A 55,056-nucleotide genomic window follows, 5' to 3' on the forward strand; every position below is an offset into this window, starting at 1 on the left:
GTGTATATGAAACTTTCAGCCAGGATCCACCTGTACCATCACTGACCTTGAGGGAGAATGGGCCTGATGAGCAAGGGTAGACAGGAACTGAGTATCAGGGCAGCCTCCCCAGGGAGAAAGATGGTCACGATGGCTCACCTTTAGCCACGGCAAAAGGGGCCATGGCGCTGCCTTGACCAGACAAGCACCACCTTCTTGAGCCCCTCCTTACACCTGTCTGCGGGTGGGAGCAAAAGAGAAGGCTTAAGTGTAGTGAAGATCTAATCCAAATAAAAAGACATATCATTTTTCTGGACAAGAAGACTCAACATAGGGATAGGGCCATCCTTCCTGAATTAATTTCTACCTGTATTGACTTCTACTTAACATCTCAGATAAGGTGGTGAGGTAGTGGATGTTGGTGGTGTTAATGGACCTTGACAAAAATGAGACTGAAATTCAAGTTCACCTGGAAGAACTTCTTGAAAAATAAGAGTATAGACTTCTGCTATCATGGATTACAGTGTATATTTTAAAAACCACAATAATACTTTTGCAATTTTAGGAGTAATAGGCAGAGATTCGAGATACAAAGAGGAGGAGAAAACCACATGAAGATGCAGGCAGATGGGAGTGAGGCCAGGGAACCCCTGGAGCTGCCAGCAGCTGGAAGAGGCAGGTTCAGCCCCTATACCTACCACTTTAAGAAAATAATGGATTATGGAGTTCCCATTGTGGTGCAGTGGAAAGGAATCTGACTAGGAACCATGAGGTTGTGGGTTCGATCCCTGGCCACACTCAGTGGGTTAAGGATCCGGCATTGCATGAGCTGTGGTGTAGGTCACAGACGCGGCTCAGATCCTGAGTTGCTGTGGTTGTGGTGTAGGCCAGCGGCAACAGCTCTGATTAGACCCCTAGCCTGGGAACCTCCATATGACGTGGGTGCGGCCCTAAAAAGACAAAAAAAAAAAAAAAAGAGGAAGAAAATGATGGATTAAGAAAATATATGCAAATGATAATATGGCCAATAAAGGGTTAATATCCGAACTATATAACCAGTTCATACAACTTAACATCAAAAAACCAAATAATTCAATTAAAAAATGGGCAGAAGACCTGAATAGACATTTTTCCAAAAGAGGGCATGCAGATGGCCAACAGGCATTTGAAAATATGCTCAACATCACTAATCATCAGGGAAATGCAAATCAAAACCACAGTGAGATATCACCTCACACCTGCCAAAATGGCTATCATCAAAAAGACCACACATAATTGGGAGGGAGTGGGAGGGACTGGGAGCTTGGGGTTAGTAGATACAAACTATTGCATTTGGAGTAGATAAGCAATGAGATCCTGCTGTATAGCGCAGGGAACTATATCTAATCACTTGCGATGGAACATAATGGAGGGTAATGTGAGAAAAAGAATGTATATAAATGTATAAGTGGGTCACTTTGCTGTGCAGCAGAAATGGACAGAACATTGTAAATCAATTATAATAAAAAAATTTCAAAGACCACAAATAATAAACTTGGGCAAAGATGTGGAGAAAAGGGAACCATCGTGGTGGTAATATAAATTGATACAGCCACTATGGAGAACAGTACGGAGGTTCCTCAAAATATTAAAAAGAGATTCACTTGGCTGTAAACCTGAAGCTAATAGAACATTGTAAATCAACTCGAAGCATATGGAGGTTCCCAGGCTAGAGGTCAAATTGGAGCTGCAGCTGCCAGCCTATGCCACAGCCGCAGCAATGCCAGATCCAAGCTACAACCTACACCATAGCTCATGGCAACACCAGATCCTTAACCCACTGAGAGAGGCCATGGATCAAACCCATGTCCTCATGGATATTAGTCAGGTTCGTTACTGATGAACCACGACAGGAACTCCCCCCGAAATTTTTTTAATTTAAAAAAAAAAAGTTGATTAAAAAAAAGAAAATGATAAATTGTGTGTAGGAATACTTGAGAAGTGTTTTTTTAATTGGCATTATTGAAATAATGTACACAAGCTCAGTTGCCATCTGACACTTACCAAAGCTCACTTAGACTTGAAGTTCCCGTCGTGGTGCAGGAAATGAATCCGACTAGGGACGATGAGGTTGTGGGTTCGATCCCTGGCCTCGTTCAGTGGGTTAAGGATCTAGTGTTGCCATGAGCTGTGGTGTAGTTCGAAGACTTGGCTCGGATCCGGTGTTGCTGTGGCTGTGGTGTAGGCCGGCAGCTGTAGCTCCAGTTTGACCCCTAGCCTGGGAACCTTCATGTGTCAGGGGTCCTGCCCTTAAAAAAAAAGAAAAAGTCACTTAGACTAAAAGGGTGAGTTCAATGACCATGCAAAGCCAATTCCTTCACTACCCTCCCAGGCCAAGTAGAGTCCACCTTCCACCAACAAAGCGAGATATAAGATCTAGGACCTCAGAGAAGGGACCTCAGGAGTCTCCAAAGTCCAGCTGAAGAAAAAGACCTTCGGCTTTTCTCCTTTACTCTCTGTCATTAGATGCTAGAAAGGAGTCCCTTTCCATGGAAGCCTTCTGTACAACTGCACAATAGCCCCAAGATGCGTGTCTGATGGACAGTCTAAGAGATATTGGTAGCCTTTGTCCTTGTAATTCCTCTAGGAGCACAGAGGCAATTTGGGCCACAGCTTCCTGGCACTGAAGCCTGGGAGTGAAGGCTGCCCCTGGAAAGAAAGGGGACAGGACTGGGCTGTGGGGGAGGGACCCGCATGGAGAAGGGGTCCTCTGGTCTTAAGACAAAGGGCCCTGGGCTCTGTACTAGGAAAGGCGACTCTCAGCCCCCAGGAGCAGGCTTGAGGCTTCACTAACTCCTCAGCGGGACCCAGGCCCCCCTCAGTGGATTGGAGTGCAGTCCCCCGGAATACATCGCTCCCCTCCCCCACCTCCAGGGAGGCCGAATCCAGAATCATGAGAAAGACCAGGAGGGATGGGGTGAGCCTCAACCTGCGCTTTGGAGGGAGGCTTCCCTGGGCGGAGCAGTTTTCTCTGGCCCCTGCCTTGGGACTGCTTACACGTTGGAGCCCTGGCCCTCGCTGCTGGGCAGGAAGCCACCAAACTTCGAAGTGGGCAGCAAGTGCCATGTGAAGAAGTTGGACTGAACCTCAAAAAGAACTGAAGCCTGAAGCCATCAGCAGCTTCTCTGGACTCCTGAGAGCCCAGCAAGCATAGAGAAGGGATGAAAGTGTCTAGCTGCCCCAGAGGGAAGCTAAAACATCCAGGAGGGGATTCTACAGGCAGAAACGTGATGGAGTGTGCTGGAAAACTGCATTAACATTTGAAGTTACTGAAGCTTGTTCTCAGCTGCACTTGGAGAGGCACCAACTGCACCCAGAGAGAGAAAAATGGCCCAATATGGTCAAAGCCAAGGCGATATCCTAGGTATTATTCTGAAACAAAATAAACAGCATGCTTCATATTTTCTAGAGGGCTTTTGTTTTGGAACATTTCAGTGCGGAACCCTTGGCCAACATTATCTTATCGCTTGACCATGTTTCCTTTCCAAAAATCCCCTTAGTATTTCAAAACCTACCTCTTGCTTACAGAAAGACCCAAGAGTGCCTTGATAAGAATGCAATTCCATTCCTAAATGTAAAAGCCCCCCAAAGAAAGCACTACAGTAGAGTTCCTGGGCATCGCGCCACTCTCCCCACTGGGCCCATGAAGGTGCCATTCTGGAATCTCAACCTCTAGCCAGGTTGCTCAGGTGGGAGCTGGGAAGGGAACTGTGGGGCAGGTGTCTACTCTCACTCCAGACAGACACACGTGCTGCTCTGCCATTAGCAAGGCCTTTTGTGGGCTTGCTCAGCCACTGGTCAGCATGGCAGTGGGCCCTTCACCCGAGCAAGTGACAGTGAGTGACCATTGGCCCCTCCCCCTGCCCTTGCTCTGTATAAAAGTAGACTAAGGCAAGTGGTTTTTGTTTTGTTTTGTTTTGTCTTTTTGCCATTTCTAGGGCCGCTCCTGAGGCATATGGAGGTTCCAAGGCTAGGGGTCTAATTGGAGGTGTAGCCACCGGCCTACACCACAGCCACAGCCACAGCAACTGGGATCCAAGCCGTGTCTGCAACCTACACCACAGCTCATGGCAACGCCAGAGATCCTTAACCCACTGAGCGAGGCCAGGGATCGAACCCACAACCTCATGGTTCCTAGTCGGATTCGTTAACCACTGAGCCACGACGGGAACACCTAGATGGGTTTTTTTTTGTTTGTTTTTTTGTTTGTTTTGTTTTGTTTGAGACACTAGTCTGCCCTCTCCTTGGTCTGCTGGCTAGCTTTAAAGTTGATTAAAGTCACTCTTCCTTGCCCCAACAACTCATCTCCAAATTTACTGACCTGTCATGCAGTGAGCAGAGCAACCTTGGATTTGGTATCAAATGTGTGTGCATTTTCTCCTTGCCTTTTCAGGCTCTGTGAATTCTTCAAACAAGGTTAACTAAAGCGCAACGTGTTCCCTGGAAGTGGTGCTTTCTTTGTGCTGACTCAGGGACTTCAGGAGGTGGGAGGCCCACCTCTTCTTTTCTTTTTTTCTGAGCCAGGAGTCAAACCCCACACCACAGCAGTGACCCAAGCCGCTGCAGTGATAACGCCAGAGCCTTAACCCGCTGTGCCACAAGGGAACTCCCCAACTTCTTCTTTTCTTGAAACCAGGGCTTGTAGGAAGAATGCTGGCCTGGAAATCAAGTGTGAGGCACTGCTCAAGGGCTTCTCTGAGCCTGTTTCCTAATCATTCCTGACGTTCCTAAAAATGAGGAAATGGCATCCACCATGGAATGTGCCAGTAATAGAATTCCACCACGTCACAAGAGAATTGAAGTAATTCTCCAGTTTTGTTTTTTTTGTAATGGGTATATTACATCTCCTCTCTCTGAACCAAAAACTAGAATATGAGGAGCCCTGTCTTTCAAGACAAGCCAAAGTGACAGTCAGTCCAGGGCCCTGTGACCCAGAGCCACTGAGGCAATGCTGTGTCCACTTCCAGCTGCCAGACAGTCCAACCCTTCAAGCTCCTCTTAGCACTCTAAGCCGATGTCTGCACGCAGCTGATGTCTGCGTCTAGTCACTGAAAAGTGCAACGAGATTTTCCACACAAAAGTGAGCAAAAGTACTGTCATGGAGGTGATACGACTAAGTTCTCTTCCCTTCCTGTTTATGAGTTCTAGTTTCATCTGGCAGTGATAAAAGGAGCATTCTGATCCTCTTAAACTCTAGCTTGGAAAAATACACCAATGTGAATACAACCCCCCCCCCCATTCTGTATCAAAGCCCTGTGGAATCAATTTCACTGCACCCGAGCCCCACTGAAATCAATGGGGTAAGCTCCTGAATTCATTTCCATGGGCCTTGGCATTGTAAAAATAATTGGATTGCACTGCACTTCAACACTCCTTTCAGGAAACAGAGAAAATGTGCCTCTGCTGGTAGGTGGGGGTGAAAACTCGTCTAAGTGCTGGTAGGTTTCACCCTGCGATGATCGGTATTGTCTTGTCAAGAGGAGCTATTATCAAGTCCCAAATGAGCCTGGCAGTAGTACCCTCAATGAGGTGTTTAAAACTGCCTTCCCTAGTGAGAATGAAAACACTTCTTTTGTTCCCATCTTCAAAATTAACTGCATAGTATTACCACTATCAATGAGGTGTTTAACATCAAAATTGCCTTCCCTGGTGAGAAGAAAAACACTTACTTTGTTTCCTTCCTTAAAATTAATTGAGGTTTTTAAAAACTCATCCTTATTCAACCAACAGTTGCATAGAAGGAGAGAGGAGAAGAAGATGGGATTTTTTAAGTGTTGCCTTTAGTAGCCCATCAAAGGCTTTCAGCACGTTCGTTCTTTCTGTTCAGGCCACTTGCTGAACACTTTCTACCCCTCAGCTTTATTTCCTCCCCCCCATTATATTTTATAACTTCTCATTGGTGTGACCCTGGGTAGGGTGTTAATAGGTACTTTGCGAGATGAAAGAATAAAAGAATGACTCCATCGACCCAGATATTCCTTATGAGCCTGCAAATTTTCCGCAAGATGACTCTACTTACTCAACAAAGTTAAAGAAATCACTTCTAAAAACTGTAAATTAGTTTCTAGCATTACTATCTGAGAAGGCCTTGGTAGATGCAGCTAAAGATGCTTCCTCTCCCCATTTTCTTCAGATTTCTAGAGGTGCTGCTAACTTTTATAACTATTTTTCTAGTTTGAGATGCAGGGTGTGCTGTGCTCCCAGCCTTTTGCATAATGCAGCAGAATGCAGAAGGCAAAAGGGGCAAAGTATGGAGTTCCCACTGTGGCTCAGCGGTAATGAACCTGGCTAGTATCCATAAGGACCTGGATTCGACCCCTGGCCCTGATCAGTGGATTAAGGATCTGGTGTTGCTGTGGCTGTGGCACAGGCCGGCAGCTGTGGCTCCAATTCAATCCCTAGCCTGGGAATCTCCATCTGCTGCAAGTGTGGCTGTTAAAAAGCCGGGGTGGGGGGGGGGTCAACGTCTTGACCTTTATAGGTCAAAAACCCAGGTAGGGTATAATAACTATAGGTTTCAAGAATAGATAAAGAACCAGGCTACTGTTACCCAGATAAGAAATTTCTTCAAAGGAAAGAAATTGAAGGGGAGGAAGCAAGATAATCAGGCTGCTGGCAGCATCCCTGAGGAGGGTCCCCACGCCGGCCCAGGCTACACTTTCCCTCATGGCAGAACTGCAGGGGAAAGGGAGGATGGGGAAGGAGAGAGGGGAGGCTGTTGAGAACCCCAGCAGGCCTGGGGATCCCTGAGCAAGGTGACACATACGTCATCCCCAGGAGAACCCAGGGAAGCTGCAAGATACCCAGAGCACCCTTCCTCCCAGCACAGCATGGGGGAGGAACTAGAAGTGACGGCAAGACTTGTCAGGGCCACTGAGCCCCCGAGATAGCCTTATAGAGACTCAGTATCCCTCCCGTGGTGGTTTGTGCCTGTGGGTCGGAAGAATAATTTCTGGCCTCATAGAGGGGAGAAGAGAAAGAAAATTTATGAGATAAGAGATGCTGCTAGTGCAGCAGGACAACTTCCTGACCATCAGGGAGTGTTGACACCCCCCCCCGACAAATCCCCTCCCCACCGTGCATGTGGTCCTGTCTGTTTTTATAGCCCAGGAAGTCGGGAGAGGTCTTACAATACAGCCGTTGACCTGCCGATTGGTCAGAGAAAGATGGGGTTTTCCAATACACTTGCTGGTTGGTTGGGGGCATATATTGCCCATATCAGGGCTGGGTGAGGAGTGGGCCGCACAACTTTCCCAGCAGGGGTCAGGAAGGAGTAGGCTAAGTTGCTCAAAGTGGGGGAGGAGGCATTACAATGAGATGGGTCGGATGAAGATAAGGGTCAGGTAATTCTGGTCTTGGCCAGAGGCTTTGAGTTCTATCTCCTTGAAGAGGCCTTGAAGTCCCACACCCAGCCTTGTCCAACATGCAATGGAATGTCCACCTGTCCCCAGGAGGCATGAGTCTGGCAAGGAGAGTCCTCTGACCTAGAGGCCCTGCTGTAGGGATGAGGAGGCTGAAGAAGTGGTAGGAAAGATGGATATTTCAAAGGATGCCTGGGAGCTCCTCATCCTGACCACCACCCCCCACCCCAGCCCTTGTGCCTCAAAGCCATGTGATCTCCCTGGAAAGGATTCCCAATATCCTAAATAGACTGAAATTAAGTTTCCACTACTTGGTGGAATGGGCCCTTAAAATGGAAATAAATTCAATCATAGAAAAAATAGTTACATTTCTTTTTACACCTTGTATTTGTGGACTGATATTAGTCCCTACTGAACTTAGTTCTTTGCAAAGATGTTACTGACATAAACAACAACAACAACAACAACAAAAACAGCCATTGCAACTGCATCATTACCAATTAAAACTTAAAACCTATTTCTAAAATTCATTTATTGCATGTAAGCTATGTACCAGGTACTGACCTATTCTCTTTATAAGTGTGATCTCATTTATTCCTTGCAATTCATAGGTGCTGTTATCCCTGTTTCACAATTAAGAAAACAAAGATTTGGAGTTCTGTCGTGGCTCAGTGATTAACAAACCCAACTAGCATCCACAAGGATGCAGGTTCAATCCCTGGCTTTGCTCAGTGGGTTAAGGATCTGGCATTGCCATGAGCTGTGGTGTAGGTCGCAGACGCGGCTCTCAGATCCCGAGTTGCTGTGGCTATGGTGTAGGCCGGTGGCTACAGCTTCTATTTGACCCCTAGCCTGGGAGCCTCCATATGCTGCAGGTGCAGCCGTAAAAGACAAAAAGAAAGAAAAAGAAAACAAAGATTTGCTGAAGTTAAACAATTGGCCCAAGGCCACAATGGTAACATATATAATGGAGCCAGTATTGAAACCCAGGAATATGATTCCCAGATGGTTGTTCTTAACCACTAAGTTAAGTGAAGTAGAACATACCTTTCTACTTCTCCTGCCCACAGTTTCGAGGCAATCACACATTCATGTATTAGAGCCCTGGATACAAGGAGGCACACATATCAGTGCTTCCTGTTCCAGGTTTGCAAATTGCCCAATAATTCAGTGGATTATTGCTGCTGTTTCTTAGTTCCTGGACTTAACATGTGTTAGCTCAGTCCCTATTTCTTTTGCAGCCACTATACTGTGTGAGTTAATAAAAGTTACACTCCACCAAGGAGCAGTATGTAACAGGACAGCATCCTAAACCAGAAAACAATAGACTATTTTCTTTGGTTTCTCATTCTTGCTTGTGCATTAACTATTTCTTTGACATTGAGCAGTCACTTAGCCACTCTGACCCTCAGTTTCCTCATCTATAAAATACGCATGATCTTAAGGTCTCCTTCCAGTGCTAACTTTCCATGATTCTGAAGAGCCAGGATAAAGTTTATTATTTTATGGGAACTTGAACTGTTCTTCTTCAAAGATGAACTTTTGTCTGACCTCTAGCCGCATCTCACTCCTAGGTTTAAACTACAGATAAGGCATGAATGAAGCACGTCACAAAAAGGTGAGGAAGTACAGAAATTAATATCCCCATCTTATTGGTATTAGGAAGAACATGAAGACTAAGAAGATGGAATTGTTTTGGGGAGGGATATAATATATAATATTATGTAAGGGAATGTAATAATTGCTATTGAAAGATTTTATCATTTAGGTTAAGATGTGGAGGAAAGGAAGTTTTCTGATAAGAAGGCTTCCCACAGAAGAATTTCCTTGTGTCATTTGAAACTCCTTACTGTCATTCTTTCTTTAAAATCTTTTCTGGTATTTGGTGATCCTTCTGGGCATATGGCTGTTATCTTCACATTTTTGAGTGTAAATTCTTTCATTTATTGAGTTTGTTTCCCCTCCATGATATTGACCCTACTCAGATGTTTTCTTATTCTTAGGGTAAATGCTCAACTCAGACCTGTACAATCAGAGTATTTCATCTCCCTGGATGGAGTGTTTATTTGAGGGATAAACATATGTCCCAACAGAATCCATGGATTCCCAACAGAACCTCAGGACAATGGCAGAAACTATCAGCAAAGACAAGCTCTCTTCCCAAAGCAGTTGCTGAGCTATGGGAGTTGTACATGCTATGGGTGCTGGGAAGCATCTTGCCCCTGTGTAAGAAGAGCTTGTCTGAGATGGAGGCTAACGCAGAGAAAGCCAAGTCTAGAGATGAGAAGAAACAGGCTTCCTGATTATATTGAGTACCCAGATCCCAAAATTCTACTCCCTGGATTTTCAGTCATACAGCCAATAAAATCCCTTTTATGATTAAGCAGAAGCCATTTCACATCATTATTTGTCATTCCTTGCAACTGAAATTTAATCAAACTAGAATCTGTGAACCTGTAGAGAAAGCCCACTGTTTCCTACTTGTTCACATCAGTGGTTGACCAAGGGGCTTTTCTAAAACTGCGGTAATTGCTATGCTGCAAGAAAAGAAGCTAGAGTGTTATCATGTCAATCTGAGTTTCATTTTACATGCTTCTTTTAGGAACTATCCCCAATGAAAGATGTAACTTCACAATCCTATTTAATTCACACAGCAGCAAACACATTTATTGACATTTATTAATGTTAGGGCTTAATGTAAAATCAAAATGGCACAAACCTTGCCGGTAAGTAGAAATGCTTTAGAATTTGCCACCCACTCCCAGTTCACCACTAGGGATGTGACTTTCTCTTAAAGCTAGATATTTTGGAGTGTCCAAATATTGGCCATATGGTCTCCCCGCCAGAATTGTCTTCCCACATGATGTGGGAATCAAAAGCTGTCTAAAGTTGATAGGCTAAGAAATTAAAAATTAAGTATAATATTTATGACAGGTGGCCAACAGAACACTAAAAATAATAAAAATTGGGAGGAGGAAAGGAGTGTAAGTGATATGGATTTACCATCTTTTTTTTTCTTTTGATGGCTGCACCCCCGGGGGCATATGGAGGTTCCCAGGGCAGGGGTCAAAGCAGAGATGTAGCCACTGGCCTACACCACAGCCACAGTAATGCGGGATCCCAGCCACATCTGCAACCTACACCACAGCTCACAACAACGCCGGATCCTTAACCCACTGAGCAAGACCAGGGATGGAAACTGTGTCCTCATGGATACTAGTCAGATTCATTTCCGATGAGCCATGACGGGAACGCCTACCATCTTTTACATTCAAGAGGCAAATAAAATGTTTAAAGTTGAAAAATCAAGAAATACAAGTGTAAGCATATAACTTGGAGTTTTGAAAATAGTCACCTGAAGAAACGGAGACAGAAATTGACATTAATGAGGACATCTATAGAGTGAGACCAGACTGAGAAGGGAGGGTGATTTTCACGTTCTTTTTCTGTCTTTAAATTCTCTTTAAACATTTCATTTTTGCATGCATGTGTAATTTATAATTTATTTAAAAATGCCAGAACTTAAACTATGTTTATCTAGGCAGCTTGCTCCTCCATTCTCTAAAATGTGCATTTCAAGCATTCTCTTCTCCATCACACAGACTGCGTCTCAACTTCCCATCTCCAAACCTATAAACCTTTTATTTTTCTTTTAAAATGGAGGACATGTCTCTCTGTCTACCTGAGGTTAATCTCTCCCCCTGAGTGTTGGATCCCAGCCCCTCTGACTTCCTTAGAAATTGTCCATTAGCCCCCCTTTCTGCAGTATCTTCAAACCCTCCATCTTCCAGCTCCTCCCAGTCAGCAGATGCACATGCTCCAGTTACTCCCTTCTTAAATGTAAAAGCTGCTTGGACCCCATGACCCTCTCCAGCTTCCTCTCTCTTTCTCCCCCCTCCCTCGTGCATGCGTGCCTTTCCAGTCAAAGGTCTCTGTTCCCTGCTCCTGAAGTTACTACAAGACTGAGTCTGCCTCCAAGTCACTGCACCAAAACTGCCTTTGCTAAGCTAGCCAATGGTTCCAGTCTCTAAATCTGACCGTTAATACCTGTATTCCCCTTACTTGTATTCTCCACAGGGTTGACCTAAAACAGTAGAACAGTTATTTTCCCCACAGAATGGGTTTACCGGGCAATAGCAAAGAACTGCAATTCAGAACACACAAATTGATGGCAAAGGACAGAAAATCCAGAGGCTGAAGGAGAGGAGGGAACTTTTATAGCGGCGGGGCTGTTCTAAACAGTGAGTCCATTGGAAGAAACTGGAAGTTTGAAGTGTAGTGGCTTCTGTTTGGCTGACTGTGACTGTTGCTGGGCCAAGAGAAATTCTTCCTAGTAGCTTTCTTGTTGGAGATGCAAAGGTACCTCACTTCTTATTGGGTCTACAATTGACCTTGAGTGATAAGGCTTAAGAGCTCTTCCTTCTGGTTTCCCCGCTCTATTTTTTTTTTTTTTTTTTTTTGTCTTTTTGCCTTTTCTAGGGCCGCTCCCGCAGCATATGGAGGTTCCCAGGCTAGGGGTCTAATTGGAGCTGTAGCCACCAGCCTACACCAGAGCCACAGCAACTTGGGATCTGAGCCGTGTCTGCAACCTACACCACAGTTCATGGCAATGCCAGATCATTAACCCACTGAGCAAGGCCAGGGATCGAACCTGCAACCTCATGGTTCCTAGTCAGATTTGTTAACCACTGCGCCATGACGGGAACTCCCCCACTCCATTTTAAATGATGTTTTTCTTTATTAATTTTCACAACTTCTGACACAGGGGACTATTAAAACACTCTCATCTTTGACTTTCAGGACACACATCACCACTGTGATTTTGACTGATCTGTGACCTCATACATTGTTTTGTGTAAAACTTTTCCCTTTACTGTGGAATGTGCACAAATCAAGCCATTACCATGACATTGACTACAGCATTTGCTCTACACAAACCTCTATATTCCACATGCAGACCTTCCTCACAAATGTTTCCTTGATCCCTTGCTGGCTTCTATGATCCTTTTCAGGAGCCAGGGGCCATCCCCTTCAGTATATCCCATGGGGAAGCCATCTTCCAGAAATTTCATTAGATTTCTTCAGACACAATGTAGCAGTTTTGTCTTGTTTTGTTTCTTTTTAGGACCACACCTGCCCACCTGCAGCATATGGAACCAGGCTAGGGGTTGAATCAAAGCTGCAGCTGCTGGCCTACACCACAGCAACGCCAGATCCAGGCACATCTGCACCCTACACTGAGGCTTGTGGCAATGCTGGATCATTAACCCACTGAGAGAGGCCAGGGGTCAAACCCACATCCTGACAAGTATAGATATGACTAGGCGCACACACACACATCTTCTTTACCCATTCATGAACATTTAGTTTGCTTTCATGTCTTGGCTATTGTAAATACTGCTGCAATGAACATTGGGGTCAATGTACCTTTTCAAATTATGGTTTTCTCCTGATACATGCCCAGGAGTGGGATTGCAGGATCATATGGTAGCCCTAGTTGGTTTTTATGGGGGGCGGGGGGCATGCTCTCAGCATGCAGAAGTTCCTGGCCCAGGGTCTGAACCCACACCATAGCCTCAACCCAAGCCATAGCAGTGACAGCACCAAATCCTTAACCTGCTATGCCACAAGGGAACTACTTCATTTTTGTTTTTTAAGGAATCTCCATACTGTTATCCATAGTGACTGCACCAGCTTACATTCCCACCAACAGCGTGGCAGGGTTCCTTTTTCTCCATACCCTCGCCAGCATTACTATTTGTAGATTTTTGGATAATGGCCATTCTGACCAGTGTGAGCTGATACCTGATTGTAGTTTTGATTTGCACTTCTCTCATTTCTCCTCTAAAGGCAACCCAAGCTGGCTCAGGGCACTAATGGGCTGTCTACTTCTAATGGTCCAGAGAGAGTCAACACTTCCCTACTCCTAATCGAAGCCACACCGCCCCACATTGATTTTCGAAAGTTCCCTTCTTTTTCTCTGAATCCTTACTCCCTCCAGTTCATTAAGTCTTTGTATGGTGAGAGGGCTTAAAAAAATTTTTTAGTCCAATATATAGTACTCTTCTTAACTTTGTGGTCCATGGTCTATGCCTTGAATCTTCATGTGCAAATTCAAACTTTTAAGGAAAAACAAAAACAAACAAAAAAACCAAAACATGTATCTTTTTGTCAAGTACCTGGCTTTTGCAAACGAGAAATAACTCCAGCTTTCTGACCATATTGCTTTTATTATAACTTTAACAATGGATTTTGAAATCCAGGCTCTATTTGCTCTCCCTGCAAGGCAATGAAGCCCCTGGGTGGAAGGCTACAAGACGAAAAGAAAAAAGTGAGAAAATTCTTGGTTTAAAATGTGCAAATATCATCCAGGTATGTAAGCACAGATTCTTTTACTTGCTCTTTCCCCCATGCCAAAGAATACATGAAAGGAAAACACCATGAAATTTCTCTAGTCTTTTAAATTGCCAGATTCCCACATATTTTCACCCCTCTAAAGCTTTAGGGAAATAGGAAAGAAGAGCAAAACTAGAAGCAAAATCCCAAGCTTCAACAGTTCTCTGTGCCTATGCCTTTTATGTCATTTCATTTGGCATGGCAGGAAAAGTGGGCACTATTGATTTCATTTACTAGCTGAATTTTGCTTATTCCAGTATGCATATAAATTACATGGCTTTTTCTTTCTTTTTGCTTGTTTGATTATTGTTTTTTGTTTGTTTGGTTGGTTTTTGTTTTTGTCTTTTTAGGGCGGCACCCAGGGCATATGTAAATTCCCAAGCTAGAGGTCTAATCAGAGCTACGGCTGCCAGCCACAGCCACGCCAGATCTGAGCCGTGTCTGCGACCTACACCAGTTCATGACAACTCCGAAAACTTAACCCACTCAGGGAGACCAGGGAGGGAACCCGCAACCTCATGGTTCCCAGTCGGATTCGTTAACCACTGAGCCATGACGGTAACTCCTATTCTAATTATTTTAAATTCAAAATCAACAAATATTTAGTGAAAGCAAATTTTATTATTTCGTAATTTATCATTATGTTATCACTTATCTTTTTATTAAATTTTATTAACCATAAAATACCCAAATGCCTAATATTATTGGAAATAATATTGGAAACAACAGGCAAGCCGGCAGTAATGATTTAAGTGTGGACACTCAAATATTTAAAAAATGCAAAAAAAAAAAAAAAAGAAAAAAGAAAGCTTTAAGAGGGGAAGATTTGAGGCGAAGAGACAAACGCACTTTCCCAAGTCGCCTCCTGACCATCGACCAGCGGGGCTACTGTTTGTTAATCTAAGGAGACACGACAGAGACTGCAGGTCCTTGGCGCAGCGTTTAAGTTACTGACTAAAACCCACCAGAGGGGAAGACGTACTGCCCGTGCTGAACTGCGTAAACCAAACCCAAGTCTGTAGGGCCAGGACTAGTTTTCAAAGACTGGGCTCCACAAGGCAACCCCGAACAGGATTAAATATTACCTTATTACCTTTATTATTAGTACAATTTAAGTTAATATGCGCCCGCACATTCCTGAATGCCCCGCGACCCGGACTGCCTCGGAAGGCCTCGCTTGTCTACACTTGTCTACAGAGCTGGAAGCCGTTTTCTGCATAATGGAAATTTGGAGCGAGTTTTGTTTACTCTGGCCCGCTCAAAATCGGCGTCTTACTGCCGAGACGCCCAGACCTCGCGTCCGGGCGGCGGCTAAAGTCCGGGAGGACGCGCCCCGCACGCGATAACTCGGCCCTCCCGGCGCGGGAGGGAGGCGGCCAGAGGGCGCGGCGTCACAAAGCCGACCGGAAACGAGGAGTCTTGGAGTCCAGACCGAGGGGGTCCCGGGCGACTCCACTGGCCGCGCGCCCTAGCGGGGCGGGAGGCGCACGCCCACCTCCCCTCGCCCCGCCTCCACTCCCCTCCCCTCCCCTGCGGCCGGGGCTGCAGCGCCGCGGCTGCTCGCGCGCCGCAAAGCGTCCTGGGAGAGCCGGATCACGCCGGAAGGACGCTTGGGCGCTCGGCGGCGGCGAGGTTATAAAAGGGAAGGAGCCGGCGGCGGGCGGAAGTGGGCGGTTCAGCTGCTCTCGGCTCTGTTGTTTGGTGTTTGGGCCTTCCGAGGGGCGTTCTCTGGATAGCCGCCGGTGCAGGCCTCAGTGACAGGGCCGCTCGCCCGCGCTCCCCGCCACCTTCTCGGTGCAGCATCCGCTCCTGGCCTCCGCGACCCTCAGGCCCAACATGGCGCAGGAGGTGTCGGAGTACCTGAGCCAGAACCCGCGGGTAGCCGCCTGGGTGGAGGCGCTGCGTTGCGACGGCGAGACCGACAAACACTGGCGCCACCGCCGGGAGTTCCTGCTCCGCAACGCCGGGGACCTGGCCCCCGCCGGCGGCGCTGCCTCCGCTCGTCCGGAGGAGGCCGCCGATGCGGAGAGCGGGACCCGAAATCGGCAGCTGCAGCAGCTTATCTCCTTTTCCATGGCTTGGGCCAACCACGTCTTCCTCGGGTGCCGGTGAGTGAGCAGGCTTCCCTGAGCAGCTCTCTTGGATTTGGCTTCTGCCCCGGCCTGGGGCCCGGAGCCCTAGGCGTGGAGGGGAAGCGGTGAAGCGCGGGAAGCTGCGGTGCCGTCTGCCCTCTAAGGGCGAGAAGGGCATCCCTCCCAGAAGCCGACATGATGAACCGTCTGGAGGTGCCCCCGTTGACTGGGGAGCTGCTGGTGGAGTTGCTGGCCTTGAGCTGACAAAGCTTTGAGGGGAGAGGGACGCTAAATTTAAACTAGGTTGGTAAGGATTGACCCCGCCTCCCAGACCCTGGCGCGTTTGTTTATGGGGTTCCAGGAAACAAAGTTCCTGGTGGTTGGGGCAGTTTCTTGATTACAACCAGGAAATGGCAGTTCCTGTGGCCTGTTTTTGTACCCCAGAGGTGGCAGCTTAGCAGAAACACTTTTTAAAGTGTCTCTCTCTCTCTCTCTTTTTTTTTTAACAGGTACCCTCAAAAAGTTATGGATAAAATTCTTAGTATGGCTGAAGGCATCAAAGTGACAGATGCTCCAATCCATACCACAAGAGACGAACTGGTTGCCAAGGTGAAGAAAAGAGGGATATCGAGTAGCAATGGTTAGCAGATCATAGATGTGAACATACATAGGAGTTTAGAACTTAAGTTTGATGTAATTAGGAATTACTGTTACTACTAATTTTTTAACGTTAGAATAACATTACATAATAAATAGAATAACAATTACATAATGCTATTAATCAAGTTGGAATGTTAAATTGTATGTGTGTTTTAGGCTCTGAATTTGATAGTTTCCTTTGTGTGAGATTGTAAAGTGTCGAGTGTTGTCTGTGCTGTTGATTTTTTAATATTAGAAATTGTTGATGTTATTCCCCACTGTTAAAAGAAATTAATGAATTTATTGTACACTTTTTAAACAATCTGCTAGTCCTGAAATATTTTCTCCTTGCACCTTTATTTTACTTGTGTGTGTGTGTGTGTTTTTAGGGCCGCACCCGTGACACATGGAGGTTCCCAGGCTAGGGGTTGAATGGGAACTACAACTGCCGACCACAGCCACAGCAACGCAGAATCTGACCTTTATCTGCGACCTACACCACAGCTCACAGCAACACTGGATCCTTAACCCACTGAGCAAGGCCAGGGATTGAACCTGAGTCTTCATGGATACTAGTCGGGTTGTTAACCACTGAGCCCTGATGGGAACTCCTTGTGCCTTTATTCTAATATGAGTACTTGTCTTGTAAATTTTTACCTGGTATGTGTGAGGTAAGGCTTAGTCACGTATCTTTTTCTTTTCAGAAGGGGTAGAAGAGCCAATGAAAAAACGAGCCATAGAAGGAAAAAGCAATTCTGCAGTTGAGCAAGATCATGCAAAAATTCTTGCCAAAACAGAACGTGCATCAGCTCAGCAGGAGAATAGCTCGACATGTTCAGGGTCAGCTGCCATATCAGAGAGTAGTGGGAACTCGACTCGGAGCTCTGGTACCCCAAGTCAGAATAGCTCTACGAGTGATGGAGATCGATCTGTTTCCAGCCAAAGCAGCAGCAGCATTTCCTCTCAGGTAACAGTGGTAGGGTCTGGAAAAGCTTCTGAATCAGAAGCTCCAGATAAACATGGTTCAGCGTCATTGGTTTCTTCGTTGTTGAAGTCCAGTGTGAATAGTCATGTGACCCAGTCCACCGATTCCAGACAACAAAGTGGATCACCGAAAAAGAGTGGTTTGGAAGGCTCTTCAGTTTCAGCTTCTCAAAGCATCTCAGAGATAGAGGTGCCCTTGTTGGGCGCCTCAGGAAGCTCAGAAGTCGAGTTGCCACTGTTGTCTTCCAAACCTAGTTCAGAGACAGCTTCCAGTGGGCTTACTTCCAAAACTAGTTCAGAGGCAAGTGTTGCATCAGTGGTTTCTAAAAACAGTTCCTCATCAGGCACATCTTTATTAACCCCCAAGAGCAGCACCTCCACAAACACATCGATGCTGACTTCCAAAAGCACTTCACAGGTAGCTGCATCATTGTTAGCTTCCAAGAGCAGTTCCCAGACTGGTGGTTCTCTGATTTCCAAAAGCACTTCCATAGCAGGTGTGTCCCAGCTGGCTTCTAAGAGTAGTTCTCAGTCTAGCATGTCACAGTTGCCTTCTAAAAGTACTTCACAGTCAAGTGAGAGTTCTGTCAAATTCTCTTGTTGCAAGTTAACCAATGAAGATGTGAAGCAGAAGCAACCTTTTTTCAATAGATTGTATAAAACCGTGGCATGGAAGTTGGTAGCTGTTGGTGGCTTTAGTCCCAATGTGAATCATGGAGAGCTCCTCAACGCAGCTATTGAGGCTCTGAAAGCAACACTGGATGTGTTTTTTGTCCCACTGAAAGAACTGGCAGATCTGCCTCAAAATAAGAGCTCTCAAGAAAGCATTGTTTGTGAATTGAGGTGTAAATCTGTGTATTTGGGCACTGGCTGTGGAAAAAGCAAAGAAAATGCAAAAGCAGTTGCATCAAGAGAAGCCTTGAAATTATTTCTTAAGAAAAAGGTGGTGGTAAAAATTTGTAAAAGGAAATACAGAGGCAGTGAAATAGAAGATCTAGTACTCCTGGATGAAGAGTCAAGGCCAGTAAATTTACCTCCAGCATTAAAACACCCTCAAGAATTACTCTAATATGTCCAAAATATCACTGCATAAAACATCTGGTATTTGAAGAGAAAAACTGGCTTACTTTTGTATAATATGAAACATAAGCTTTCGCAAATTTTGTATTGCTTTTTTCCAGTTTTGCAGAAAATTTACATTGTAGTTCTCTTCACACAGTGGAAGTTGTAAATAATTTATGAATGACAGTACACATTAAAAGGTGGATGTATTAACAGCATACCAATATGCTGTTTTATTTGAAGAAAGTACTGTCTTCTATTTTTAATGACACATTAGGTACGATGTGTAGTTCTGTAGAGTCTTAAAACTTTTGTACTACTTTCAATTTGGTGAAAATGTATTAAGTTGTCTACCATGCCTTTTTTTTTTCTAGTTGAATAAACCTTCACATCAAAGGAAAGGGGACCATAGTATTTGAATGTCTGAAAGTCTGTGAAGCTTAAGATTTTAAGAATGTTGCCATAATGCTGAAAGTGTCTGTTAAAGAATAAAAGAAAAAATAGTTGCCTCAGACTATTTTTATGAGAAGTTGTAAGCATTTTTTAGATATAAAGCAGTGTAAAGTACTTAAGGTTATTTTATTCTGACGTTGTTTAAAATTCACCATGATTTTGACCACTGCAGATTCTTTAAGTGGGTTAATTTATGTTTTGAGGTAAAATACAATTTACACTTTTTCTTAAAGACATAAATGTGGGTTTCTATATTAAGCATATTTTGTGACTACTACTCTTAACAGATTGATTTGTTTAGATATTAAATGCTTTATGCTATTTTACCTTTTCAAGAAGTTGTGTTTTTTTTTCCACCCCTGAAGTCAGAACCAATTCCTGCAAATTGGCTTCCCACTAAAAGTTAGGTTACAACTAGATAATTTTTCCTAGCTGATACACAACTTTTAATGGGTAGAGAAGTCAACAGTTTGCAAATCTGGAACCATATGATTTTTGTTGTTGATTACAAATCTTATGGAAGAATTCTGGGCAGAATAGAGAAGCCATGCTCAGCTCTTTTGGTGACCTGTTCAAATGAATTGTGGTGTTGGTCATGGAATGAAATCCCTCTTCTGTGTCTTAGGTGATTCGGGACTGTTACTCTCCTGTGGTATAGTTGTTTTCCTTCAACTCCAGCCCAAGATGCTTCTAGCTTTATAGAGTGTCTTTGAGCAGTAATGGTGATGATGTACAGGGAAAAATCAGGAAATGACTTTTTACATGTCAGTTGTATAGGAGTAGGAAAGTTGAACATAAGTAGCACAATTTGAATGTGTAGAAGTTATTTCTATTTTTTATTCTAGAATAATGATATTTTATATGCTTAAAATAGATTTTTTTTTTCACTAGATGACTTGAAAAAATGATTCATTTTTGAGCATGTTAAACTGGATGCCAAGTTTCAAGTCCCTATTTTGTAAATGGGTTGCCTTTGTATATTGTGAGGAGCAATTACAAGAGTGTTGTGAAAGCAGTTTTAATTACCTCAGTTTCCTTAGCCAGGAATAAATTTCTGTAATGTATTCAATTAGCTGGTTTGTCATTTCCTAAATTGGCTAAATTTTAAGTTAACATGAAAGTTACTGAAAATGTTTTAAATTATACTAACCATTTAATATTGATAGAATTGGAGGAAGCTGCTTAGTGTAAAAACAAATGTTTAATTTGTAAATATTTGTCTGCTGTAAACTTACTAAAAGCTTATAATCAAAATTTTTAAGAATCTCTGATTTAAAAGAGATGCATATTATAATTCTTTAGGATAGTGTGGTACAGAAGAAAACAAGCTTTGAAATCGAGCTAGAACTTTGGCTCTGCCTCTTTAAGTAGCTATATAACTGGGAGTTTAACCTTCGAACTTCATGTAACAGAGGAGCTGTCTCGGAGCAGTGAAAATCAAACAAAATAATACATGTCAGGTGTACCATGGTTGAGTAATTGCTTATATATTTGTTGTCATTTCCTCACAACCAACCTCTCATTTGGCCTATTTTTCAGATGAAAAAAACAGAAAACATAATTTGGTCAAAGATCTGAATTCAGGCCCATGTCTGATTCCAGAGTCCAAGCTGACTATGTTTTATTGCTTATCTTTCTCACTTCTCTAACTGCTAACATTTCCGAAAGTCCCCTTTAGACTGGTTTTCTGCTAGTTTTAAGTAACCACATCATCACAAAGCTTCATTTCCTTGAAAAGAGTCACATCAGGAGCCTAATGCTTACACTGCTTCACCCTCATGCTTGCATGTCTTGAGTGTTCTCAACATGGAATTATCCCATGTGGGCACACTTGGAGTTTGTTAATAATAAAATAATTTGCAATTTAATTTACTGAATAAAATAGGATATTGAGATAGGAAATACTGGTTTTTCTTCTAAGTTAATGAGGTGAGATGATGTCCTGAAACTAATTTTTCTTGATGGTGCTAAAATCCAGAATTTTTTTAATGGTAAAAGTTAGGAGTTGATCTCTCTTGCTGATGCCATCTTGGGCTCAGGCCATTCATTTCAGATGTCCAAATAAATCTCTTGCTTTTCTGACTTGGCCTTGTGTGTTCCTCCTTTGGCAAACCTAACAGTAAAGTTAGGAGTTCCCATTGTGGCTCAGCATTGAGGAACCGACGTGGTTCGATCCCTGGCCTCAGTGCATTAAGGATCCAGCATTGCCACAAGCTGCAGGGGAGGTCAAAGATGTGGCTTGGATCCTGAATGACTGTGGCTGTGGCATAGGCTGGCAGCTGCAGCTCTGATTCAACCCGTAGCCCCGGAACTTCTACATGCTGCAGGGAAGGAAAAAAAAATGTTGACTTCAAAGAATGGAATTGTCATAAATTTTTAATCCAAATATTTGGGGCCTGCCACTGCTGCTGTTGTGCTGGGATTATTTATCATGAGGATTGTTTAGTTCCAAGGCCTTTGATATGTGTTACCAAAAGCATGCTCGATTTTAAATTGTGTAAAAGGGCCATCATTTTCCTTCCCAACTACAGCTTTTCTTGGTACAGACTTCTTCCCCTTTGGATTCCTGAGCAATGGCAGAAGGTATCCAAAGCAAGAAGCAACAGGGAACCAGGTCAGTCCTACAATTGTGTTGTTACCGGTTTAAGGGGAATTTGTAGGCTTTGTCTTTTTTAAAAGTGGTGCTGAAGCCCTATATTGACTCACTTCCTAGACATTGGCAAATCTGTGGGTATGTTTTAAGTATGACTTTAAAAAAATTTTTCTGGGAATTCCTGCCATGGCTCATCAGTCATGAACCTCACTGGTATCCATGAGGATGCGGGTTCAATCGCTGTCCTATATTACTCAGTGGGTTAAGGATCTGGCATTGTCATGAGCTGTGGTGTAAATCGCAGACGAGTCTCCGATGACAAGTTGCTGTGACTGGCATAGGCTGGCAGCAGTAGATCCAATTTAACCCCGAGGCCGGGAACTTCCACATGCCTCAGGTGGGGCCCTTAAAAGTAAAAAAAAAAAAAAAAAAAAAAAAAGTAATCTGAGGGACTTCCCTTGTGGTGCAGCAGGTTAAGGATCTGGCATTGTCACTGCAGTGGTTTGGGTTGCTGCTGTGGTGAAGGTTTGATTCTTGCCCTGGAAACATCCATGCACCTTGGGTGCAGCCCCCCAAAAAAAGTAATTTGAAATAAAAGAGTTCCTGTCGTGGCTCAGCCGAAACAAATCTGACTAGTATCCGTAAGGGCGAAGTTTGATCCCTGGCCTCACTCAGCGGGTTAAGGATCTGGCATTGCCGTGAGCTGTAAGTCACAGACATGGCTTGGATCTGCTGTTGCTATGGCTGTGGTGTAGGCCAGCAGCTGTAGCTCCTATTGGACCCCTAGCCTGGCACCTTCCATATGCCATGGGTGTGGCCCTAAAAAAGACTCGTGTGTGTGTGTGGTTTTATGAAGCACGGACAGCTTAAAAATTCTAACAAAATGTTCTTGGCCATAGCAAATGCCACGTTATGATGTAGGAGGCACTGTTTATACTCAGCACTTGGTCATGCATTACTTCGCACAACACATCTTCTATGGAAGGAATTATTTCAAGGCAGTGGCCCCAGATCAAATCATAGCAGGTGAAGTAAGGCTATTTGGGTTTTGGTAAAGAATTCTTTTTTCTCTTAATGACCTTGGGGGAAGTTCAGGCACTAAGCAGGTGATGGCTTCTGTCGAGCTCAGGTAACACGTCTCTATTCTATCCTACAGGTAGATGATGTCCCTTAATTACACCAAGTTTTCTTCTGAGCATTCCATAAAAACCCACCAACTCGAGTTGTTCACTTTCCCTTTCATCTTTCCCTTTCTTTGCTCCATTAATTTTTTCTTGGTTGTTACCTTTTGCTAATGTGAGCTAATGTAAATGAGTAAAGAGTTGAGAAGTTTACCTTCTGAAACCACGGAGGACAATCAGCTTCCTCGCCTTTTCCATCCTATAAGTTTCAGCGTGAAACTGGTTCTGGAAGAATCTTGAAAAAATTGCTCACCTGTCCTTGTTCTCTGTCAGTATAAAGTAAGAGGGGAAAGAAGTGGAAGATAGAAATAACACAAGCTCAGCTCAACTCTTCCCACCAAACAGATCTGTGAGTGTTTTGTAGACTTTGGTGGTTTTTTAGAGTTTGAAATTCTATTCTTTATTATTGTAAGGGAATTTCTGTTGCCATATATCAAAGCAAAGCTTCTCTACTGAGTCTTGGCCTGCAGCAGACAAACTAAAATAATAACATTGATTTTCTATTGTTGCTGTAACAAGTTATCACAAATTTGGTGGCTTTAACAGTACAAATCTATAGGTCAGAGGTCCAACAAGGAACTCCTGGGCTCAAATCAAGGTCTTGGCTGCTCTGGGTTCCCTTTTGGAGGTACTGAAGGACAGTCAGCTTCCTCACCTTTTCCAGCTTCTAGAAGCACTTGGCATTCCTCGGTTCACAATCCTCTTCCTCCATCTGCAAAGCCAGTGATGATGGGTTGAGTCCTCAAATTGCATCACACCAACCCTGCTTCTGCTGTCACATCTCTTTTTCTGAGCCTGACTTCTCTGCCTCCCTCTCCCACTTTTTCTGCCCCCCTTTTCCACTTATAATGACCCTTGTGATTATACTGGGTTCACATGGATAATCTCCCTGTTTTAAGATCATCTGATGAATTGGTTAGCAAAATTGTCACCCCATGAACTGTTTGAACAGGAACCTCTGAGGCCCTGGAGAAAATGTTTTTTGTTTTTTGTTTTTTGTTTTTTGTCTTTTTGCCTTTTCTAGGGCTGCTCCCATGGCACATGGAGGTTCCCAGGCTAGGGGTCTAATTGGAGCTGTAGCCGCTGGCCACAGCCACAGCCACAGCAATGTGGGATCCAAGCCACATCTGTGACTAATACCACAGCTCACGGCAATGTTGGATCCTTAACCCACTGAGAAGGCCAGGGATCGAACCCGCAACCTCATGGTTTCTAGTCGGATTCATTAGCCACTGCGCCACGACGGGAACTCCCTGGAGAAAATGTTTTGAGCCTGAGTAACAAGATTCTTGAGTCTAAAAAGAAACTGAATTTTTGGGAAAAAGTCATGTTGAGAAAATCTTGAAATGCTTCCACTGCTGTTTGGCCCTAAGAGTGAGGAAAGATACCTGAGTCGCAAGTCTTACTGAAAACCACCTGGAAGAAGCACAGAACATAATGGAACGTGGTGACCCTCCCCGCCAACACCACTGAAAGACTGGGTGAAGGATCCTTTCTCTGAATCCTCTGCTCAGCTGGAGAGCTTGACTTTGAGCGAAGAGAAGGAACTCTGTAAAAGGCAGTCTGAAGGTATGCTCTAGATGAAATTCCTGATCTCTCTCTAGACAAGTTCTGAAATTCTGCAAAAGAAGAGTATCCTGCTAGTCATAGGCAAGCGATGGAAATTTTGCAGCAACGTTCAATTTAAAGGAGAGGGCCTTTTTTTTTTTTTTTTTTTTTTGCTTTTTTGGAGGGCACACCTGCAGCATATGGAAGTTCCCCAGGCTAAGGGTTGAATCAGAGCTGCAGCTGCCCACCTACGCCACAGCCATAGCCAGATCAGATCCAAGTCACATCTGTAACCTACACTCAGCTCAAAGGAACACTGGATCCTTAACCCACAGAAAGAGGCCAGAAATCAAACCCATGTCCTCATGGATACTAGTCAGGTTCATTACCACTGAGCCATGACAGGAACTCCTGACTTACAGTTTTAATAGCTTTACTATTCAACATTGTCAATACATTTTCAGCTGTAAGTAACATTAATTAAATTTATAACCTTAATTTAAAGCCAATCTACTGAGACTACATTTAAAAAATTAAATGTCAATCTTGGCTTAAACCAGTTATTTTTTGTGTTTGCCTTCTGACTTTTTTGGTTTTTTTTTTTTTTTTTCCCAGGGTCATGCCCATGGCATATGGAGGTTCCCAGGCTAGGCTAGGGGTTGAATCAAAGCTATAGCTGCTGGCGTACACCACAGCCACAGCAAAAGGGGATCCAAACCATGTCTGCGACCTACACCACACCTCCAGCAACGCCAGATCCTTAACCCACTGAGCGAGGCCAGGGATCAAACCTGCATCCTCATGGATACTACTCAGATTCATTTCCGCTGAGCCACGAAAGGAACTCCCTGTCTTAGGACTTTAAAAAATGTATGAAAAAAAAATGATGTATCTCAAGAAAGAAAAGTTTAATTATTTTTTACAAAAACATTTGGCCTAAAAAAGTCATTTTTAGTTTTAAGTGTGGGGGGAAACTACTCTCGCAATATCCAAAATATATAAAATATACCATAACTTACTACCCTCTCACATAGAAGTCTTTAATAAGAACTGTAGGCCAACTTGGATAAGGTTAAAAAATAAATCAAGTACCAAATTTAAAAGAAGGAAAACCTAACTAATTTCTGCCTACACTACTGATATCTTTTAACATCCTTAACATCCTTTGTGGGGAAAGGAAACCAAAAAAAACAACCTTGGTTTCCAGCTGGCATCATTGCCTGGGAAGGTTTAGGTAAAATGTCCAATGAAGTGGACACCCCACCAGGGGGCAGCATTAGGGCATTGATTTTTCAGGGAATAAACAAAAACACGGAAAACACAGATAAACATCTTATTCAACCAGTATGTATTGGGCATCTTGTGTGCCAGACACCTAAAGAGTTGCCTTTACTGGAGAAAGGAATGGTGCTAACAGGTATCAAAAGCAAAGTCGCCTACTTCCAATTTTGCCAAAAGTTTAGCTCAATGACATGATCTCTTCCAAATATCTTAACAAACATTGTATTTTTTTCTCTTATTTCGCACTTCCAGCCCCTCTTGCTATTATTAGTCCCACCTTTGGGTGGATGATAGTTCAGGTAAGGCTCTGATCACTTCTAATCAGAGTAAAGAAAAGGTCACTACTGGCAACTCCTTTCTTAAAATTACAGACAGCTTGTCAGACTTTTCCCAATGTCATTGTAGAAATTTATTTGTTTTTCTCTAGATAGCAAAGCCTAAATTATTTATTGTCTGGTCATTTACAGAAAAAGTTTGATGGCGCTCCTATTGTGGCACAGCAGAAACGAATCTGACTAGGAACCAAGAGGTTGCAGGTTCGATCCCTGGCCTCTCTCAGTGGGTTAAGGATCCAGGGTTTCTGTGGCTGTGGTGTAGGCCAGCAGCTGTGGCTCCGATTGGACCCCTAGCCTGGGAACTTCCATATGCCCTGGGTGCAGCCCTAAAAAGCAAAAAAAAAAAAAAAAAAAAAAAAAAGGAAAAGAAAAAGTTTGCTGACCCTTTACCTAACGCATCATCCTCCTCCCCTGAACAAACTCAAAAGATTCCACAACGGACACGAAAATCACCCAACGTTGCTTCTTCAATCACCACAGCCTCATTCTCTTCCTCAACATCAAGTCCTTTTCCTCTTTAGGACTTTAACACTTCTGCCTCCTTTACCTAGAATGATCTCAAAGATCACTAACTAGCATGCGTATCCCTTACTCTCGGTCATCACAAATCCCTCTTTATTTCCTTCATAATTCTCTCATTTTTTGCTGAGTCATCTGTTTCCTCCTCGAGAAGAGAATGGAGGGTCCATGAAGCCAGGCACCTTATTGTCTTGTTCATTGGTGTCTGGTCCTTAGTAGCTGCTCAGTAACTTTTATAATTATAGTAAAATACACATAACACAAGATGTATCATTTTAGTGTACAGTTCTGAGGCACTGAGTACCTTCACTGTATTGGGCATCCATCACCACCATCCATCTCCAGGACTTTGTTGTCCCTCATCCCCAGCCCTCGGCACCACCATTCTACTTTTTGTCTTCATGAACCTGACTACTCTAGGAACCTCCTACAAGTGGACTTGTACTTGTCCTTTGCACCTGGCTTATTTCACTTAGCACAGTATCTTCAAAGTGTATCCATACTGTAGCATGTGTCAGACTTTTGTTCCCTTATAAGACTTTCTTAAGTGCCTGGCACCCCGGGAGGGAATCAGAGACTAAGTCCACATTCTCCACTCCAGAGAGTGAAAGAATCAGAGGAGCTTGGGTAAAAAGCAGATTCCAGGACCCTGCTTCTGTAGATTTCTGGTTGCGTAAATCTGGGCTAGGGTCCAGAACTGTGCATTCTAGCAAACACTGAAGATGATTCTTATTGAGAAGGTCCAAAATTGGCTAAAAATCCTATTTCTAACTTTGGCACTGGTTTGCTTCATGGCTTTGCTGTTTAACACTTGTGCCTTTTATTTAGTGTTCCCTTTGGTGAAAATTTTCATGTACTGACCAAATAAACATACCACCATAATCCAACATTGCCTTTCTTTCTTTCTTTTTTTTTTTTTCCTTTCTTGGCTGCCCCACAGCATGTGGAGTTCCCAGGCCAGGGATCAGATCCCACCCACAGTCGTGACCTAAGCCACACCTGCTGCAACACCAGATCCTTAAGCCACTGTGCTGGGATTGAACCTGCATCACAGCTCCCCCAAGATGCTGGCCAATCCTGATGTGCCATATCAGGAACTCTAGTGTTGCCTTTCTTTTAATTCTCTACTTTGAATGGTATATATTTCTCCACGAGTTTACATGACCGTGCAGTGTTCTGTTGTCTCATTGGTGATCATGATTAGTTTTCATGGTCTTAGGAAATTCTGATTACTTTGTTGATTTCCAAGAGCAACAATCTCAGTAAATCAGGGTGACATTAGCCTGAGAAATTTATAATACATGTGCATTCAATGCTACTGAGGAAGAGAAAAAAGGTAAGAATATATTATCAGTTTTGGAAATATTCATAAGTTCTTTTGATTCAGACTACATTTATTGTTAAAACAGAATACAAATGCGATTTTGTTCAATTTTCTTAATTTAAAAACAGCACCAAAATCAGCAATGCTTTTATTAATTAACAGCAATCTTTTTAGAACATCATTTTGTGCTACCTAATGAAAATTTCAATTGTACAGTGTGGAGCCAAGGCTAAAGGAAAAACTGAAAGAATAAGTGGCCTGAACATGAGTAAAATATAATAGAGGGAAACAATGAATTAAGGAAAGCTAGATTTTAGTTATTTAGCCAATCACATCAAGTGGCAGAGGTAAAGTGAAGAGGATCAGAATATGCCACCCAAAAATATGCCACTTTGGTGTAACGATTGTTTTGAGCTAAAAGCAACTGAGAAACAGCAGGTGCAAGAAAAACTCTCTGCTCTCCCCACTCCTGCCTGAAAGCAGAACACAACCTTCCCTTTGTGCAGGTGTCACCCTCTCTTGTACCAGGAAGGGAAAAACAATGTTTATCACAGGAGATGGAGATGGTACCAAGATGAGTCTTCATAAATGAAGCCTCACTAAATAACCCTGTCTTCCATTACTGTGCCCCATATATTTACTTTCCCATAGTTAACCACCCACACGAGCCCCTTTTACTTTGTCTAATTATTTCTCCATAACTTATCACCCTTTGTTAAGATGGTATATAACCCCCTACATTTAACTGCTTCTTTGGATACTCATTATATATGAAGGCCTCCATGCACGTGAAAAAGTTAAATATTAACATCAAGGAATTCCTGCTGAGGCCCCGGGGGTTAAGAGTCTGACTGAAGCAGTTTGGGTTGCTATGAAGGTGTGGGTGTGATCCCCAGCCAGGAGCAGTGGGTTAAACAATCTGGCATTGCTGCATCTGCCACGTAAATTGCAGCTGTGGCTTGGATTCAGTCCCTCGCCCAAGAACTTCAATATGCCATAGGTGTGGTAATAAAATTAAAAAAAAATTAACATCAAACAAAATTTGTATGTCTTCCCACCTATGTGTTTAATTACAGGCCCTAGACACAGAATCTAAAAGTTTTCCTGCCCTATATAATTATTTGAGAATTTAATCCACTGGACATTTGCTCAGTTTTCTTTTAACTATGAAGGAACAGTGGTATCATAGAAAGAATTTTGAAGTTAGATAAACCTGGATTGAAATCTTGAATCTACTATTTAATATATGACCTTTGACAAGTTATTTAAACTCTGTGCCTCAATTTCTGCAGCTATAAAACAAAGATAAGACAGATTTAATGTAATTGTTATGAGGGTTAAATAAGATGAAATAAGATTTGTATCTCTGTTGTTAAAGGTAGTTGGAAAGAGAAGTGTTTAGGAAGCAAGACAGATAAAATGTGAACCTTGAGCTTTTCTTTCTTTCTCTAGTTGGGACTAATGTTGAAATACACAGGGGACCCATTGTGTTGGCTGTCAGTTTTGTGCAAAGCACCTTGCAACTGAAAGACAAACTAGAGAAAAATCCAAGATCCTGAAGGGTATAAAATAAAGCACAGAAGAAAAGCAACTACTATTGTGGATATTGCTGAGTGATAAACAGGAAGAAGGGAAGAGGGAAGGAAAAGAGCATATCTGCCTAAATATCAATATGCAACAAGGACTTTTTCCTCCATAATTCTGCTTTAAGGGAACTTGACTAAGGGCATAATCCAAAATACATAAAAACATTTGAGCACATACATGGTCACCTCAACTTTGTGAGATAATAAAAACTAAAAACAACCTGAATGACCAAAAGTTATAATTAATGTGTAGTATTTTTATGTAATAGACTATTACCTAGCCATTATAAATAATACAAATGAGTACATACATTATCACTTCAATTATGGGGGAAAAAAGGTACACAGATGAAAAGAGGTTGGAAGAACATACAAAACAGCATTAAAAGTACTTAACTTTGGGAGTTCCCTTGTGGCTCAATGGGTTAAGGATATGGTGTTATTACTGCTGTGGCTCTGATTAAAGCTGTGGCGTGGGTTCCATCCCTGGCTTGGGAACTTCTGCATGCCACAGATACAACAACAACAACAAAAAAGTATTTAATTTTGGGCTGTAGATAGTAAATGTTGAAATTCAATGTACTTCTTTTTAGTGCTGCCTATTTTGAAATTTTCTACCCTTAATCGGTGTCATTTTTATAATTTTCCCTCTTAAAAAAATACCATCACCACCACAACAATAAAAATTTTTCAAAAATGATATGCATGAAAAACAGCTGTAGTACAGGCATCCTTTGTTGTTGATTAAAAGGAGATCCAATTACTTTAGATTTCAGATTTGTAGGTGGCAAGATGGAAAATAACTTAAAAAGCCTGAGATCTTTCCTCTGGTGTAGGAGGGTCTCCTCTGACTCCACATGGAGAAGGCCTGCAAAAGACAGTTGATACCCGGTCAGTAGTAAATTGAGATTCTCAGCTAAAGCCTCAGAATTTTTTTACTTAAAACATGGAAGAAAGAACCCTGGTTAGACCTGGTGGGCTTTAGTTCCCAAATTCCACACCACCATAAAATGACCTCAATATGACTATTGTAGAACATTTAATTTCGAACAGAACCATGTTCATATGTTTGATTAAAATAAATTTAAATCTGGAGTTCCCGCTGTGGCACAGTAGGTTAAAAATCTGACTGCAGTGGCTCGGGACACTGAGGAGGGGGGTTTGATTCTCCAGTCTGGCAGAGTGGGTTAAAGAATCTGGTGTGACTGAAGCTACAGCATAGGTGGAAGCTGTAGCTCAGATTCAATCCCAGGAACTTCCATATGCCATGGGTGTGGCCAGTGAAAAAAAAAGAAAGAAAGAAATTTAAATCTGATAACTAAATCAGATGACTTCTCACTCCCTGGGCCTGGCAAGAGTTTACAACTGCTTGGTTCTATATTGTAGGCACTTTTGTCCTTCAGAGACCCCTACTAGGAATGAATGACCGTATTATGATTCAGACAATGTATCTCCCTCTGGCTGACATTTTCACTGCAAATAGGATTTTCCATGGTCCATTCCATGGGGACTTCTTTCTTTCTGCAGTTCCATTGCTCCTCTAGGTCAGAATTTTAAATAACTATAGGCTCTGTGGCCCTCATCTGATTTGCAGGAAATATTCAAGCAACTTTTAGGCCAAACTCAAGAACTGCAGGCTGACCACAAAATGTCACCAACGCTCTCTTCGTTTCTGCCTTCTCAAGAGGCAGCCATCTCTTCATTTTTCAGATTTTCTAGGTGAGTCAGTTAATATACTGTGTCTCCTTGATTATAGGCCAACATACTAGGCTTTCTTGACAGTTCCCACTGAAATCACTCTCTCTTGACCTTAAGAATTGTCCACCCTTTATGGATGACTGCACAGCACAGCTAACTCTAAAACAATCTTCGCAAATCTCTCTCAACCTTTTTTATCCTTAGTGTGGATAAGAGGTCAAGATTTGTCTCCATGCTGATTTTTGCCTGGTGGTCTGTTTAGAATAAAACATAGAATTCCCTCAGCTAAGATTTGGACAGGAAGAGTCCCACTTAAACATTCCATTACAGATATGCCTGAATATGCATAGAAAATCCCTGGAAAGACTAATAAGAAATTGGCTTTGGGAGTTCCCTGGTGGTCAAGGGGTTAGGTGCTTTCACCACTGTAGCCCAGGTTCAATTCCTGATCTGGGAACCGAGATAACACATCAAGCTGCTTCATACCATAGCACACACACACACAAAAAAAAGTCTTTTTTCTGGAAAGAGGAGATGGGAGGCAGGGGTCAGGGGTCATACTATACTTATGTTCACTCTATATGCCTTTTTACTGCTTGGATTTACTATGTACATATATTGTTTAAAATATTCAAATAAAGTAAAAAGAATTAGAAATGAAAGAGGAGAAATCTTGGATAAATGGATATTTATATCATGTTATTGGTTGGGACAATTTATCATTGTAAAATTGTTCAGTTCCCCGCAATTATCTATAAATTTAGTGAAATTCCAATAAAAACCCTAGCAAGATTTGTTACAGGAATCTGACAAATGAATGTTAAAACATATATAAATAAACCTCCGAAAACTAGCAAAGATAATTTGAGAAAGAGGAGAGATTCACCTATCAAATATTAATGTGGTATCACACCAACAAAACTTTAAAATAGTACATTCTGGGTAGGGGACAGACAAAAGACCAAGGGAACAGAATAGTCAATATACATGCACATGCAGGAATGTGCATGAGGATCGAGTTGCATGGAGGTGGTATAACAAATTATAGGGGGAAAGGATTATTTAATAGATAATGGAAAAATGGTTTGTTTCATGAAGAAAAGATAAAAATGTGCCTCTACCATATACCACATACAAAAGTAAATCCCCATTGGACTAAAGGTGTGAAAGGTTTTTGAAAAACTATTAAAAAGAAAACTTCTTTAAAATGCATTGAGCAAGGAGTTCCCTTCATAGCTCAGTAGTTAACGAACGCAACTAGGATCCATGAGGATGTGGGTTCAGTCCCTGGCCTCTACCAGTAGATTAAGGATGCAGCATTGCCATGAGCTGTGGTATATAGGTGGTAGACACAGCTTGGATCCCAAGTTGCTGTGGCTGTGGTGTAGGCCAGCAGCTGTAGCTCCAATTCAACCCCTAGCCTGGGAAATTCTATACGCCGCGGGTACAGCCCTAAAAAAAAAAAAAAAAAAAAAAAAAAAAAACCATAAAATAAAATAAAATGCATTAAGCCTCTTAATTCATAACTGGAAATATGAGTACACCAAAATTAAGTAGTTTTTTTTCCAAAGAAAACATAAGGTCAACATTAACACATAGGTAACAGACTGGAAAGAGATACTTAGACTATTTAAAACCAATAAAGGGGAAAATAGCTATGAAGAACTTCCTCAAGGGAGTTCCCTCCGTGGCGCAGCATAAATGAATCCAACTAGTACCCATGGGGATGCAGGTTTGATCCCCGGCCTCACTCAGTGGGTCTGGGATCCAGCATTGCTATGAGTTGTGGCTTGAATCTGGCATTGCTGTGGCTCTGGCGTAGGCTGGCAGCTACAGCTCCAATTGGACCCCTAGGCTGGGAACCTCCATATGCCATGGGAGCAGCCCTAGAAAAGACAAAAAGACAAAAAAAAAAAAAAAATTCTAGAGAATTTAAAGATGGGAATGAGCTGGCTATGGGAAGCCCATATTTCCCCTTTAGAATGAACATTACCGGAGTTCCCATTGTGGCGCAGTGGAAACGAATACTACTTGGAACCATGAGGTTGAGGGTTCAATCCCTGGCCTTGCTCAGTGGGTTAAGGATCCAGTGTTGCCTTGAGCTGTGGTATAGGCCACAGAGGTGGCTTGGATCTGGTGTTGCTGTGGATGTGGCATAGGCCAGCAGCAACAGCTCCCCTAGACCCCTAGCCTGGGAAGTTCCACATGCTGCAGGTGCAGCCCTATAAAGACAAATGACAAAAAAAAAAAAAAAAAAAAAAAAAAAGAATAAACATTACTTCTTTTAGGAAGGAAATAAATGCTCATGGTTTCAGCATAAGTGATATTATTACAGTACAAAGTAACTTAAATTGGGGGAAAAACTACATATATTTTATTATTTTAAGCAGTCAAAGGGCAGAATGGAAATATGACTTTGTCAATGAGATATGATTCAGCAAAGGGAAGGACATCTATCTCCAAATTCTTTATAAAAATTTGTATGGTTCATTCTTCCATTAGCTGGTTGATGGTACTGTTCATAGCTTACATCTTTACTGATTTTTTTTTTACATTTTCTATTATCTCCTGAGGAAGGGATGTTAAAATTAGAAACTCTGATTATGGAATTGTCGATATCTCCCCTCAATTCTATCCATTTTTGCTTCATATATTTTGAAGCTCTGTGACTGGGTACATACACATTTATAATTATTCTGATATACTGACCATTTTATCATTATCAAAAGTTTCTCTTTATCTCTGATAATTCTTTGTCTAGAAATCTACTTTGTATAATATATAGACACTCCAGCCTTCTTATGCTTATATTTTCTGTACAACTTTTTCTTTCCATTTAATTTCAACCTATCAGTCCTTTTATATTTAAATTGCATCACTGGTAGACAACATATAATTGAGTCTTACTTTTAAATACATCCTGAAAATCCTTGCCTTTAATTGGATCATGTAGTCCCTTTACAGTTAGTGTAATTATTGATACGGATTAGGTCTTTTATTATTTGTTTTGTCTGTCCCAACTGCCTTTTTTTTTTTTTTTTTTTTTTTTTGTCTTTTGCCTTTTTTTTAGGGCCGCATCCACAGCATATGGAAGTTCCCAGGCTAGGGGTCCAATCAGAGCTGTAGCTGCCAGCCTATGCCACAGCCACAGCAACTCCAGATCCGAGTTGCATCTGCAACTTACACCACAGCTCACGGCAACACCAGATCCTTAACCCACTGAGTGAGACCAAGGATCGAACCCGAAACCTCATGGTTCCTAGTCGAATTCATTTCTACTGAGCCAAGACGAGAACTCCCCAACTGCTTTTTGCTCCTTCAATATTATTCTTTTCTTGATTTCTTTGGGATTTGTTGAATAATTTTTAGAATTCTGTTTTAGTTGATTATTTTTTGCAAAACCTCTTAGGTTTTTTTTTGGTTGGTTGGTTTCTTTTTTGTTTTATTTTGTTTTGTTTTTGTGGTTGCCCTAGGGATTCCTTGACTTTTCAGTGTTTTTAAAGCTACTACTGCAGAAAGAAAAAAAGAAAATAAATAAAGCTACTATTGCAGCACTTCACATAAAATACAAGAACCTTGCACCCACCCACCCCTTATATCTTTAACCTAAGCTGTCATAGTTATTACATCTGCTATTTGTTTTAATTGCTTCCTCTTCATCTAATTGGTTAGGGAAGGATTCCTATCCTAGGGTTATGGGAATGTCCTAATTCATGACACTCAGCACTAGACAGAAGAGACTGATGGCAATTTACTAATCACATACACTCACAGCCTGGCAGAGGACACCAAATACCATTCAGGGCCATATGGGGGTTTACACTTGGGAACACAGTAAACAACCAGTCCCCGGGGACGGCAGATTTTATAGTATCAAGATAAAGTAGTCCCTGGATCCTGTGGGAGGATGTGATTGGCTTGTTTGAATAGTTCCACGGGCTTGCAGGGAGCTGAAACCAGCCACTCAGGGATAAGCAGGAAATATACCTGGTCCCTGAGACAAGAAGGGTTGTTTGGTTAGGAGACCTTAGCTTAGGACCATGGCAACAGACAGGGTTAGGGAATTTGGAGTTAGGCCATTCATAACCTTCCTGATTTTGTCAGATGTCAGGGCAGTACATGATATTAATTCTAGACCCTTTATCACACTGTGGGGTCCTGGACTCCATCCTCTGGCTCTTCAAGCCAGTATGTCCACAAGTTTCTAAGTTTAAGTCATCCTACACAACTAAGCATTGCAAGCTATACTGACTTCCCTCCAGAATTTGCCTTCTTTTGCTTGTTATCCAGCGTGTTCTGGTATTTTAAAAATACTTTATTCATAATTTATAGTTGTTATTCATGGGAGGGTGATATGAAAGGAGCTACCTGGCTAGTACCAGAAGCAGAACTTTCAAAATTCTTTTTTTTTTTTTGGCTGCATCTGGGGCATACAGAAGTATCCAGGCCAGGGATCAAACCAGAGCCACAGCAGTGACAACATGGGATCCCCAACTCAAAGAGCCACCAGGGAACTCCCAAAGTTCATTCCTACTTTTTGGTTGTAAGCCACTATTTAACTAAATAGCTGAAGAAATTACCAGATATGATTTGATTATAAGAGGAATTGGGTGGAGTATTTGAAATGATAATATAAGAGAATATTAACTTACTGCTGCAATTAATAACCATAGGGCTCATAAAATATTGTTACATAAAATACTTAACATTTTGATTTGGTGCAAATTTTGATTCCACACAAATAATTTAGTCAAACTTCAGATGGACTCAGCACTCATCAGATAAAATCCAGAAAAAAATATTTTTTTATTTCATATTTTTTACATACTGCTAAAGTACATAGGGAGGAAAAAACAAAAGTCATTATTTGACAACATGGTCTCATATTTCTTCTTAAATATGTACCGTCTTCCATAAACCATGATTGACTCCTACCAATTTTAATCTTGTATTCTGCTTTGCTCCTACATTTATTGCTAATTTGATCTTATTTATACTTAATGCCTGTAAGCATTTTCCCAACACTCTGTACGTGTTCTTTTTCTCTACGGACTATAAGTGTCTCCTGGACATAGGCCAAAGTTTTGATTTAGTTTAAATCCATGCACATACTTGCTGATTATTCTTTTTTCAGTGAATCCTATTAAGACTCAGATGGACAAACTGAGTTTTAAATTTCTTCAGAAATGTGTATATGGTTGTTTCCTTTGGTGATCTCAGAATCACTCACAAGACTCAACAGCTAGTTATAAACATGGTTAAAACTTATAACAGCAAAGATTAGAGAGCAAAAGCAACTGGAAATGGAGTTCCCTGGTGGTCCAATGGTTAGGACTTGGCATTTTCACTGTCACAGCCATGTTCAGTCCCTGGTCTGGGAACTGAGATCCCACATCAAGCCATGACCCGAATCTGTCCCCCTGCCTCACAAAAAGCAACCAGAAAAAGATGCATTGGGGAAGTCCAGAGAAGTTCCGCACAGGTTTCCAAAGTCCTTTGTCTGCATAGGAATTCCCTCTCTCTCTCTAGCAGCAAACTATAGGCATGTGTGGAATAGCTCTACCTGTAGAAGATCATTTGAGTCTAAGGGTCCAGAGCTTTTATTGACAGCTATTCAAGTACACCTATTCCGCTACACAACCAGCTATGGCAACTGAAATTCAGGACCCCAACAATAAAATCAGGTGTACATGTTGCACAAAGCAACTTGATGAGCCACTATGGCTGTTTCATTTCTCCAGGTGTATATATAAAAAAAATTACCGTCACCAACAAAACACTCCATGGGCCAAATTCCAAGGGTTGGCCAAATCAGTCATGGTTTCCTTGGAGACATGCAAGGAATAAGTAACTAGACCTGCTGCATTAATGTTTTCCTTCCTAAGGTTTGTATATCTTTTCTGTCCCCTATTACCAATTTCTTGCTAATAAAAATAATACAAAGCTAGATAAGTCCTGGTATGCGTGAAAATATTTTTAAGACCATGGCATCGCTAAATCATTTCCTCTAGTCTATCTATCCTTCCCAACACGTTCCCAGCCTCTGATGTCTATAAGCTGGCTGTTCTTTACAAACAAGCAGGCTACATCTAGGAAGCAGTAGTTTATGCTGTTTGAAAGACAAGACCTAAAAAAACTAAGGGTTATAAGCCTTGTATGATTTACACTTGTATCTTTCCCAACAAACCTGCTATGCCTCCTGGATTTTCTATTCTACATGACCTTGCCATGACCTCTTTATGGCCCAAGTCAAAACTCTACGTGACTTCTCTTCTCCCCCATCCCCTACGTACAGTCACTAAACCCAGTTGATATTACCTTGTGGAAATTTCCTGAACCTACCTGCTTCTTCCATGTAACCTCATTTCCCTGTTAATTGCTCCTTTCTTGCTTCTCTTTCCCTCTCCCCACAGGTCTTTATTCATTACAGTAGAGTTGTCACCTATCAATCTTTCCCAGGAAGCAACACACCACACACCAAACAATAATCTCTGAAAAAGATCCCTTATATGAAGTATTGGAACAACTTAGGTCACTATGTTCAACTGTGTTCCTGTGTGTTATATATCTACTAATATCTACTTTATTTAAAAAAAAGTTAATTCCCATCCCAAATTGAAAACTATGCTTAATGGAATGGGAATCAATTTCCTGGAGTTCTTTGAGCCATGTAATCAAAATAATAGTAGTTTCCTGTACCTCATTCTCTCTTTGCCTTATGACATCTGGGGTCTTCTCCCAATCCTTTTCCTTTCTCAGCTGGTATGTTCAGATTCCTCTTCATTAGATACCTCTGCTAAATTTCACTCCTGTAGAGAAGACCACAGCTCAAGAAGACACATCAATGAAGGGCTTCTTCCTGGGTAGACTGATTTCATAAGTCCCTTGTGAGGTTGTAGGCACAGGATATAGATGGCATTAACACAGAACATACCCCTGAATACGAGTTTTCAAACATATGACCCATAAAAATGATAAAAGTATTCCACTGTAACCCAATGTATTCAAGCAGGATTGCACAAAAATTAAGAAAGCTCTTAATAAGTTAAGGGCTATACTGAGTGAGAAAAAAGCTACAGGGAACTTCTCCCAAAATGCTAAAAAACTTCATTAAAAATGTATTTCTGAGCCAAAGCTGCCTAGATTTGTTTCTAAACATGACGATTTCAAAAGCTTCAAACTGGCCAATTGTGGTATTTCTTGATTTTAATTTTGTGTAATAATATATGTGCAGTTAGAATGCTGGTATGCAAATTATAGACATTACTAGCAGTAGTAGCAGAAAAATTCTCGGAAAAGTGAAATAAATCTAAATATTGAGTGTTTGTGCGCCTTTCCCAGTAGCTTGCACACATGCGCTTTTTTTTTCTAATCAGAGCTGTAGCCACCAGCCTACACCAGAGCTGCAGCAACACAGGATCCAAGCCACATCTGTGGTCTACACCACAGCTCACAGCAACGCCAGATCCTTAACCCATTGAGCAAGGCCAGGGATTGAACCCACAACCTCATGGTTCCTAGTCAGATTCGTCAACCACTGAGCCACAACGGGAACTCCACATGTGCATTTTATTATTGCAGACTGTATGGATATTTTTTTGCATCTTTTATATTAAAAATAAAGTTTAACTTTTGTTAAAGTAATACATATATCAAAAAAATCAAATGATATTTGTAAAAACTAAGCCTCCCTCCAAATCCAGCCCCAGGCCCTAAATCAGAGGCAACTACTATCAGTAGATATCTGCTGGACTGTTCTTCCAGAGATATTTTAGCTGAAAAGTAAAAGTTAATGATATTCTAGAGGTAACAGGAAGTCACTAGGCTCTTTGGAAATTATTTTTGAATCAACATGCTACTTTTCAAAGATTAGATTAGATAGGCTATTAGTCCAACCCTGTATTATAACTGTATTTTTTGTTATGCATAAAAGTGTTGTAAATAGTTTCTATAAATATAATATAAATATCATATTGTTGCTAAGTTTTAATTCTCATGTTGTACCACCACCATTAATGGCTCAAATAATCATTCTTTTCTCTGATTCTTCTATTTTCCCATAAGAGAAAGCTTTTTTTTTTTTTTTTTTTTTTGTCTTTTTGCCTTTTCTATGGCCGCTCCTGAGGCACATGGAGGTTCCCAGGCTAGGGGTTGAATTGGAGCTATAGCCACCGGCCTATGCCAGAGCCTCAGCAACGCAGGATCCGAGCCGCACCTGCAACCTACACCACAGCTCAGAGCAATGCCAGATCCTTAACCCGCTGAGCAAGGCCAGGGGTCGAACCTGCAACCTCATGGTTCCTAGTCAGATTCGTTAACCACTGCGCCACGACGGGAACTCCAACAGAAAGCTTTTTAACCTCTAATACTTTCCATACAAAAATTCCCCCTATCTTTTATATGCTTGGTGTTTGTTTGTTTGTTTTTTGTCTTTTTGCCATTTCTATGGCCGCTCCCGAGGCACATTGAGGTTCCCAGGCTAGGGGTCGAATCAGAGTTGTAGCCACCGGCCTAGGCCATAGCCACAGCAACGCGGGATCCGAACCGCGTCTGCAACCTACACCACAGTTCACGGCAACGCCGGATCATTGACCCACTGAGCAAGCGCAGGGACCGAACCTGCAACCTCATGGTTCCTAGTCGGATTCCTTAACCACTGCGCCACGACGGGAACTCCTATCCTTAGGTTTTTTTTAAAAAAACCTAATTCTGGTAGTTACTTTAAGCAGATGACAGAAGAAAATATTTCTACTGTCACTTCAGACATTTCTTCAAAGTCTTTTCCCTGAAGATGTCATTTCTGTGACCAAAGGACATTATGCTAAAGTATCTGGAATGTACACCACAGTTAGAAAAAGTCAAAGAAGCCACATGTAGCCTGCAGTTAGACAATGAAGAACACAACCAATGTTTTCTCAAGCAGAAAAAAACAATTGAGGGAAATCCAGAAAACAAAAGAAAATGAGATAAATTATTTGTTAAATAAATATTTCCAAAATGTAGGCCTTATTTTATCGAACTAGCACATTTAAAATTACTTATAGGAGTTCCCTGGTGGCTCAGTGGGTTAAGGATCCGGCATTGTCACTGCTGTGGCCTGGGTTCGATCAGGGAAGTGGCCAAAGAAAAAATAAAATAAAATGACTTGTAGCAAAATAAGGTTTTAACACAATTTTCCAGAAACATGTATATTGTATAAAGTGAGATACACTGGTTTCCATAGATAAGAGGAGTCAGAGAACCTCAATTTATGGAAATAAATTAAATAGGCAATTTTTAAAAATTTGTCACCCTTAGAAGCTAAATCAATATTCACCAAAGTGCTGGATTAAATGAACCATGCCAAGAGCAATTAATGTAACAATAACTCCAATAAAATCTCATTAAGTAATCAATTAAAATCATTACAAGAAACAAAAGCTCTAGCCCAAAGCTCCTGGCTAGTAGCATCAGTTTTATTTTTAAAAGGCCATTCTCCCCCTTGCTGTACAGTGGGAAAATAAAAATAAATAAATAAATAAAAATAAATAAATAAATAAATAAATAAATAAAAGGCCATTCTTACTTCAACTAGAGCAGAAGGCAGGAAGCATTTGCCCTTGAAAATAAATAATAGTCTAAAGGATACATGATTTTCCAGAACTTTTGATTTTATGATTATTTTGAGTATTATTGTTCAGGAAATTCAAGTTTTCCTTTAGAGGTAATATTGTTAAATTTGCTGCAAGGCTTCTCAGAAAAAGTAATTTTATGATATCCCAAGTTCTTAATTTTCCCCCTATGCATACTTTTCCCCTTTCCTATGATCATCAGACAGAAAATAAGATAACTAATATTTGTTGTACTCTTAAAATTTTAGGTGTACACTTATTTCATGAACTGCTGTGTGATCCTGGGTAAGTTGCTTAACTTCTCTGGGACCCATATTATCACCTATTTAAAAAAACAACAAAACAATTGGACCGCTAGCCCGGGAACCTCCATATGCCATAGGTGTGGCCCTAAAAAGCCAAACAAACAAACAAACAAACCACTTGGCTTTTTAGAGGAGATCTATAATAGTGATTCTCAGCCTCTTCTCCATCCTTTCCTAGAGACAAAATGGTTATGATCATGGCTCACCTACCTACTGGGTAAGGCTGCCAGTTGCCTGCTTTCTCCTCCTTTGGGGAAAATCATTGATCTAAGATTGGTTTTAGCTATACTAAGTCTATGAGTCTGTAGTGATTATGAGATTATAAATAACCACCTGAAATAGTGCAACCTTCAGATGTTTTTTTCCCCTTTATGTTTCCTTCATCTAACCTCCATTTCTTCAGCACGGTGCAGTGCTCCGATACAACAGACACAATACTTGGATAAAATCACCCTTTTTGAGGTTCTTTGTTTAAAAAAAGAATCCATATAATTTAAAGAGGGTGAGGAGTTCCCTTGTAGCACAATGGGTTAAGGATCTGCCATTTTCATTGCAGCAGCTTGGGTTGCTGCTGTGGCACAGGTTTGATCCCTGGCCTGGGAACTTTCATATGCCTCTGGCCTGGACAAATAAATAAATAAATAAAGGTGAAGTCTATGCTTTCAATATATTTCCTCTTTGCCATTTGATGAAATTAATAGGAAAATCTCTACAACCAATTAAGAGTAGCATATGACAGGCACTGAACAGAGCTTTAATCACACTTGCAAAGATAAGAGGCCAAAGTTTTGGTTTAAACATTTTGGCTACTCTAAAATTCTAGGCTAGTTGGGTTTATTGATTATCTGCAAAAACATTTTAAGGTGAGATAACTTAGTAAGATAGAGGGGGTCTCTACAAAGACAATGTGCTGGCATCTCTTTTATCACACTTATGGACAGAGCTACTACATTATTTGTATAGGTTAGTTTATTATCTACAAACTTTTTTTTTTTTTTTTGTCTTTTTGCCTTTTCTAGAGCCAGGCTAGGGGTCATATCAGAGCTGTAGACTCTGGCCTGCGCCAGAGCCACAGCAACACAGGATCCAAGCCACATCTGTGGTCTACACCACAGCTCACAGCAACGCCAGATCCTTAACCCACTGAGCAAGGCCAGGGATCAAACCTGCAACTTCATGGTTCCTAGTCAGATTCGTTAACCACTGCGCCACGACGGGAACTTCCTACAACAACCATTTAACTGTGGACAGATTTATTAAGTTTCACCAGCAAAATTAGACCAGAATTTCAATTTTGAACATTAGTATAAATCTCTCTTCCCTAAATTTTAAACTCTTTCCCCTGCTTTTAGGAAACATAATTGCATAATTCAAACGCCTTCAATACTCTGACCTAGTTCCCCCTCTTGATGTTATAAACGGCTCATGTAACTATGGTAACCATCCAGGGAAAATTGAATGTTTTTCTGGTCAGCAATATGCAAAGTATACCATATGTGTTATTTTTTTTCTGTCAGAAAAAACCAAAGTGGATAATATGTGTTTGCTTTTCTTCTTGGTTATGGGAATGACATTTTATCATACTGAATTTTCTGACTATAGACCCAGTCATTCATAGTCCCTTCATTAAAAGGTCTTAGTATTATTTTCGTTTTTTCGGTGTTTTTTTTTTTTTTTGCGGCTGTTAGTAGTCATTCTTATTGCTGAATACTACTATAACTCATGGTAGGATTGATGATACACCTCAATCTGTGCTGTCTATCTCACAAATTACCTATACAGGCTAACAATACTCATATTTCCAATATTCCATCTTGACAACCTGATATTTTCTTAACTTTGGCTTTTAGTGGTAGCCAAAGTGTTTCCTTACAGCAAAAAACTAAAATGGAATCATCTTAAGAGTATACTTAGATACCAATAAGATTTATTTCCAATTTTTAGTGATTTTATGTCTTTTTTGCTGTTTTTTCCCCTACAATTAATGTGTACTACTTATGCATTAAAGCAATTAAAAATGCTTTAAAACTGAGCTCAGTGGAGATGCAAAGTGTTATTATTGTTCCTTGATGTTGTTGCCTACTGTACTAATGAATTGATTTAAAGTGTCTGGGTTTTTTTTTTTTTTTTAGCACAATTTAAAATGCTTGACTTGGACCTTCTAGAACAAATTATACTCTAAAAAAATGCCTAGATTTTTACAGGACTGATTTATTTGCGTTAGGAATAATTTCATTTCTACAGTGGGCTGTCAACTGGTGACAATTTCAATATGAGGACTCTGTTAAAGTGATTTTCTTAAATTTCCCTACATTTTAACAGAGCTTTTCAACAATCCAAATATGTTCCTTAGAAAAACACTGCTATCTGCTTCATTGATTTAAATAGAGAATTAACTGCCTATTACTGATTTAGAAAAGACATCACTAAACAAAAGCAGTGTGGAATTCGTTTGGATCCTATTGAAAAAACCAATTGTAAAAAGGTATTAATGAGACAATAGGGAAATTCCAACCGCCTGAGCATTAAATGATACTAAGATAATTTTTGGATGGGATAATGGTATTGCAGATGTTTTTAAAAAATTATCTCTTATCTGTTCATATTTAAAGTATTTACTGGAGTTCCCTGGTGGCTCAGCAGGTTAAGGATCCAGTGTTGTCACTGCTGTTGCTTGAGTTAGATCCCTGCCTGGGGAACTACTGCATGCTGGGACTACAGCCCAAAAAAAAAAAAAAAAAAAAAAAATCCCCCCAAAAAACAAACGGAAAAGCATTTACTGATACAATGATAATAATTCAAGAAAGATAAGGGGGTGCAGAACATTTATAGATGAAATATCATGAGCCACATATTGATAAATGTTCAAGTTGGGCGAGTGGTATCTTAGTATTTTATGTACTATTATCTCTACTTTTGTATGTGCTTAAAATTTCCCATAATAAAGTTTTTAAAAATATTAAAAAGTAGGAAAAAAGAAAAGATTTCAAGTTTAATTGGCCTGACTCAAGCAGCAGCTGAAACTTCTCAGGCAGGATCTTTAGGAAAACTTCACTATTACTAGCTAGAGTTTGAAGTGGTTGCTCCCCTTTCTCACAGCACAAATAAGGGTCTACCAGGTAACTCTTAAAGTAATGGATTTAGAAATTAAAGGCAATCTCAGACACTTCTATTAATTTGGTGGTGGCCTTTACTTACCTTTTTAAAGGTTACTTTTGGAAGAAAAATATACTGAAGAACAAATAAGATGTCTTTTGCTTTATTCATTCAATTAAATACCATTGATTAATTTCTACATTGCAGAGAATTAGGGACTTTTTTTTTTTTTTGTCTTTTTGTCTTTTTGCCATTTCTTGGGTCGCTCCCGCAGCATATGGAGGTTCCCAGGCTAGGGGTCGAATCGGAGCTGTAGCTGCCGGCCTACACCAGAGCCACAGCAACGCGGGGGATCCGAGCCGTGTCTGCAACTTATACCACAGCTCACGGCAGATCCCTAACCCATTGAGCAAGGGCAGGGATGGAACCCACAACCTCATGGTTCCTAGTCGGATTCGTTAACCACTGAACCATAACGGGAACTCCGAGAATTAGGGACTTTTAAATACTGTATTTAGCAGGGTACAGGAACCCAATTTGAAAAGGCCCCAAGTTTCCAGCTAAGTAATTACTGAGAAGAAAAGGACATGATAAATAACCAAGGTCAAGGGTTGAGTTTGGGGAGGTTGGTGATTTTTTTTTTTTTTTAATTCTCTCCACCCAGTCTGCTTTCAAAAGTATGGCAGGAATAAGCCTTTGATTCGTTTTTGTAAATTAATATAGCAAGAAAAGCACTTGTCTGAAATAATTCACACCCACATATATATGACCAGATAAGAGTGTCCTTAGGTTTAGAAAAACACAAGCTCAAAAATCATTATCTGGATTTTTTTTTTTTTTTTGCTTCCTTTCAGCTTGTTCAATAGGATTATGAAAGGTGAAAATAATGCTCTAAAAGTTTTACATTTGCATATTCATCCTCCCTTCATCTCATGCTCTTCTGTTCTTGGAGGGAGTGCTCTAGGTATTCAGAATCACTGCCTTTTCTCACTTCTACTTTCTAACCATGTGTCATATCTGCCTGCAGATCACTATTTAGGCTGAATAAAATCATAGGTGCATTCTATGTCTAATCAGAATCAATAAATAATAAGACATTGTGCATTATTTGGGGCCTTCAAAAAAACCCTAACCGATTTAAATCTATGTGTAAACAAAACTAGTAAGGTTCAGGCAAAAAGTGATAAAATTCAATTTTTCACAGTGACTGTTTTTTGACAAGATCTGGCTGCTTAACCTAAGAGATTTAAAGGAGGACAACAATAAGAAACCTAGATGATTCTCTGAAATACAATACTACACTGCCTGGGTTGAAGTGGTCAAAACCTCAAAGTGTCACAGGAAAATAGCACATGACAATCTTCGAGTCCTGTGTAATATTACTTTGTTCCCAAGACTCAAATTTCCAAGAATGCTTTGTTTCGGCTTTAAAATTTAAAATATCCTGTACCTCAAGGTCTAGATTTCTCTTTGCATGTCAATGGTAACCATACTATTAACAGCTATTTCAAAAGTACTCTAAATAGGTCACCATGCAAGTGCACCACCGCGGCGAACCAAATGGATATAAGGAGAAATCCAAATTTATCACCCACTCACGTTTTCTTTTTAACTCAAATGTGCTACTCACAATAGTGTTTGTTTACTTTGGCACGCCATTAAAATTCTCTTTGTATTAGTTCTCTTTACACCCGTTTCTTCCAAAAACACACGTCATTATACAAACTGAGTCCATCTGAAATTAAAATTAGCTCCTCTGCCTGGCATTTCAGTTTACAAAAGACAGAAATTAAACCCTGTCGACCGATCACCTAGATGAGGACGTGAACCTGATTCCTAATTAGGTTTTTCCTCGCGTCTTCACCACCCCTTGTCCTCGGGCCCCCCAGTGTTTTTCTGTCTTAGAGGAGAAAGATGTTAAGGTGGTGGTGAACCTCAAGCCGCCAGGAAGCCCTAGCCGACGTTTAATGCTTAAACGTTCTGATCCCCCGGGGGGAAACTTTTTTCTTTTTCTTTTTTTAAGGTTACCCGTTGGACAGTTTTCAGGGCAGTCAGCCCACACTAAACTCGATCTCCCAAGAGCGGGAGGGTGGACAAAACCTGCACGGTCGTGGGACGGCGCGGGGGGGCCCCGCGTCTGAGGAAGGGTGGGACCTCGTTGAAGCCAGGAGATTCAAAACACGGATCGACTAAGGGAGAAAGAAACCTCAGGGGGCTGTGGGGGCACCGCCTACCTCCGCGATCAGCCCCGGATGCTCCGGGAGCCTACAGGCCGCGGCGGGAGGAGGACCGAGCCCGAGGGCGGTGCCGAGCGGGCGGGCACACAGCCGCCGCGCATGCTCGGAGCCGCGCCCGCTGCAAGCCGCCGCGTCGACCCGCAAGGCCTCCCTCCAGGGTCGCGGCGGAGAGCCACCGCCCGCTGCTCCTTTTAAGGCTTGCGAGGGGCCGCGCTTGATCCACCTGATGGGGGAAAAGTCGGTAACACCGGGCTGGGGGAGCTGGTCCAAGCTTCCCCCTCCCTGTGGGAAGGACGAAAGGGAGGACTCAGCCGTCAGCCCCCGCAAGTCCCATTCAGACCTTGAGCAAAGAGGTGGACTTGACAGTGCTTCCCCTTTAAGAGGGGGCGGTGCGCAGCCTGCCGTTTGGCTGCCCTTCGCACCCTCCCCCCGCCCCGGGCCGAGAGTTTACAGACCAATCACCCGGGTGGCGGAGGGAAGGCGGGAGAATGCGAACCTTTCGGTAGGGCGGTAGGGGCGGGCCCCCGGCCTTATTAGGAGGGAGGCCTGCGCAGGCGCAGACGCGTCCGCAGCCGGAGGGGCGGGGGCAATCCAGTGAGAGACTCTCCGACAGGCACCGAGGGTGATTGGGAGGAAAGGGGCAGCGAAAGGCTTGTCATGGGGTTCCGAGCTGCGAAGCGGCATCGGTAGCATCTGGGGATTTTGAGGGGGACAGGAAGTGTCAACGCCCGGGACCCCGGCGCCAGCTCCGCTGGGGGGATCCCCGCTGCTCTAGTCCTGGGGAGGGAGGGGAAAAAGGAGGGAGCCCAGATCTCGCCCCGCCCCTGGGCTTGTTACCGCGGGGGCGGGGAGTGAGGGCTTCTTTTTGGGGGGAGTGGAGATCGGGGGACTCGGCTGTGCCCTCCTGAGCGGCTGCGGGTGTCCCCGCGGCGCCGGGCTGCGGAGCAGAGGAGCCGCGGCGGCCGTGGCTGTTGCATGAGTGGCTGCTGGATGCGGAGGCGGCGGCGGCGGCGGCGGCGAGGAGCAGCAGCGGCGGCAGGATGTTAGGGCAGCAGCAGCAGCAACTCTACTCGTCGGCCGCACTCCTGACCGGGGAGCGGAGCCGGCTTCTCACCTGCTACGTGCAGGACTACCTCGAGTGTGTGGAGTCGCTGCCCCACGACATGCAGAGGAACGTGTCCGTGCTGCGAGAGTTGGACAACAAATATCAAGGTAGGGGCCGCGGGACTGCCTGTGCGGGTCCTCCCCCAACTCATCCGCTGGCCGCCGGGCACGGTCCCTCGGAGCCTGCCTGGGGAAGTGCCGCTTTCCATTTCTCCTGTGACAGTCTCCCCGAGTGTACAGAGGGGTCTGGTGTGTGGGACGGGAGAACGGGACTGGAGACGGGGTTCGCGGCCCTCCCTTCCCCCTGCGGTCGGCGAGGACTTCTCTTGGAGTCTCAAGGGTGGAGGTGGGGGCGGCTCGACAGCCCCCGCTGCAGACCCGGAGGCTGCAGCTGGTGTGGAGGGGAATCAGCCATTTTAAGCAGCAAGCATTTGTTCCGGCGCTCCCCTGCCCGGTGCCGCAGACCCTCCTGCCCCGGCCGGGGAGTGTACGGCCAGGCGGGGCTGTGGGGAGTGAGCGGCCGGCCGCGGCCGGACTCCCGCTGGTCTCCTGGGCCTGGCTTTCCCCACCCCCCAGGTGGGCCCCCACTCCTTGAGAGCAGATGCATTGGAACGTGCGAGGGGGAGGGGGCTAGAGGGCTGCGAAGGCGGCCTCCGGGGAGGTCCCTCCGTCGGCTCTCAGGCTCCGGACTCGGGAATAGTAGTCTCCTCTCCCGCCCCAGGGAAAGTTCCGGGCCGTAGCCTTTCCCAACTTGTTCAGCCAAATGGTTAAAGGGCTAGGGGGGTCCCTGCGGGGAAGGAAGAGGGTGTGTGTGTGTGTGTGTGTGCGCGCGCGCGCGTGTGTGTGTGTGTGTGTGTGTGGCGGGGAGGGCCCCCACTTGGGGGCGGGGCCTGAGGCCGTGACGTAGGACATGGGAGGGGCGAGGACACGCGCGCTCCCGCCGGTCTCGGGAATGGCCAGTGTCGGGGATGGCTGGTCTCGCACAGAGTTGGGCGAAGCTAGCTGGTTGGAAACGGGTGGGAGCTGTGCGGGAAGTTAGCTCGTTCTCAGGAGATTCAGTGTTGGGATCTGGGACTGTTTGTTGTGATTTTTTTTTTTTACTTTTTCCGAACCACTCAATCACGACAAAGACACTGTCAGATGCTGGGATCGTCCCTGACCCTGGCACCGCGTAGGTTCCGGGCCTTGCGTCACTTCCGGGCCCTTGGAGGATGTGGGTTGGTTGACTGGGCAACCGCCTGGCGTCCCTTAAACCCTGAGTCCCTCCTCTTGCCAAGTTTAAGTGATTGAGGCACTAGTCACCCTTTGTGGTCCGATCCAGGAGGCTAGGACTGGGGCTCAGCTTTTCTTACAGAAAGTATTATTTATTATTTTCCATTGGTGGCCCTTTCGCCTTTCGCCAGAAGGGGAGTCTAAATGGGGAGCCGTTTGCGTTTAATAACCCTGAATCAAGGAACAGATCTGGGACTTAATGTGTAACCAGCCATATGGACTTTAAAGGGATAACTTCTTGGACCCATTCTCTGTTTCGGCACGTCACTAATCCTGTGATTTAGTCTCTAAGGAACCCGTTTCTTAAAGGGTGATATTTTTGGGCCTGTAGGATTTTAGAGCATCTCGGTGTGTTTTAATCTGTAATTTATTTTGAGCCCGTATGATTAAGAGGACTGATCTTTATGCGGGGGGAGTAGTGAAATAATACAGATTATTTACCGTCAGTTGCTGCACCACGTCCAGAACATTATCTCATTTAATCTTCACAACTCTATGAAATTAAAATTCATTTTGCAGATAAATTAAAATTTACAAGGAGTTTTAAGTTACTTGTCCGATTAAATGGGGAATGTTTGACTCCACAGCCTGGCTACTTCAGGGGCACATCCTTGTTTTTAAATTATTTAAGCTTTTTTTTTTTTTTTTTTTAAGTACTCTCTAAAGGTATTTTCTATAGACATGGAGCACATACTTGAAATTGTAACCTAAAAATGTTATATGTGTGCTTAAGAATTGTATGTTGAACAACTTTAGTTTTTCAAATAATCATAACTCTGAACTTTGTAAAACTTGCAGGCTTTTACATTTCTTTAAAGATGTATTTGCCTTTACAAAAGTCAAGCTATTTTCATTTGAGTTGGGAGGGACAGTTTATTACAGGGAAATCTGCCATCTTGACCTTCTAGAGTTGACAGAAGTAGCTCTAACGACACAAGAGACAGGATTAGGCCTTCAAAAATGGAGAGATTTAAAAAAATTAGCTCCGTTTAGATTGTAGTTACTTTCAAAAGAAACGTAAAAACAATGATCTTGTTTTTACTCTGTACAATGCTTACTAAGCTCAACTTTCACAGTTTTCCATTAGCTTTATATGCTTGTTTGTTTTTGGTTTTTTTTGTAGGTTTTTTTGTTTGTTTGTTTGTTTTGTGGGGGGTTTTTTGGCTTTTTAGGGCTGCACCTGCGGCATGTGGAGGTTCCCAGGCTAGGGGTCTAATCGGAGCTGTAGCTGCGGGCCTACACCACAACCACAGCAACACAGGATCCAGCCCCCTCTGCGACCTACACCACAGTTCACACCAATGCCAGATCCTTAACCCAATGAACAACCCACGGATTGAACCCGAGTCTTCATGGATACTAGTCAGTTTCATTAACCACTGAGCCAGAATGGGAACTCTGGCTTTTAGGTTTTTTTTTTGTTTTGTTTTTTTTTGTTTTTTTTATTTGCTAGTTCTAAAATATTGTTTTTAGATCTAATACTTATAGTAATAATTAGTGATATACATTACATCGAAAAATTTCTCTCCAACCTATTTGAGACACTTTAAGAAATGACAGAAGAACCTTAAAAGTAGCTTTAAAAACTTTTAAAGATAGAGAAATGAAGAAAACCATCTCACATTTGAGTGAAATTATTATGGGCTATGGTTAAAAACTGGAACCTCAGTTTTTATAAGTATTCTTGTTTGTAATTCTTGAGTAAATAACCTTTGAACTAAAATTTAGTACTTAATTTCAAGTGCCTTCCATGCAGCTGAGTAGAAAGTGCTTAAACAGCAGAGTCAGACTAGCAGATCTGACAAAGTTCAGAGTCTGGAGTTGTTACCAGTTGAGTTTCATTTTCTTCACATCCAGAAGTGGTGGCTTCCTCATGGGAATGCTGTGGGAATTAATGAAAAAGTCACATAAAAGGGCCTTAGTAAGTATTAGTGTCCTTTCTTCTTTCACCACATAATTAAGGTGTCTTTTAAAAATGTGAATTTTTACCTCGTGTATAGTATCAATGTGTTGGTATGAAATAATATAATTAGTTTCTAATTCTTGATTATTAGATATAGAATATTTGGAATAAGGTTTATTCATTTTTAAAACCTCAAATTTTATGTGTCTGAGGGGAAAATATATAATTTACTTATTTTTCTGGAGGAAAATTGGATTCTCTTTTTTGTTTGTTTGTTTGTTTGTCTTTTTGCCTTTTCTAGGGCTGCTCCCGCAGCACATGGAGGTTCCCAGGCTAGGGGTCAAATTGGAGCTGTAGCCACTGGCCTACGCCAGAGCCACAGCAACGCAGGATCCAAGCCGCGTCTGCAACCCCCACCACAGCTCACGGCAACGCCAGATCCTTAACCCACTGAGCAAGGCCAGGGATCATACCCGCAACCTCATCGTTCCTAGTCAGATTCATTAACCACTGAGCCACGACGGGAACTCCGAAAATTGGATTCTTAAGAAATCCACTTACATACTTAGCTGGGCCAGTGGACTAGATATGAACTTGATTAAAAATATGCTGTGCAAGTGTGAGTCCCCTCAGATATATGGAGGTTACATTGTCATGTATCTCAGGTTAAACAGTTGTCCAAGTGTGAGAACCTGCCGTTTCCAGGGAGGAGCTAGTTCATAAGTGGTGGTGAATACTTGCTCTATGTTACCTTACTTGTAGACACTCCCAGTGTGTGTATTTTACTGCTCTAACATTTCCGTTCTCGTTGGACATTGGAAGATAAAACAGTGGTATGCCACGTGGTGTGGGTGTGATAAATTCGAGTTAATTTTTGTTTCTCCACCTTTCCTAACTCTCTCAGATAGCATTCTATTTCATGAGGATAAGAAAGGGTACAGATTTGAATAAGCAACTTATGTAAATTTTTGATGACATCTAGAACCATATTTTCAGATTTTTGTCTGCCTTCTGATGACTCAGCCATTTTTAATTGATTTAAGTGTATCCCACATGCTATACAATACCTAAATCAGCAGTTCAGAAAGCTGAGACCCAACTGCTGAGTTATCTGCAAAAGTGCAGTGATCCAGTGCTGACTTCACTCTAATTTTGTTAGCAGCTTAGTCAGTTGATACCAGAACCTGAACCTAAACCTGCTCTGGAAATAGTTTGATTTTCAGACTCTCCCATGTGATGAAATAAAAGAGCTGTTCAAACAAATCTGATGGTAAGCCAAGAGTTATTTGTATGTGCTTTGCTTTAAAATGTCCAGGGGATGATGTGAGAGTAAAGTGTTGTATCTTGCTGAAGTCTGGTAGTAAGTCATTGACTAAACTGTAAATCCCACAGACACAGTTGGGCAGTGGTCTGTAGCCTAATCCTGGAACCTTTTAAGTTGTATGGTTGGAGTCCAGCATGGAAATTTTATGGACAGGGTTGTTTTAAGATTCAGCTGAAAGGTGAAGTGACGTAGTGTTCCTGCTCATGTAAAAGACTTGATTATAAATGAGCCACACATCTCTTATCCTTCTATTTATTTATTTTTCCTTTTGGCGGCACCCATGGGGCAGGGATCAAACCCGTGCCACAGCAGTGACCTGAGCCACAGCAGTGACAATGCTGGATCCTCAATCCATTGCGCCACCATGGAACTCCTCTTATCCTTTTTTATATAGATTAATAAGTACTAGAGAGTTTTGTGTTCATTCTTTTTATTAATTTATTTCTAAATATACTTTGATATTGGATAATATATGATCTTTGTATGGAAAGAAAATGTTTTCAGTGTATTCATACTATGGAGGATTGGGTTTTGTGGTTTGAGTTCATTCTAACTGTACCAATTCTGTGAAAATTAACTAACTTGGAAAATGTTATGTGTAATAACACACAATAGCCTTCTGATTTTAATTTTTCCTTTTTTAGAAACATTGAAGGAAATTGATGATGTCTATGAAAAATATAAGAAAGAAGATGATTCAAACCAGAAAAAACGCCTACAGCAGCATCTCCAGAGAGCATTAATCAATAGTCAAGAATTGGGAGATGAAAAAATTCAGATCGTCACACAGATGCTTGAATTGGTGGAAAATCGGGCAAGGCAAATGGAGCTACATTCACAGTGTTTTCAAGATCCTGCTGAAAGTGAGCGAGCCTCAGATAAAGCGAAGATGGATTCCAGCCAACCAGAACGATCTTCAAGAAGACCCCGCCGACAGCGAACCAGTGAAAGCCGAGATTTGTGTCACATGACGAATGGGATTGAAGACTGTGATGATCAGCCACCTAAAGAAAAGAAATCCAAGTCAGCCAAGAAAAAGAAACGCTCCAAGGCCAAGCAGGAAAGAGAAGCATCACCTGTTGAGTTTGCAATAGATCCCAATGAACCTACATATTGTTTATGTAACCAAGTGTCTTATGGGGAAATGATTGGATGTGACAATGAACAGTGTCCAATTGAATGGTTTCACTTTTCATGTGTTTCACTTACCTATAAACCAAAGGGGAAGTGGTATTGCCCAAAGTGCAGGGGAGATAATGAGAAGACAATGGACAAAAGTACTGAAAAGACAAAAAAGGATAGAAGATCGAGGTAGTAAAGGCCATCCACATTTTAAAGGGTTATTTGTCTTTTATATATTCTTTCAGAAATTTACTTTCAGAAAATGTTTTAGGGTAAATGCATAAGACTATGCAATAATTTTTAATCATTAGTATTAATGGTGTATTAAAAGTTGTTGTACTTTGTCTGTGACCTTAATTTTCTGCACTGAATTACCAAATATTTTCAACCAGATCACCTGATGAAAGGAGCAGGGAACAGGGAAGGGTGGCCGTGAACATGATAAAAACTTCCCAAACCATGCCTATTTCAGTTCACTAAAACTGCAGTGCTAATTTGGGGGGAAACACCGAAGTTTTGCTAGTTCTGTGTGCTTAAACAAATTTAGATATAGTTGGAGTTCTCTGTAAGCATTCAAATTATCACAGGTAATTTGAAATATGAACACTATTCCATTCAGTGCTTCTTTCTCCCTGGCCCCATTGATGTATACACTTGTTCATCTCTGGTCTTCCAAGAATTTAAGGAACTAGAGATAAGAATTATTTGGAATTCCATGTGGAATAATGTGCTCTTATTAGAGTATTTGCTGCTGTATTTTCCTTAGTAGCATTTTGATATACTGTCAGTAGCCCACTTATAAGTACCTTCCTGCTGCTTCATAGCTCCATTTGATCTAGTGCTTTTTTTTTTTTTTTTTTGGCCACACCCGGAGCATATGGAAGTTCCTTGGCCAGGGATTGAATCAGATCCAGAACTGCAGCCTGTGCTACAGCTGCGGCAACTCTGGATCCTTAACCCCCTGGGCTGGGGTTTGAGACAACACCAGTTTTTAACCTGCTGTGCCACAGTGGGAATTCCTAATCTAGTGCTTAGTAAGAGAGTTGTTTTCATTGGGACAGGTAGGAACAGTTAGGATACCAAAAATGCTGTCATTGGCTCATACTGGCAAAATTTGGATTATGCAGTATCATGGTTCAAGGTTGAGTAATTTTAAAAATGCATCTTATTTAATATTTTTCATGTTGACTTGCTGCTAGGATACCTGGCCACAGGCCTACCAGCAGGAAAAGGGCATATACTAGTCATTAAATACTGCCTTTATGTCAAACAGTAGTTTAAGTAGTTTTGCTAGTGGCTGTAGTTTATTTCTGTCCCAATCAGTGGTTATATATTATTTTAAGTAATAGTGTATTTACTTTCTGGGATTGGTGCTGTTTGGTGTCTTCACGTTTGATGAACTAATTTCATTATAACAATGCAATTAATAATGTATTTGTAAATTGAATTTTCCAAGATTCTGCTATTTTAAGGGTAAGCATCTTGATGGATGTATGTCCATATATTTGGAGAATATTTTGGTTTTTCAGGGGTTTGGGGGCAGTGTGGATTGACTAGTCCTTAAAATCTATGTGTAATATACTTTTTATTCTTCATTTCTTCTTAATCTAATGATCTTGATTCTTTTTGATTAACGTGAAAAAATCCTGTCTGCTTGTTTGGAAAAAAGAAAAAAAAAATTTTTTTTCCTCCTCTCCTGTGTGACTCTTAGGCTTTTCATTTCACCAAATCTGGTGTCAGGCTATTCATCTGAACTATATGGTTAGCTTATTCTCCAAAGTTCTGTTGAAATCTAAAGTATTTGCACTGTAGTGAGGATCTTATTTATTTTTTTTGTTGTTATCTTGTCTTTTTAGGTTCACACCCATGACAAATGGAAGTTCCCAGGCTAGGGGTTGAATTGGAGCCATAGCCACTGGCCTATGCCACAGCCACAGCAACGCAGGATCCAAGTTGCATCTGAGACCTGCACCACAGCTCACAGCTACACTGGATCCTTGACCCACTGAGTGAGGCCAGAGATCGAACCCGC

The 55,056-nt window shown here is 42.1% G+C and overlaps 2 protein-coding genes and 1 long non-coding RNA gene across 6 annotated transcripts; 2 read left to right on the forward strand and 1 right to left on the reverse strand.

The window, feature by feature from the left end:
- CDKN2AIP (CDKN2A interacting protein) lies at window positions 14,419-19,320 on the forward strand. 2 transcript variants are annotated; one of them, XM_021074832.1, is made up of 3 exons: window positions 14,419-15,883; window positions 16,357-16,456; window positions 17,191-19,320. In XM_021074832.1, exons 1-3 carry the CDS (start codon window positions 15,612-15,614, stop codon window positions 17,197-17,199), a joined length of 381 nt encoding a protein of 126 aa, XP_020930491.1. In that variant the 5' UTR covers window positions 14,419-15,611; the 3' UTR covers window positions 17,200-19,320. The 2 variants fall into 2 exon arrangements, with proteins under 2 accessions (XP_020930491.1, XP_003133380.3); XM_003133332.5 differs by having other exon boundaries at window positions 14,438-15,883; window positions 16,357-16,487.
- LOC100621235 lies at window positions 22,360-46,652 on the reverse strand. 3 transcript variants are annotated; one of them, XR_001301384.2, is made up of 5 exons: window positions 46,297-46,382; window positions 37,750-37,909; window positions 30,117-30,220; window positions 23,415-23,471; window positions 22,360-23,025 (listed from the first exon to the last, which is right to left on the reverse strand). It is a non-coding gene; the product is annotated as an uncharacterized LOC100621235 (long non-coding RNA). The 3 variants fall into 3 exon arrangements; XR_002339026.1 differs by lacking the exon at window positions 22,360-23,025 and having other exon boundaries at window positions 23,134-23,471; XR_002339025.1 differs by lacking the exons at window positions 22,360-23,025; window positions 23,415-23,471 and having other exon boundaries at window positions 29,575-30,220; window positions 46,297-46,652.
- On the forward strand, window positions 46,411-54,716 carry ING2 (inhibitor of growth family member 2). Its single transcript, XM_003133342.5, has 2 exons — window positions 46,411-47,511; window positions 52,547-54,716. Exons 1-2 carry the CDS (start codon window positions 47,340-47,342, stop codon window positions 53,215-53,217), a joined length of 843 nt encoding a protein of 280 aa, XP_003133390.1. The 5' UTR covers window positions 46,411-47,339; the 3' UTR covers window positions 53,218-54,716.

Source organism: Sus scrofa, chromosome 15 (genome assembly GCF_000003025.6).
Source record: "Sus scrofa isolate TJ Tabasco breed Duroc chromosome 15, Sscrofa11.1, whole genome shotgun sequence".
Lineage (NCBI taxonomy): Eukaryota > Metazoa > Chordata > Mammalia > Artiodactyla > Suidae > Sus > Sus scrofa.

Coding starts and splice junctions, on each gene's coding strand:
- CDKN2AIP (XM_003133332.5), top strand. CDS start 15,612: ATGGCGCAGGAGGTGTCGGAGTACCTGAGCCAGAACCCGCGGGTAGCC. Junction 15,884..16,356: donor CACGTCTTCCTCGGGTGCCG/GTGAGTGAGCAG, acceptor TTTTTTTAACAG/GTACCCTCAAAAAGTTATGG. Junction 16,488..17,190: donor AGGGATATCGAGTAGCAATG/GTTAGCAGATCA, acceptor TTTTCTTTTCAG/AAGGGGTAGAAGAGCCAATG.
- ING2 (XM_003133342.5), top strand. CDS start 47,340: ATGTTAGGGCAGCAGCAGCAGCAACTCTACTCGTCGGCCGCACTCCTG. Junction 47,512..52,546: donor GTTGGACAACAAATATCAAG/GTAGGGGCCGCG, acceptor TTCCTTTTTTAG/AAACATTGAAGGAAATTGAT.